At 40.5% G+C, this 72,089-nt stretch overlaps 1 protein-coding gene across 1 annotated transcript; it reads left to right on the top strand.

The window, feature by feature from the left end:
- Positions 1–4,459: 4,459 nt before the first annotated feature.
- Positions 4,460–48,081, top strand: BARX2 (BARX homeobox 2). The gene is made up of 4 exons (XM_026678623.2): positions 4,460–5,155; positions 36,262–36,559; positions 43,641–43,725; positions 45,353–48,081. The coding sequence occupies exons 1-4, from the start codon at positions 4,966–4,968 to the stop codon at positions 45,599–45,601; spliced, it is 822 nt and encodes a 273-aa protein (XP_026534408.2). The 5' UTR covers positions 4,460–4,965; the 3' UTR covers positions 45,602–48,081.
- Positions 48,082–72,089: the final 24,008 nt, after the last annotated feature.

Raw genomic sequence — 72,089 nt, forward strand, 5'->3', positions numbered from 1 at the left:
CCCATTGAGGTCATTAAGTCTCATTAAGTCTCGAAGGGTTCTGCAATTCCTTTTCCCCTGTGTTGGGTCTTTTGCACCGGCGTTGCTGAATTTTGCACACCGGCAAAGCGGGCACAAATACACATAAGGGGCCACTCGGTCTCCGCTGTGTTGGCTTTGGGTTGGTGCAACCCGGTGAATCTGTGTCTCGAAGGTCTGCGTCGTTTCCTCTCTTTCTGATAGTCAATTGCCGGCTACATAGTCAATTGTATTAACGTACACGCAGACACACAACCTTGGGAGAAACAGGATCCGTCTGATTATAAAGAAGCTCTTTAGCGGTTCTTCCCGATTTTTTGAATTAATTTCAGTCGTTATTCCTAACTGCCTTAAATGGGTAGCCATTATTAATTATTATTATTATTATTATTATTATTATTATTATTATTATTATTATTATGATTATGATTATGATTATGATTATGATTATGATTATTACTATTATTATTATTATTATTATTGTTGTTGTTGTTGTTGTTGTTGTTGTGGTTGTTGTGGTTGTGGTTGTTATCTCTTTTATTCATTAAACATGAAACTCAGTCAACTGAACATTTAAAAATGTGTCACAAATATTGACTGGCGCTGATGGTTGATACGAGTTGCTGATACAATCTGCCATCCTAGATTGTTGTTATTATTGTTATTATTGTTATTAATATTATTGATTTAATCTTTGATTCGATTCGCCGGTTTTTACCAGTCTGGGGCTGGTAAAACCTTAACAGTTCAAGTCCTGACCAAGGAGCTAAGTGCTGTTAAGGTAACGTCTGAGTATATCTATCTATCTATCTATCTATCTATCTATCTATCTATCTATCTATCTATCTATCTATCTATCTATCTATCTATCTATCTATCTATCTATCTATCTATCTATCTATCTATCTATCTATCTATCTATCTATCTATCTATCTATCTAATCTATCTAATCTATCTATCTATCTATCTATCTATCTATCTATCTATCTATCTATCTATCTATCTATCTATCTATCTATCTATCTATCTATCATCTATCTATCTATCTATCTATCTATCTATCTATCTATCTATCTATCTATCTATCTATCTATCTATCTATCTATCTATCTATCTGTAGGCAGTTCCGAGTAAGATGTTTCTCTGCAAAGTCAGAATATTCAGGTCTGATAAGTTCAAAATTTCCATATATCTAGGCAGCCCTTTGGGTATTGCTCCGAGGGCTCCTATTACAATTGGTACAACCGTCGAATTCTTTCTCCGCAATCGCTCAACTTCAATGTGGAAATCACGATGTTTTGTTACTTTTCCCCCCTAGCTGGTTCTCTTCAATTCCTGCATCACCTGGTATTGCAATATCAATGAACCAGTCTTTTTTTTCCCCTTTCCGTTCCTTTCCCACAATAGTCGTGTCATGCGTGTTGTGGGGCAGATGTCTGTCTGTTTGGATCGGACAGTTATTACTTCATGTTGTATCTTCTCCTCTTCTGATTTAATTGTATGAAAGTTTATAAATTTGATTCCTTTGTGCCGGGATTCCAGGCTAAGTAAACGAAGGCTGGACTGGACTGGGAGGAGCAGAATTACATAAGTGTTAAAATAAGGAACGAACAGGCAGATGTTCCTCCGGTTCAGCAAAAAAACTAAGAAAAGGAAGCGGGAGGGGCACCGCTTCCTTTTTCCTTCACCCAAGTGCAGTAACAGGTTTATTGTTAGTGACTCCGTCGCGAACGACGCGGAATTGTTCCCTAAATGTGGGTTACTGCAGGTTTTACCACGGGAAAGAAATCAAATGAATTATAGATATATACTATCTAGATATGGAAATTTGCAGGCATGCTGGATCGAAATTATAAGATCGAAATTAGAAGAGCTTAATTTTTGTTTTGTTTTGTTTGTTTTTGAATAAAATACTATTCACCCTGGAAGGAGACATTAAAAACGACATTTTTTCCCTCCCTCGTTTGCTCCTGGAGAGCGGAGGGCCATTTTTCTGACCGGGAGGTGTTTTTAGAAAGTTTTCGATAGAAAAATGCGAGAGGAAGGAAGGGCGGCCAAACCTGCAAGGCTGCCAAGCGGGAGAAGAAGAGAGTAAGGATCAAAGAAGGGAGAGAATGGGTGCGAGAACGAGAGAATTTGAATGGGTGCGGAAGAAGAGGGGAGCGGGGTGAAGACGTGGGGAACGGCTGAAAAAACTCAGTCTTCTATAGTGCAAAATGCTTTGGGGGAAATACTGCAAGGAGCTCGTGCAGCGCGTGGAGCGGGGACGGCGAGCGGAGCGCGAGAAATATGAGGTGTGGGGATTTCTCTGCGGCGGTGGGAAGGCGGTGAGGTGCGAGTTGCTGGGGAGTCCGCTGGCTTCTACCCGGAGGAAGTGGAGGGGAGGAATAGAGGAGGAATCGCTCCGTCCACAAAACTCCAGGGTGTTCTCCAAGAGGGATTAAAAATTGTCCCTGACCGCATCTCTTGGGGGTCCCGTCCAAAGCGGACCCCAAAAGTGCATTCGCCAGTTTAATCGGACCGCTAAACGAGCCCGGGAATAAACTTGAAGAGTGACTAGTTTTTCCTCCCAGGTTCGCGATTACCGGACTATTTCTCTTGCATGTCATATATAGGGGAAGGGGTGGGAATAGTTCCTGGTCCCGGGGTGCTACGAGAGGGAGCTGCACCCTTAAAGAACCTTCCAAAGGTCCAAATACTTTGCAAAAAGTCCCGGATCCGAAGCCCCTGCGGGAGGGAAGAGGCGCGGTCCCAGAGGCGCGCTTGTCAAAAGCCCAATTCCGTGCGGCCAGCCGAGAGCCGGGGAAAGAAACGGAGCCTGAAGCCTGTTGCGATTTGGCTTCACACCTGCCCGCAGCTCCTGAAGTTGGAGATGGACTGAATCGGCTACTGGGGCTTTTTCCCTCCCCAAGGAAGGGCGTTTTTTTTGCGGGAGCTATCTGCGGGAGCGCGCGAGAACTCACTTCGGTTCACTTTTCACACCGCTTTTGCACCCGGCAGCTCCTTCGTGGAAATCGAAAATCCAGGAGAAGAACTCTGACAATGTACACAAGCCTAAAAAGGCAGCAGACGATAGATAGATAGATAGATAGATAGATAGATAGATAGATAGATAGATAGATAGATAGATAGATAGATAGATAGATAGATAGATAGATAGATAGATAGATAGATAGATAGATAGGGGGGGAGGGAGAAAGGGAAAGAAGGAAAGGCAAAAGAAAGGAATTCCAGTTGCGATCCTCGCACTAGTTAGTAGGAAGGAAATCCTAGGAAGCCGAATAAAATTCAAGCTGGTTTTGCAAATGTTCTGAACTTGAGTCTCTCTTGATTTCGGCTGATTGGAGTACACATTCAGTATCCTGGCTCGGCTAAAAGTTGGGTCGTTGGATCAGTCGGTGGGTGGGAAAAGGTGTCTCGCGTCATTCTTTGTCCAAGTCTACGAAGTCGGGCCCCTCCAAGCTCGGTAAGCCTTAGCAGACAGGTGTAGGATTGCGCCTGGGCGCATCCTCATCCTTGTTGTTGGCCTCCCTTGAGGTATTTCACAATGAAGCCTGTTAACCTTAGAGCCCATTGTGGCTAATATGAGTCTTTTAGAATCGCAGTCTTTCTCTTCTCTCTCTCTTCTCTCTTTTTCTCTCTCTCTCCTCTCTCTCTCTCTCTCTCTCCTCTCTCTTCCTCTCTCTCCCTCTCTCTTCCTCTCTCCTTCTCTCTCCTTCTCTCTCTTCCTCTCTCTTCTCTCTCTCTCTTCCTCTCTCTTCCTCTCTCTCTCTCTCTCTCTTTCTCTCTCTTCCTCTATGTGTGTGTACACAATGCTATAAAGTACTATAGTTATTTGCTAGGATATCCTTAAGAACAAAGAATGGGATGTTTTCATTACAAACACAACCTTCACATACTCAGACACCATCTGATGCTCCGGCTAAGGTTATCTTCCTTTAGCGGACTCGGCCCGAAGATCTCAGCCAAAACGCCGTTCCCAACCATTCCTGCAAGTCTTCCACCCCTTTGTGACCTGCGCGCGTTTGCTGAGAAGCAAATATTAACCGGCCCACCCAAAAAGCACTGAAACGGGACCGGATCACAGTCAGGGCACCTGTTAACCCCCTGGGCGTTATATTTATCTCGGTTAGGCCAGGACCCCGTGTTGAACTTCGCTTGAGGTTAGGGTCCCTTGGAAGAGTAGGGGTGTTCCGCCAGAAGGCAGAACGGGGGGCTCTCAGAGCTACCGACTGCCGCCTATTTGTGGCTTGGCATAATTCGGATTCTGCTTCCTTTTGGGACCGACTACCGAAGTCCACCAGGATTTCCTGAGGGAGAAGAGGAGACTGTAAATGTTCGTTTCTCTTTCTTCCAACTTCTGCTGCAAAAAGCGGCAGGGAAGGATGCAAAGAAGAGGCGGAGAAGCGGATCCTCTCTTACACATGTACGCGCGCGCGCGCACACCCACGCACGCTTAGCGCTGCCAAGCCTAACCCCAGCCCCTGGGCCTTCTTCCAGATGGAAGAAGGGAAGCGAAGCCAATCCACACCTCGGATTCTTAAAATAGAGAGGTGACTCGCTCTCCCGCACAGCCCGCGGTCGAACGATGGGGTCGCTGCGGATGATAGGCGCTTTTGATTGACAGCTGGGGTGTTCCGAGCGGGGCTGGGTTGCGCGGCTCTCTCCGAGGCTTATATAGAGGCTGGAGGGGGGGAAGGCAGGAGGAGAGCGCGGCGGGCGGGCGGGCAGGCAGGCAAGCAAGGCAGAGAGTGAACTCTAGGAGAGAAGCAGGCAGGCAGGCAGGCAGGCAGGATCACTGGATCCCGGCGACCGCCTGTTGCTGATCCCAGCGGCCGGGTGGCCGCGCCGCGCCTCGCCTCGCCTGGCCGCCTTTTGCCGGGGTTTCCTTCTCCTTCTCTCACTTCCCGAGGTCCGGCGATCCCTCCGAGCTTATACCCCCGGCCATGCACTGCCAAGGCGGGCTCCGGCTTCCTTCGCCCGGGCAGCAGCTGAAAGCAGCCAGGCGGCGCTACAAGACCTTCATGATCGACGAGATCCTCTCCAAGGAGACGTGCGACTACTTCGAGAAGCTCTCGCTCTACTCCGTCTGCCCTTCTCTGGTCGTCCGACCCAAAGCTTTGCACTCCTGCACCGGTAAGAGCCCTTTGCTTTCCCATCTCTCGAGAAGGACGAAGCTTGCGGGGTGGGGACAGCCTGGCTGCGGGGCTTTGAACCTGCCTCTCGGGGTGCAGGCAAAAGGAAGCTTAAGGGTGGGTGGAGACCTCTCCCCTCCTCTCTTAATTTCCTTTCTCTTTTTCCCTTCCCTTCCTTGCCTTTCTCTCCATTTCCTTCCCTTTCTCCTTCCTTCCTTCCTTCCTTCCTTCCTTCCTTCCTTCCTTCCTTCCTTCCATTTGTTCCTTCCTCTCCCTCTCCCCCTCCACTCCTCCTCTCCCCTCCCTCTCTCCCCCCCTCTCTCGGTCTCCAAATTGTTTGCCAAAGAAGCCGCAAAACTCTTCCCTTAGAAATGCGTCTTTAGGGACACTGTCGCTATTGAATGCTAACGTTTGTGGTCTTTAAAGCAACGGAGGCTTTTAATGGGAAGTGGCATAGCCAGGATTTGTCCTAGTACTTGTCCAGCTGTAAAACCCCTGAGAACCAAACCAGGTGTGTGTGTATGGGGGGGGGGGACAGACTTACCTGAAACTAATATTCAGTCGTTTGTAGGCGTCCCGCTTTGAATTTTACCAGGGGCAAAGAAAGTTTCACACACACGCGCGCGCGCACACACACACAATATTAAGGGTAATCTCTCTCAAAGCGGGATTTAAGATTGCGCCAAGGATTTGGGATCAGCAAACGGGAGAGATTATCTGTGTTTCGGAGAAAGTTTCGGCTGCTCTCCTCCCCCATTCCAGTCCCGAAACTAAGATCCGAGTGTGAGAAGGAACTTTAGAAACCAGACCGCTGCCTAGGGCAGATCAATCGAGCAAATAATTCCCAATAAGGCCTGGTTCTCAAATACTCGGCAAGCAAATGTTTCCCAATTGTCACTTACCCTGTTATACCTCCTATGACTTCAAAGGCAGAAAGTGGCAAACGTTGGTGCCCATAATGGAAGGGTATCCTGTCTTGCATTTGTCTTTCCCTTTTGACAGGCAAGCAACTGTCTTCCGGATCCCAAAAGAACCCAGAAATAATACCCAGGCGAAGGCTTTAGGGAAGGAAGGTGAATTGGATAAACACTTCCAAGTGCTATTAGGAGCTCAGATTTTCAGATGGGGCTGCTTACAATACACAGTAGTTACTTACTACATACACTTGTCTTCCAAAGTTGAGTCCCTACGCTGAAAGGAGCAACCCAAGAGTCCTGCTCTGTGATTATAGGCAGAACAGCAGATAGGGGTTAATTGTTAAATTGTGCAGGTTAAGTTGATCTTGGGGCTAAAATAGGGAGAATTGTTTTGTCTATGGAGATTCTCAGTCATCCAGGTCATGGTTGTCCCAGAGGTGCATTTCCAAAAGGCAACTGGACTTTGTCTTTCCTTGAAGACGTTTTGCTTCTTATCCAAGAAGTTTCTTCGGTTCTGAACTGAAGACGTGAAGGAGCTTCTCGGATGAGGAGCGAAACGTCTCCAAGCAAAAACAAAGAAAGTCCAGTTGCCTTTAAAAAAAAAAAAGCTCCTTTGGGAGAATTCTTTTCATTTCCTTCCCATAAAATAGTCAGCTTTCCCAGTATTTTTTTAACAATTAGAGATCTTGACAAGAGTGATGAGACAGCTTTGGATTGGACCGGAAGAGGCATTCCTGTTACAGCTTTGGGTTCCTGTAGTCCTTGCAGACTGATCTTCTTTCATGAAATCTTCTCTTTTTCCAATCCTAAGCAAAAACTAGATCTCTTTATGTGTGGTCAGAAGTAGGACCTCTAGCATGGTTCTCCCGTAGCTGTTTGCAAAGAGACGCTTATCTTGTTTCAAAAGTCGACGCTCCAATTCCATTTTTATTTTATTTATTTTGTCCAGCATGTGTTAGATAACAGATATAAGTATAAACATGATTATTAATACATGAAATGGATACAAATAAAAGGGAACATTTGGAAGGCTTATGCACACCATTTCTTGCTCTCATATTAATATTGCACAATGCCTGGGTTTTTTTTTCATGCTGAGCCATGCTGAAATGCATTTTTCCCCTAACTCTGAAGATTATTAGAATGACAAATCAATAAAACTCAAATTCAGGTATCCTATTAAGCCATTCTGCTAAATCAACCCCAAATTGTTGGGTTAAAGACATAAACTGGGATTTATAAATCACAAAGGTTGGGTTCACACATGCCTTTCAAGGCAAGATCAAGGAAAATGTGTGAATTCAACCTTTTGCCTGGCTTAATTTAATCTGCAGTTAACATCAGGTTAAAATATAAAGAGACGCTTTGTTGCTTTGAAAGACGTGTGGGATTTCTATATAATAAATAAAGTGTCCCATTGTCTTCTAGGATGTAATCCAATTCCAAGACGATTGCAACTTATTTCCTTGTTAGGAAATAAGATTAACTGAAATAGAAACTGATTAGTTACAATGATCTTGCAAACATTGGGTGTAAAGGTTGATCAGTTGACATGCCTATGATTTAAATGTGAAATAAACTCACTGATACTTTACATAAGGATTAAACTGCAAGGTTCAGTTCGCTTAAATCTTTGGGGGGCAAATATATTTCATTTAACATGAAGCCACGCAGGCTAATTTCTCCACATTTTTCTAAAAGAATTCATTAGGGAATATTCTGTCTCTGAAAATCAGTGAGTGTGTATTCAGAGAATCAGGGAAATATTTTAATCCCTTTTCCCCCCTTTGGGACAAGAAATGAGAATGTATTCAAAAAGTGTATTGATTTTAATGGAACCGAAAATCATACTAATCCCAATTTGATCAAGGGGGATTTTTTTCAATTGTTTTCCGACTAAGGTTGTATTTAGAAATAATTTAACATTGACTGTGGTGCATGCCACAGGTTTTCATACCGAATCCTCCTAATGATTGCATAAATTTTACCAAGTAGCAAACAGAGCTGTTGTGTAATAAATATTTTAGGATGGAGAAAAGTTATATAATATATTTAGCCAATCAAGTGCAACTTATTGGCACAGTGACTGTAACATTTTGAAATAAGCCCTGTTTGCTTTGAATATCTACAGTCTTACTCTTACCTGTTCTACTCCCGTAAAACCAGTGGCAAAACTCCTGACAGTGTAACTCCAATCAGTAAAATTAGTATTTTTAAATCCCATTTTAATAGAACAGATGTTCTCCTGTCTCTAAAATAAGAGATTGCGCTGACATTTAATGGTGTGTAGGTTGCTTTTAAACATAACATTTAAAAGAAAATTGTGGCATTTTCAGGTTTTTCTTTCTTTGATGCTGTCACTTGTGCTAAAAACCAAAATCATTAAGTTTGTCTCAGAAAAAAAGCACCAAGAATTGGAAATTGCGTGTGGTTATTTCACCAAGCACCCTATGTGTAGATTAAGTATGTTATCATTAATGCAGATCTCAATAAACTGCATCGATCATAACATGAGTAGCAAAACATTTTCATGACAAATAATGTTTAAAACAAAAGCAGAAAGTTATTGGGCAGACATTCTTTCGAAAGGCGTATCTCTTTGGGTTTTAATTTAAATCTATCTACTCCCATATGATAAGGAAGTTTAGTTTATAAAATACGCCTAGATTTCAGTCATGTATATTAAAAAGAGGTAAGTACCACCAAATTCAGGGTGACTTACATCTAAAACAATTAGCGTAAAATTTGGCTAAAATATTTCCAATTGCCCTCTCTCAAAAGATTCTTATCTTTTGGGAATCCCCAATTCCATTCTCTGAAAATAATTGGATTCTCTATAGCTCATTCAGGCAAAACATGCCATGTAGGAAGGCAATGTACAATTAATTGAAATGTTAGGGAAGTGCTTAAAGGCATTGACAAATTCCACTTTACAATTGCCTTATAACAATATTATATTGTCATTCATATTTTATATCAATTTCCCCCTCATTTTCCATTCAAGCCAAGAATTTCTAACCAAGAGTTGCTTATTAGGAATTCACAGGCAAGACCTATTAATTTGCATTTGCTCACATCCTGATCTTTGAGAGATCCCATAAAATGAAAGACAAGTATAAAATAAAAGTCCCATTAAAATAGATAAGTAATCTGTTAGAAATTTCAAGTTAAATGGCACACATAAGTCTCAAACTACTATGCATGTAATTAATTAAAAGAAACAAGAATTCAAAACTCTTTGAAAGTTGTAGTTCTTCAAATGTTTTGTTCGGAATGACTCCTGATCGCAGAAATATTTATTTTTGAGTAAATTGCATTATGGAAATACCTCTCATTCCGTATTGTATGAAAGATCAGTCAGTACAAATATTTTTTTGAAAAGGAAATAATAGTCTGCTCAGAGTCAGTTGGAGGAGCTTATATATCCAGTAAATTAAAAAAAAAAAAAAAGACAGCTATTTTAATTTGCTGCTAATTTCCTCCTAAACTTCTAGCGAATCCACATATTTAACAGCAGAATGATATGAGAATGTGAAATTAATTTAAAAAGGTATTTTCCTATTTCAAAGGCTTATCTTGATTATTATGAACTCATGTGTTGGGAAAAATATTAACAAATACCTGCAGGCTGTTCTCTTTAATTTTTTGAATGGCTCATAACCAAAGGCGGTGATTCAGTAGCTATTCATAGATTATTCATTTGCAAAAACTTGTATACAATACTCACAGCGCTAAATCAGAATTCCTCAAAGGTTGCTCCTGTGACCTCAGTTATTTCATCCAGAAAGTTACTCTGGATTATGATAATAGATTGACTCATGGTGGAAATATAATTATTTTTTGTGTTTTTGGAGTCCTTTTTAAAAAAAGTAATAATCAAAGTAGGAACACAGATACAAAGTGGTTTTTCTTTCCTAGCCCTGAATTTAATAGTTGAAACTTCAGGCGCACAACTACTCATGGAAGGAAAGCCAGCTACTGATTAAGAACATGAAATTGATATATAAATATGAGTGAAATATATACGACCTTTTGTAACTTCAGCCAAATTGCCGATTTAAACATTGTCTTGTTTCACTCTTTCTGATCTCAGTGCCTCAATGAGAAGCAGGATGCATTGAGAAATTCGGCATGAAGGTAACTATTAATAATAATACATGACATTAATAACAATATGCTTTTCAAGACAAACAACTTATAATGACAAATAACTTATAACAACTGCTTCCAATTGAACCTACTTATTTTAAAAACCTTTCATCCGTGAAAGGAGCCAGGCAAAGGAAGACAGTGCCGTATTACTCCCTTTAAGCATGACCGCTCTTAATTGAAACCATGTAAAATTTACCCAGATAATGTACCCAAGGCAGTTTCTAAAATGCTTGGAATAATAATCTTCATGATGAATTGCTTCATCTTCACAGCTGTCCTAAAGGACAGCCTTTTCTCATGTTGGCAGTCATATCTCTTAGTATTTGTGTTGGCTGGAACTCGCCAACAATCTTTGTTTCATCTTAGAGCACATGGTTGCTAAAGCAAAAAAATGGCTTTCCAACATAACTATCTTTACAGACTTACCTCTAAGAACAGTCTAGCAATGTCCTTTTCTGCTATTTGATGAATACCAGATGACCAAGTCAGACAATTTTACCCCCCACACAATTGATTCTTCCTTTTCTCATGCTTTCTCTTCAATGTTCATTGTTGGTAGAGGAATGCCATCAAGCTCACAGTTAAATTGACTGTAATAAATACTGGCCTACTCATGCTTCTAGCTTAAAGAGGGCTAAATCAGGCAAAACAAATGCAGAACTGTTGTATTAGTCGAAGGAGGAGGGGTGGGGAAATTCGTGAAAAGATCAAAAATAGGGTAAATTGCGTTTTATTATTGAATTCCATAACCCATTACAAAAAAACTGACAGAAATGCATCATTGTACTGAGTTTAAGTGTCCGTAAAGCACACTGGGAACAAATTCTGGAAATAAATTGGTTGGTCTCTTCTGATTTTGAATTTATCCATGAACAAAAGCAGTTCTAACTTGGCCATTGAAAAGTTCCAATGTTCAGATCAAAGAAAGTTGGTTAATCAAGAAAATGAACAATTTTAGTGCTTTTGGTTGAAGAAGAAATGCACAAGTTATTAGCTAAGAAGTGACCATTTTGGGTGATTCTCAAAATACATACAAGAGACAGGTTACTGCAAACTTCTTTTTTCCTTGAAATCAATCTATAGAAGTCCTGAGTTAAGTTATTGTAATCAGTTTATTTTTCAAGTTTTTTTTTATTATAAACCACTTTGAGATTGTCTTAATTTATGAGAAACCAGGAGAGGAAATATATAAATGTCAAATGAATTACTCATATTGATATGCATGCTTACTTAAAACAGTGTTTTATTGGTTTTGAAGACTTGCATGTACAAGAAAGAAAGGTGATGGAATGAATTTACAGTAGGGGACTTCAGATAATAAAGAAATTTCTCCCTTTGTCCCATTTGTGCAATATTTTAGCTTTTTGAACATATTGATAACAGATTGGAATGCATGAAGTATGCATTTGTGCCTATCAACCATTCATTGTTCTAGGAAACAGATATTTAGAATGCCAGGTGTTGTGACAACTAACTTAAAAAAACATGGTTGATTATGCAAGAATTGCATGAGTTTTCTTGAGCCACACAATAGCTAATCCTTAATCCAACCCAGAAAATCTTTTTTATTTTTAGTTTTGAGTGGGGAGGATTGTTGTTGCGCTGTTGTTGTTTTTACCTAGAACAATATAGCAAAGTTAGAGCTGTTGAGACAAGTTCATTCAAAACAATGGAATCTTTCTGTAGGGATGAATTTATGAGATCCAAATATCAATAGCATGATTTCCTGATTTGCACTGATAGCTTAATTAGAACATCCTTCTAAAGATCTTAGAGATTGTACTAACCAAATTCATGACCAGGTTAGGTTTCAATCTCTGAATATTACCTTTGGAAAAATATTGACCCCAATTGTTGTCATTTTGTTAAAAGCCAACTGGTTTAACATCGTACTTTCATAATTTCGGCTTCCTGTTGATATTAATTTGATGCTGATTTTGTGAAACAGCCCTTTTGTCATGGATTTTGGCACAACAATGGAGGCGCACTTCACTGAAAACACAAGACATTTTGGAACTGTACTGTCGGAGTTAGCAATTTAAATGTCCGAATATATACTTTTTAATATTTAAAAACAGACGTCATGGAGCTTAGATTAATTAATTTGACCAGGAACTGGCTCAATACATTTCCCTAATTGCAACAATGTTCTCTCTGTACACATTGACCTAGGTAGGTAGAGTAATGATAATAGGTCAGCAATTCCCACTATCTAGGAGACACACTTTTTGAACACCTTATAGTGAATTCACCATTCTGTCTGCTGGTCTTCCTGTTGTACACAAATTGCATTGTGGCGTGACTAGAATGTGCAACTGTTACAATTTAAAAAAAAACAACCTCTTTTAAAAAAACAACCTCTAGGATGCATATGTTAGCAAAGCTTAGAGTACCCCTTTGTTCTGCATAACCAAAAATCAACCCTACTGTTCTTCAACTCATTGCCAATAGCAAGAGATGTTGGGAGATGTAGTTTACACATGAAATACCCATAATAATTATAAATAAAGAACTAATTCCCCCAGAACTGTAACACAATTTATCTCAGAAGGGCAGAAACAGAAATTTCTCAGAGCTACCTCTTGTCCCTGAAAGCATTGAAGGTGCCCACTAAGGCCGCACCCCAAATTGCCACATGATGGAGAATTTTAATAACTTTTAACAATTTAATAAATGCATGGGAAGTAGTTTTACTTCCTGCATTGTATTTATTGCCACTTTAATTACATGTCACTTAAACCATTTAAAATTACATTTCTTCCTGGACACACCCACTTTTTGGCAGGTTCTAAGATTATCTGAGGCCCTAAGAAAAGTTGCACACTTCAGATTTAATAATAGTATCCACACTTTAATGCTATCTCTCCTACCGGCTACAAATTGCCATGTAATCTTGGATCTGGAGAGGTGGTTGAATTAAATCACTGCATTGGGCAACTCATGTGCAATGCCTGTTTGTCTACAGAGAGAAGATAACCCTTAGGTGACTTGAATCTCATATAAATGAATTAGGCATTATTTTCTGTTACGTTTGCAACGATCGGGGTCACTTTGTCAAATGGAGTTTCTGTTTTTACTAAGAAAGGTCAGTATATTTTTCATTAGGGCTAGGCAAACAGTTAATGTTGTAGAAGGGTGGAGAAGGTGGAAAGAAAGAGAAGAAGGAAATGATCAATGGCTGTGGTGCCAATCACTGTGGTGCAGGTGGTCCTTGACTTATGACCATTTGTTTAGCAGAAGCTTCTGTGCATGCACCAGAGCTGTTTCCTGTAGGGCACATCATGTGTTGTTCATTGGTGCACTCCCATAATTCTTGTCAGCCATTCCTGAAATTGAAGTTATAGTCTTCTGAGGTTTTGGATTCGTGCTGGAGCCCATCCTTGGGGATCTTCTCTCTATGGCTGTTGGAGAATCAAGAATGCCCATCTCCAAATTTTAAGCTGGAGGTGCACCCAGGGGAGGGATTCTACTGGTTCATACTGGTTTGGGTGAAGCAGATGTTAAATTTACATCTGGTTCACCGAACCGGTAGTTGAACCAACTGGCTGGCCCCGCCCACCCTGCCTCTCTCCTCCCAGGAGTCTCCACACGGCCTGTTTTGGATGCAAGTAAGTGCAGGGTCCTCACGGAGGCTCTGGGAGGGTGAAAAACAGAAGTCTGGAAACGGGCCTGTTTCTGGCTTCCGGAGGGCCTCCAGAGCCCAGAAGAGGCTGTTTTCGCCCTCTCAGAGGCCTGAGGGAAGCCTCTGGACCCTGGGGAGGGTGAAAAACACCCCTCCCGGAAGTCCCAGTAGGCCACGCCTACCATGTCCATGCTCACCCAGCAACCGGGCAGCGAACCGGTTGCTGGGATTTTTGAATCCCACCTCTGGGTGCACCCATGTCATCTCCATCCATCCAATTTCCTACACAATGAAATGTCTGCCCTTCACACAAATCGCTTCTGAACCAGGCAGGGAGTAAATAGCCCATTGAAAAGATTTCCGATGACAAGCCATCATCCCAAGATGCCGTGTTTTAACATTCCTTGGCCAAACCACACAGCCTTTGGAGGAAGCAGAAAGAAAGCCTTTTAGAAATTTATTAAGTTGTACCATGGAAATCCGAAGAGTTAGTTAGAGCTTCGTAGCCAGTCTTATCGACTCTGGAAGCCCAGAGAAGCAGAAGATTTATGACATATTATAAAACAATCCAGTTGTTATATCGGCGACCCCCAGAAGCTCACAATGGCATTTTTGTGTGTGGAGAAGGTCAGCAAAAGTCCCAGCATGGAATTGTTTTAAATTTGATCTGGGACACACTTCAAAATCCGCCTGGAAACTGTTTCTGCTGAGACCCACTTTCCCCATTTAATTGAACGGATAGTATTACGGCATTCCTGGGGGATGGCAGAGAGCTGTGGGAAAGGGAACAAAACAGGACGAATACAGTGTGCGCGGATTCTTTTTCACCCTAAACCTTATTATCGGCCCCGTAACAGCTGTATTAATTCACTTAAATAAAACAAACACGACATTCTAGGTAATGCTGTTTATCAATCTCATTTACACCTAGCTGGAGGGAGTTTGCATTCTGGCAATGATATAGGCAATGGGATACGACTCTTTATTTGCAGAAATCTTTCCATTCTAGAAGGATTATTGGTTGGCTGAGGCCATGCCCTGAACACTTCTAAATATTCTAACCTTCATTTGGGCCGACTGCAATGTCCTTTCTGGTTTGCCACAGACCATCACAATTTGCCCAGTGGAAATGCCAGGCAACCAAAAAATAATTATCGGATTCTCAGGGACGACTACCATGAGAGAGGCCAGACCAAAGTAACTGCTGTTATGCAATGTTGATAATTTTTTGTCACAGAGAATTGATGCAGCTGTAGAAAAGGTACGAGGGCAGGATAGCAGGCTCTCCAGATGCTTTCGGAAGAATTCTCAGCATCCCAGCTGTCAGGATTTGATACTGAAGGATGCTGGCTGTCATATTTCTTCCACATCTGGCAAGCTGCGTTTTGTTCTCCTTGGGAATACCAACACATCCTTGTGAAATGTGAAATGGATTTTTAACTTAAATGAAGGTCAGGCAAGACCACCTGTTTTGCCTGAGTAGTTCTATAACCAGTCTGGAAACCGGGTGACTGTGAATTCTAGTTTCCACTTTAAGCATGCAAACTGGCTGGGTGACTTTGGACCGGTCCCTCTCTCTCAAGCCCAACTCACTTCACAGGGTTATTGTTGTGGGAGGAGGACGGAGTGTTGAATTTGTTCACCTCCTTGAGTTATTTGTAAAAAATAATAATAATAACGGGAAACAAATCCATAAATCAGAAGAATGGAGCGAAGAGTTTGTGAATCGAGTTTTGCAGTGATGCTTATTTCTTATAAACAGGCTGCTCTAAAAATCTGACCTGGTGGAAAGCTAGCCTAAAAGAAAGAAATAGGAATAACATATACAAATGGCCACCGATTCAGCAAAGTACAGGCAAAAATAATTCTGGAAAAGAGTTCTAACTCTGCTTGCGTAGAGGCAGTTGGTAAAACACCTTGTTGTAGACAGAGCTTCTTAACAGGGCCAAACATCTTGCTATTAGAATTATGTTGCCTGGTGTTTTACACACACTCTTGCAGTCAATGCCACAAACAGCTTCGCTAGCCTGTTCTTTCCATGCTGTTTTTTTCAGTGCTGCTCTGAGTTTTCTGAGCTAAATTTATCCCTTAACGATAGCCCACAACACAGATTTTTGCAAAGTCCCTAAACAGATGCTAATCCAGAGCTTCATGAATGGCTGTATTATTCTGTCTCACTCCTTTTCCTCTTAGCAATTGTCTTGACCTTCCTCCTCTGCCTTTATCCGATTTCTTTTTCTCTTTTTTTTACTTCTCTCTCTCTTTTTATTTTTTATTTTGACATTAATCCATTGGTGCACAATGCCTGCTTTATTTCTCAATCTTCACAAAGTCAAGGAATCCATCCACTCTGAGGATTACAGGATTTCTTACAAAAGAATTGAGAAGAACCAGCGCATTATGGTTGTGGTTTAGGATGATTAAACCTTCTATGACATTACTAGAGGTGAATAACGGTTGTTTTACTTGCACTGTGAAAAAGCCAGCAGAAATGTTGAGTGATTAGGGCTCTCCCCCCCCCCTCCCAACCTTCCAATCACTAAAACGATTGCAATGAAAATAAATGGCCTGGATGAGTTGATTCACAATGCTTTCAAAAGGTGCTGAGAGGTTTGGGCTGCTGTATGTTCACATAGCATGGCATGTATTAAGCAGTCTTTAGATCCTAAGTACACTTACAGCCAGCCTCTGAAAAGAGAATGAATACAACAAGGAAATGTCAATGCATTTGACATACATACACGCCAGAGAGGCACATGTCTCTGGTTAGTTGTCTCAGGGGGGTGGAATACTAAGTTTCTTAAAATAGCATTCATGGGTTTCTGATGCAGGATCATGTGATTGCTCAGATTCCCGACGGAAGTTGGGCTCACATCCTCTGGTAAACCCTAATTTTCTTGGGTTCTGCTGAGCAGGAATTCAGGAAGAGCTTTTTAAATCATGGCAGACCCATTCAATGCTGGTTTGATGGGATTGAATTTATTTATATTTATTTATTTTTTATTATTTTTATCCAAATCCCAAGGTAGCAAAACATACCCAATCCTCTTTCCTCCTCCTATTTTCCCCACAACCACAACCGTGTGAAGTGGGTGGGGCTGAGAGAGAGTGACTGGACCAATCACCCAGCTGGCTTTCGTCTAAGGCGGGACTAGAATTCACAGTTTCCTGATGATTGGCTGAAAGTCACCCAGCTGGATTTCATGCCTAAGGTGAGACTAGAACTCAGTCTCCTACTGATTGGCCCAAAGTTACCCAGCTGGCTTTCATGCCTAAGGCAGGACTAGAACTTACCATCTCCTACCGATTGGCCCAAAGTCACCCAGCTGGCTTTTGTGCCTAAAACAGAACTAGAACTCCCAGTCTCCTGGTTTCTAACCTAATGCCTTAACCACTAGACCAAGCTTTGATAAACAACAGATGAGCAAAATACACAACACAGCACAATGTATGAACCTAAATGATGCAGATAGTGTTACACACTGCACGATGGAGATCTTAGCATTCTGTAGCTCAATATTTTGTTTTGCCAAATCTACCTAAATATTATGTTCCAAACCATAGAATTTTCAGTGGTCCCAAAGTCTTATGTAATGTAATGGAGGTTTCTTCTGGACTTCAAATTTCCTGCCAGGGGACAATTGCAATGCTACATTCTTCATTTGTCTAAAGAAATCAGAGCATTTGCTCGTACCGATGGTAAATCCATAAGATTTGTTGTAGGACTTTTTTTAGGTTGAAGCACTTCTGCATTTTTTTTAAAAAAAGAGTAGTGCTACTTTCTGTTAATCAGAGCAGTTGTAATACTTGGCTGATCATGGTGTTCTTGACAAGCTAAACAGGTTTAGATCTGGTTAGTCTTTGGATGGGAGACTGGAATTTACAGAGTACAAGAAAGCAATCTAGTACAGCAGAGCTGTGAAGAACACAATATGGCATAGAGCTAGTTATTTAAGAGATTATGTGTCTTCCATAGTTTCTGCCAGCCTTTCAACTGAGCAAAGTTGACACTCTTTCCATTTTATGTCACATGGGCACTGATAAAGAAGTGGGACTTTGATTGTGTGATTGTGATTGACGTCTTAAATCTTTTGATATCCAGAAAGATGACCTTCTCTGTCACACTACCTACTTTCTGGAATGTCATCTCTTCTGGGTTTATCTGTCCCACCCTGAACCTTGAAAACTTGAGTTAAGGCAAGCAGGTTCTGTCTTTTTAATTCAATGTCAAGTTCTGTATTTTCTATTATTTAGAATAGTTCTAGAGTCTTTGGTGTGTGTGTGTGTGTGTGTGTGTGTGTGTATGTATGTATGTATGTATGTATGTGTGTGTGTATATATGTGTGTATATATATATATATATATATATATATATATATATATATATATATATATATATATATATATATATATATATATATATATATATATTCTGAGGTTCTCATGGTATTTGTATGTGGATCTTTGGTTATTTGGGTTTTCTCCTGCGTAAGATTGGAAGTATCTAGGCAGCGTTTTGATGAAGTCTCATTCATCATCTTCAGGCTTGTGTCTTCAGCTCTGTGCTCTTGTGTCTTCAGCTCTGAGAAGCACAGAGCTGAAGACACAAGCCTGAAGATGATGAATAAGACTTCATCAAAACATTGCCTAGATACTTCCAATCTACGCAGGAAAAACCAAATAATAAAGATCTATATATATATATATATATATATATAATTACATATATATATATATGTATATGTATATGTATATGTATATGTATATGTATATGTGTGTATATATATATATATATATATATATATATATATATATATATATATATATATATATATATATATATATATACATATACATATCATATATACATATATATATATATATAATACAAGACATATATATATATGTCTTGTATTTGAATATTAATTCCATTATATGCTGTCCAGTGCCTCTATAAATTTGGCCAGACTTACCATTTATTTTAATAAACACATTTCAATAAATATCCCAAACATATTTTTTCAAGAGGCAACTGTACTTTCTGGGGGTTTTTTTTTTGAAGATTTTTTGCTTCTCATCCAAGAAGCTTCTTCAGCTTCTCATTGAAGAAGCTTCCAGAGCTGAAGAAGCTTCTTGGATCAGCAGCTAAATGTCTTCAAAGAAAAAAACAAAGTCCAGTTGCCTCTTGAAAAATCACTTTTGGGACAACCATAACCTGGATGACTGAGAATCTCCATAGACATTTCAATAAATACATCACGGAAGTCAACAGGAATGGAATTCAACTGAAAGAAAAGGCAACAGGCATCTTTGTACAGCATGCAGGGCTTGGAAATATATAGTTGACAGTTGTATCGGAGCACCCTGGGGTCTAAATATTGTACCAACTAGTATTAAAATAGAAACATGCTGGTGATCAGCTCGATTTATGCATCTGGAGAGCTGCAGTGGAATTGGCCAAACAGTTACATATGCCTTCCACCTCCAGTTGAGGATTGCAGCCCTACGGAAAATGGCAGACAAATTCCGGGTGATTATAGGCCAGAAGGTGGCCTTTGTCTTGCTTTGGTTCAGTGTTTGTCATTTAAGCCTCCCACATTTTTTCAAGTCAGACATATCTTACATCCATTGGGGGAATGGCATGTTTTTAATAGGAAACCTTATACAAGCGAGACTAATGGTTTGTCTCATCCAGAGATGTGTAACCTAGGTCTCTGAGGCCAAGTTCATCTCTAACCATTCTTTTGCAACCCTAGAGTCACCTTTTGGCCACGTTACAAACCTCAGGACTACGTCAGCAGAAACCTGGCAGGAGGATTTCCTTCTGCCTCCTTTCTGCATTGAAATAATGCTGTTGGGTTTGTTTTGTTCCACGATTTATGCATTTAAAGAAACACAGAAGATTGCAATATCTGTTGTGGTTCACCAGCAACCGGTGCAGCTGGCAGCGGAATTGGACAGTGGGGAAGAACAGGGACTAGTCTGGGAGTCTGGCAAGGACTTGGATGAGGGTACTGCATCCGATGCAGGGATGGGGCCAGGACCATCTGGGAGTGGGGTGCTGCCTCTGGAGCCTTCGGAGTCTGGGAGCAGTGAAGCAGAGGACCCAGGGGAGCCTGTTCCCAGTGTGCATATGCGCAGAGCTGCTAGAAGGCAAGAACAGCTGAAACAAAAGGGGCAACTCGGGAATAAGGCTGGGAGGTGATTGCCCCTCCCATAAGGGATAAAAGTCAGGCCAAGATGATGAAATCTTTGCAGGAAGCAAAGTAGTTCAATAGATTCCGAGTCCTTCTTGAAGCTCTGTGTATTCTGGTCGTGTTTTTTTCCTGGCACTGTTATAATTAATTTGGATGCTTCTGCTTTTGGCAGCATTCCACAGCACTGACAGGCATGTGCTTATCTTGGGGAACTGTTTAAGATTAGTCCTGGCTGTGAATGAAAATAATTCCCAGCATTGCATTAAAATAGGTTTTTCTTTTAAAACAAGTTTGCATTTAATAACGTTTGACGAAGCCTGGGTCAGAACAATATCCATCACCTCTCTATAAATTAAAAACAAGGGAAAATAAAAGAAAAATATTCTATGCGCAGGGTCTAGTTTGAATGGCAAATCTTATAGTTTGTATCCCTGTGCATGCATGACTGTTGATAATTATGCTCAATTCACCACAGATTAGATTTCTGTCCCCAGTGAACCTATATGTGTCAAATGGACTTTCACCTATTAAATTTCTTTCAGTTTTTATAATTCATTACAAAGAGGATTATATTTCCTATGAGTGCATCCAAAACCATGCATGAAATTTAAACTGTTTGCATCATTCTCTCTGATGTAGAAGTAGAGTTGATTTTGGTTAGGAGTGAAGAAAGAGTTGGGAAGATTGTGTGTAGATATATATATATTTATATTGAATGTCATCTTCCACAGAAATTCATTTGAAAGAAGGATTTGTGTAAATGCGAAATCCCTGCATGTCAGAGGATTTCATCAGATAAAATAGATGTGATTTCAGTAGTCTGTCTGAAATCCAAGAGAGCAGAGAATCTCTTTTTAAAAGAGAGATCAACTAATTGTAGGAGGAAAGCAGTGTTAGTCGATGATAGCAAAAATCAGGAGGTTAGTGGCACCTTTTCCAACTAATTAATGTTATTAAAAAGTGTAAACTTTCTTGAGCTGCAACTGTGACCCACATAAAAAAAGGGGCAGGCTTCAAAAATTTTAGCAACCGGTTTTCTGCCCGGTTGCTGGGTGGGCATGGCCTAGTTGGCCTCCTGCACTATGGGGGGGGGGCATTTTTGCCCTCCCTGGCAGTGGTGGGATGCGATTTTTTTTTACTACCGGTTCTGTGGGTGTGGCTTGGTGGGCGTGGCAAGGGAAGGATACTGTAAAATCTCCAGTCAGTGGCGGGATTTGCGGGTTCTGCGAACTACTCAAAATATCCGCTACTGGTTCTCCAGAACTGGTCAGAACCTGCTGAAGACCACCTCTGCTCCCTGGACTCCGGAGGGTGAAAATGGCCTCCCCAGGCTCTGGAGAGAGGCTCTCTGGAAGCCGGTTTCTGGCCTTCCCGAACTTCCAGAAGGTTTCGTGAGGGCGCTGTCCTTACCTGGGATCCAAAACGGGCCGTGTGGGGACTCCTGGGAGGAGAGAGGTGGGTGGGTCCAGCCAGGGGTAGGATTTGCCAGTTTGCCAAACCGGCCATAAAATCAGCTGCCAGTTCAGTATGGGTTCTCTCAAACTGGGGTGAAGACCTGGCTATGTGTCCAGGCCTGGAACCCCAAGTGTGTTAAGGGCTTAGGAATTTTGGGGGTCCCTCTTTGAGGAAAATGGGCAGTTCATAAATATGAGAAATAAATAAATGAAACAAAAATAGCAGACTTCGAGACTCATGGCTATGAATAGCCTGGCCTTTAGGAGCTGGTCCAATTTTGTTTTAAAAATGCCTATATGGATAAAATCTTCTTTACAACCAATAGCAGCTACTCCCACAGTTTAATGATAGATTAAGTAAGTTCTTCCTTTTGTTCATCTCTTTCTCAGCGGTGAAGGAAGATGTTTCGTTATAGCTGTTGTCTTAGTTGCAAATTGCCTGTGCAGTATTGAAGTATGGCCGTGGTTTGGTTTCTAAGCAGCTGGGCGGCAGTTAGCTATTCCCTGTTGCTTCATTAATATAATTCACAACTCAAATCCAAAAAACAACAGAGAACTTTCTTATAAATAGGAGATATTTATGCCATGTCATTCACTATTGCTTTTCCCTTGCCAGAGAAGTTATACCATGTCCTACTGTCATTATCTCCTATGCAAGGAGAAACAAATTTGGAGGCAGCTCACTAAGCAAAGAATGTAAGTCATCCTGATCCACAAATCAGTTAAGCTCAGTTGTTTTCGCTGGAACAAATTTAGTTACAATTAAGTCCCCAGGCTTGCCTTCAAAATATGCTTTGCCTTAACTGGTTAGACAGATGGAGTGGTGCACCTGTAAACTGAGCTCTGCCAGCATCCTGATTCGTTATCATACAATCATTTCTCTCACTTGTTTTATTTTTATTCTTTTTTCCCCTTGACAGATACTTGAATGATTATTTTCTAAAAAGGGCTCAGAACAAAATATTGCAACGGGGAGGGTTTTTGTTCATCATTCAACTCATTCAGCCACGCTCTTCTGCTGGATCTCCATTCCATCTCTGCTCTGTTTTGCGTCTCTCTTTCTCACCCTTCCTATAAGGCATACTCTGAACTCACATTTTTTAATCCACTGAGAATGTTCAGTCCACGTGAATCTGGAGGCATTGATTAGCAGTAATCATATATTATCATATATCAAACGAATGTCCGGTACTTGTAGAGGATTGTGGAGATAGTCTTGAAGAAGGATTCAGTGCCTGTTAGGTAGATATCAGCTTAGCCTCAGAAAGGAAGAGAGGGTGAGAAAGAAACTCAAGATAGGCTCACTTTGATTCTCTGGGATATAAGAAAGAGGAGAGAGAATCTCTCTCAGGCTGTCAAGATTCTGTGATTATAGCCTGCAACAAGAAAGTAGAGTTGAAGACTACCAGACAGGTTTTCAAAAAGACCGTGTTATCCTTCTGCATCTGATGCTTCCCTCTTGTGCATGTAGACTGACCATTTGACTATGGAGAATAGAATAGAATTACAGAGTTGGAAGGGACCTTGGAGGTCTTCTAGTCCAACCCCCTGCTTAGGCAGGAAACCCTACACCACTTCAGACAAATGGCTATCCAACATCTTCTTTAAAAAGTTCCAGTGTTGGAGCATTCACAACTTCTGGAGGCAAGTTGTTTCACTGGTGAATTGTTCTAACTGTCCGGAAATTTCTCCTTAATTCTAGGTTGCTTCTCTCCTAGATTAGTTTTCATCCGTTGCTTCTTGTCCTGCCCTCAGGTGCTTTGGAGCAGTGATCCCCAACCTTTTTTATGCCGTGGCCCGGTCCGGCATCAGCTGGGCGCCGCCATCTTTTTTGATGAAAAAGTGCTTCCGGTGACCTCACGAAGCACTTTTCATCAAAAAGAAGATGCGCCATGCTTCTGGTGAGCTTTCCGGGTAGAAATGGCTTTCTACCCGGAAAAGCTCACTAAAGCGCTGGCGCCGCCATCTTTTTTGATGAAACGTGCTTCCGGTGAGCTTTCTACCGGAAAAGCTCACCGGAGCGCTGGCGCCGCCATCTTTTCTTGATGGCGTGCTTCCGGTGAGCTTTCTACCCGGAAAAGCTCACCGGAAGCACTTTTTCATCAAAAAAGATGGTGGCGCCCAGCAAGCCAGCGCCCGGTAAGACTTGTTCCGCGGACGGTACTGGTCCACGGACCGGTGGTTGGGGACCCCTGCTTTGGAGAATAGTTGGATTCCTTCTTCTTTGTGGCAGCCCCTGAGGTATTGGAAGACTGCTCTCATGTCTCCTCTAGTCTTTCTTTTCATTAAACTAGACATACCGATGTGAAGAGTTGAAACTTGCCTATATGGTCAGTTTCTCCATTTATTCCAATTAAATACTTCCTTCTAGCTCTTAAAGCAGGCCAGAAGCCATGGGGAGGGTGGTTATATCTTAATGTGAATGGGTGATATGCCTTTGATGTACTGCACTCTGTCTATGAGTATTTCTGTATCTTCTTCCAACCACAAAAGGATTTAAGCAGCTGCTCCTGTGGCTGAATTATACAATCCTGCCCATCTGTTGAGGACCTTGGACTATTTTAGAAGAACTGTATATAAAAAATGGTCAAGCCCACATACGCTCATTCCCAAGCCATTTGGCCTGAGGTATAACATTTAAATATCCACCACACACAGTAATATAATTTGGAGCCAGACTTTTTTCATCAGAGCAAGGAAATCATGATGGTAATTTGGACATCGTGACACATGTATCTTCCTCTTGTTCTGTCATCGAGAAAGGTACCCATTATTTTATGGTAAGGCCGGTTCAGAGAATACCTGAAGCAATCTTACATTTCAAGGGAAAAAAGAGGTGTGTCAATTAAAATATGTGAGCTACTGAATCCAAATTTAGCCATTTCAGAAGGTGTGTTGACAGGTAGAAAGGAGATTCTGAGCTTTCGCTGGTTTAAGCAACCGATTAAGCAATTCAGACTTTAGTCAGTTCATGGTTAGATAATATCTTTGAATGGCTACTTGCTCATTCTACTGGGCTGTTTGATATATGGTGTACTTATTTATTTGTGGAGAAGAGTTCCTTCCAACATACTTCCATAATGGGAAGGATAAAGGATGCATTGACAAAAGATCCTTCCTTCTTTAGAAAGAGAGTTAGGCACCAATGCCTGGACAATGGAGCTTTTGGTGGGTCCATACCAGTTTACCCCAACTTCAAATACCTCCATTGCTCTTTAAGGCTTCAGATGTTGGTATTAAGACATTGCTCAACCTCTAAGTATAATTTTTGTTTCTTAAATGAAGATTGCATAGGCTTGTACCAAAGATGCTTTTTTCAAGAGGCAACTGGACTTTCTGTTTTTTCTTTGAAGACGTTTCGCGTCTCAGCCAAGAAGCTTCTTCAGCTCAGAAGCTGAAGCTGAAGAAGCCAAAGAAGCTCCTTGGATGAGAAGCGAAACGTCTTCAAAGAAAAACCAGAAAAACTAGTTGCCTCTTGAAAAAAAAACACCTTTGGTACAACCATGACTGGGATGACTGAGAATCTCCATAGACATTGCATAGGCTTGTATTTGCTTCAGTTCGTTGATACCTTTATTGTCCAGTTTGCATCTTGTGATTCTGACATTTTAATTTTATTACAATCCTGGAAAGTAAGGTTGAGAGGTAATGACTAGCTCTTAAAACAATATGATTGTGTGGAAATTAGACTCTGGATCTTAGTCCGACAGTATCTGCTAATGCTATATAAAGTGTTAGGGTTTCAAAGACGCCAATATATTTTACGATAATAAGTTATCTCCCTAGTCTAAAAAAAGCTGATCATTAATCAAACAACATTACTTGGTCCTATCATAATCCCTGTTGGAAATGAGACAGTGAGATAAATTAAAAACACAAACACCAGCCAAAGGGGGAATTTTCCTCCATTTCGGGCTGTCCCGTTATATATCTGGGTCTTTTCAATGTTTCTTTTTCAGGAGTTTCTTGGAAAAGAGAGCATCTTACATTCTTAATTTGTCTGTGCCACTTTTCTGCCTGTTACACACCCAGGAGAGATAATTGATGAAAAACAAAGGTTCCGCCGCCGTCAGACAGCAAACTCAATCATGTGTCGTGATGCATTCTTCTAAATGGCATTGTTTGCGCAGCTGTTCTCTAGAGCTGGCTGCACAGTTTATTTTTGGCCCATTTAGGAGGGGGGTAGGCAAGGGTGTTCTTTCGATGGTGACATGAACGATACCAAAGAATGAAAATAACAGAGCTCAGGAGATCTAAGGAAGCTTCCTGCAGAAGTCTTCTTGTGACGAATACCAAAGGTAAGGGAAAGATTTGGGACAATTCGAGTAACAGGAGAACTCAACTGAAATGGCAGTCCATGCTTAGTTCATGTGCTGGAAGAATATTTCACTTGCATTATTTAAAGAAAAAGAAAGAAAAAGACAATTATAATGTATCTTTTATATATATATATATATATATATATATATATATATATATATATATATATATATATATATATATATATATATATATATATATATATGCGTAACTGAAGACAATCTCTAAAATGAAGGATATGGATCACATTGAGAGATTAAGGTTAAGATTAAATACCAAATAGACCAAACTAATCACAGCAGGTTGCAGCAAATAGCCTTAGAAATGACAGTGAAAATATTGGTGGGTAGCTTCTGACTTTTAGGACTGACTATCAACAATCAAGAAATATCCTACAGACTAGCACTTAGTTGGGTAGCACTGAAAGCCTTGGGGAAGATATTCAGATATCATAAGATATCAATGCCTACAAAGATCTGAATCACACAAGCAACGCTCTTCCCTGTGACACTTTAAGAAAGTAAAAGTTGGACTTTTGAACTTTGATTTGGAAGAAAATGCCTGAGACTCCCATGGAGGTCAAATAAATCTAGAGACCCCATCTAAGGCACAAAGGACCAGACCCCAATTAGCCTACTTGAGACACCTTATACCAAGGTCTAGTTCTCTGGAAAAGGCTGTAATACTGGGAAAGGTGGAAGGAAAGAGAAAAAGAGCATGACCAACAGTAAGCTGGATGGCTTCCATTACAGCCATGATGACTGTACTGCTGGGAAAGCTAAAGGGTCAGATTGAAGACAGGTTATCTTGGAGAAGATCTACCTTTTTGCCTGCTAAGAGTCAACACAGACGTGATGGCATATAATCAAATCTATCAGAGCAACACAGAGAGTTAGCACAGCTTCGCCAGCTTTCCTTAGATCTTTCAAAAAGAACAGGTTATTGGACAAGAGCATGGCTGGGCTGCTGGGGGTTTGAAGGGGTTTGGGAGAGCCCCCAGCTAAGATTCTGTGCAGCTGGGAGAACCCCCAAATCCCACTCCTGGCTGGCCCTGCCCACCGTGCCCCTCCCCTCCCAGGGGTCCCCACACGGCCCATTTTGGATGCAGGTAAGTGCAGGGCATGCGTGAAGACTCGGGGAGGGTGAAAAACGAGCCTCCCAGAAGTTTGGGAAGGCTGGAAATGGGCACATTTCCAGATTCCGGAGAGCCTCAGGAGTCCGGGAGGCCATTTTCGCCCTCCCAGAGGCTTGAGGAAAGCCTCTGGAATCCGGGGAGGGCAAAAATGCCCCCCCCCACCATGGTGCAGGAGGCTGACTAGGCCACACCCACCATTGCCACACCCACCCAGAAACCAGGCAGAGAACCCTTTGCTAAAATTTTTGAAGCCCACCCCTGGACAAGAGATTACGTGATTTGTAGCTTAGCCTTCTCCATCCCACAATGTTGCTGTAGCTCATATTGGATTGACCAATGTCCAGCTACCCAAAGAGCTCCCAAATTCAGAACCACCTATCTAAAGCAAGCAACCAGATGGGGAAATTACAAGAAACCTGAATGGTGATTTCAAACATTCATGGCTGTAGGCAGAACCCCACTGAGTTTTAGATTTGTGGATTTTGTCAATTCAAGTAAGGACTAGAGCTTGCACCATAATCTCTCCAGAATAAAATGCATTCGTCTTTTCACACCATCCATATCTTCTCCGTGCCTGACATGTCATTCACCTAAGAAATATTACCTTGGCAAGAAATGTATTTCCCAAAAGTTGGCACAACCCTGAATTAAAGCAGGTCTTATTTTGCAAATAATTAAGTTCCCTCTTTCCCCTCCTGTGTCATTCATCAAATTGTTTTGCATGTTGGAAGCAGAGAAAGACGGTGGCATGGGCTTGTGAAACCTGAAGCATCCTCTGTGAATCATGTGAGTCAGCAGCCATAATTCATGCTTGCTTATGGATATTGCATTAATTAACAAAGGAGGAAGCCAACAACCGATTGATTTACATTTAGGCATGCCTTCATTCAAATGCCGATATGCTAAGTTAATAATGTGCCTTTTGAATACAGAGGTGGATTTGCAACCGGATCTCGTACATGTTTTAGTTCAATGGGGCTAAGCATGTTTATGTCTGCAGCCACCACCTGGGCCTTTTGTAAGGCTGCTGTTTAACCTGTCAAAATGGGATCCACTCTTCTTGATGAATCAATTTTTAATGTCACCCGGGGAGAATCTGTGTGAGTGGGAAGCAGTCAAGACTAATGAAGGAGCCATTTCCTGGCTTGTGTGGTAGAAAACATACCAACAGAACCCAACAGTCGTTTTACTTTCTAAAGCTATCAGGTTATAGCAATAGCAATAGCACTTAGGGTTATATACCGCTTTCTATACCGCTTTACAGCCCTCTCTAAGCAATTTATAGATTCAGCCTCTGGCCCCCAACAATTTGGGTCCTCATTTTACTGACCTAAGCAGGATGGAAGGCTGAGTCAACCTTGAGCCTGGGGAGATTCGAACTGTCAAATTGCAGGCAACTGGCTGCAGCAGAAGTAGCTTGCAGGACTGCACTCTAACCACTGCACCACCGAGTTATGATGAATAACTGATCCTTTGTGCCTTGGGGAGCAACAGCCCCAAAATTACATCAGTCTTGTATATAATGCTGATCAAAAATAATTAAAAACAATTATTATTATTATTATTATTATTATTATTATTATTATTATTATTATTATTATTATTATTATATTGTAGAATTGATACTAACGTAGTGCATAATGCTGTAAATTTTGATTATGATTTTACAAAGATATTTGTACCTGGATGACAAACTGTTCAATTGAAGATGGAATTATTATACTTTTTAAAAAAAAGAAAAATAACTTAAAAACACTAGCAGAAGATCCCAAATAAAGAAAGAACCGGAATATTCATAGCTCAGGTTGAACTGTGTAGTCCTTGGTGCTTTCTGAGCTTGGTTGTTTTCTTGCAGACTTTTTATTACTCAACTGAATAACATCAGTGCTAGAAGGGAGTGGGGTTTGTGCTTTGTTTACATTCAAGAAGAGACAACCAAAAAGCCAAAAAGGGTGTGTGCATATGCCAGCCAGGTTGTGAATTGCTACTTTAACAGGCTATCCCTGTATTTACAGCAGAAGGAAGGAGACAGATAAAGAATCATCATCCTTCAATCTGAAGCCTCTGTGAAAATCATAAATTCTGTGGGTATTTAAATATCCTGGCACAGTTATAAAATTGCTTCTCTAAAGAAATGTAAGAGAAATAAATCTAAAAGGCAGATAAGCCATATTCTGGCTGCATACAAGATTATAGAGAACTATAATCAATGTAGCATCTTGTACAAATCTAGCCAAGGGTAGCTGATTCAGCCAATCAGGACTAAACAAACCATGATTTAGCTTCAAGTCTCTGCCCTACAAATACCCTTCAGTCTAGCTATCAGACAAGTGTATGATTATGGCTGATAAATAATCTATGGGTGGAGTCGTTATAATACACATTAAATTAGGTTTAAACATTACTTTTCAGGACTGCCTTCATTAACTTCTGGTTTTTCCAAAAGTTGCAGATTGTCAAATATTTTAGAGCTAATTAGTTACTGTCAGAGCATTTGCCTTGAAGACATATATAGTAGTATTTTTAAGCTGTCATCTTAGTGTGTTAATTATCTTCCCTGATTAGGAACTGGATTTTTTTTTGGTTTTTTTGTTGTGTTTTTTTCATCCTTTCCTTCTAACCTCCAAACACCTTAAGGCAAGAAAGCTTTAAGTGCAAGACTGCAGTGAGAATCATTCGTTACCATTATTATGCCCAATTAAACAGCAAAGTTGAGTTTGAAAGGTTGCTTTAAAAAAGTAAGAACGGGCTGTGCAAATACCACTTGCGGTAGAAGTAAAACAAATGGGAAGGTTTGAAATGAATGGGAATCTGAGATTTAAAGAAGTAGGAACTGAACCTCTGAACTGAACTGAACTGAACCTTGTGTACTAATCTTTGAGATTTTAAAAGCACAATGAAGAAATCCTCGATGTTCTCTTTTTAGCCGAGGTTTGGCTAATTGGTTAATTAATTTGTCAAATTTGAATTTAATTGCATTCTTCATTGCAACTGAAGTTTTTCTTGGAAGACTGAAGGCTCAAAGCAGTGGCATAAAGTACTTTCCCTACAGACAGCATGACTTTAACCGATTAACAGAATTGGAAGGGACCTTGGAGGTCTTCTAGTCTAACCCCCTGCTCAACCAGGAAACCCTATACGATTTCAGACAAATGGCTGTCCAGTCTCTTCTTAAAAACCTCCTGGGTTGGAGTACCCACAACTTCTGGAGGCAAACTGTCCCACTAATTAATTGTTTTAACTACCAGAACAATTAGACTATTCTGAACAATTAGACTAACTAGTAACTGTTAGGTTCGATTAGGTTCATTGTGTTTTTGGAACCAGCCAACCCATCTCTTCACATGCATGAACTAGGCCAGAATATGATCTATTGGCCAGAAAAAGAATGGAAACTGATGAGTATTTACTCTTACTCTGGAGTAGCACCAGTGGTAGATAGGTAAAATATGTACAGAGTTTACATTATTTTCTCCATGGATTGGAGATGGTCACTTACTCATTTCTCTCCTGTGGGCCTACATTTAAATACATGGACTTTGGGTTATGGTGGAGTTGTGACTCAGAAATCCAAGCCAGATTTAATCTCTCATTTGATTTGTAACATAAAAGTTATCTCTTAGTAACAGTAAGCTATTATCTCGCTGCACAAGTTTCCAAATTGCACTAGGATAATGCAATGAACAGGTGTTTGTGGTACCACTGTGGTACCTCTCTGTCCAGTTTGCAACGGTGGAAGTGAAAACCATAGATTAAATGCAAGACATGTTGTCCTTTCATTTCAGCTCCTTTTTTAACAGGGAATAGGGAGTTTAATTTAGACTATCCCTCTGCAGTTGCCATAAATTACCTAAAATCTAATTTGCAGCGTTGAGCAGAATTTATGCATTTTGAACAGCAGGTTAATTTAAAAAAAAAAAAAAAATGACTATTTCACATTAAAAAAAAAAGCAAATGAACATAAAATGTGTCCATTCGTTCTGGATTGGGTGAAGGATCCATTTCCTAGTATGAAGGGTGGGTGGGTGGAGGCAGTGGCAATCAGGAATTAGGAATCTCTGCATACCTGTAGCCAGAAATGTGGGAGAAAAGTTTGTTTCTATCTTTGTGTTTTGTTTTGACTGTCTCCAGCCAGCAGAGAAGATCTCTTCCATTGCCAGTTCATTTATTTTTTCTTATTATTTATTTTTCTTCCTCCATCATCTTAGACAGTGTTCACTCAGCCAAGATCTTATTTCTGCCTCCCAGCGAAGCTGACATGCCAGCAACCCGCCAACCCATAAATCTTTCCTTCCTTTTACTTTTGTTCCAAAAAAAGATTTAGCCAAGTTTTGCCTGGAACAAAAACTTGGCCTGACATGGCTAATTGTATCTGTCTATCTTGATGTTCGTTCTATCTATCTATCTATCTATCTATCTATCTATCTATCTATCTATCTATCTATCTATCTATCTATCATCTATCTATCTATCTATCTATCGTCTATCTATCATCTAAAAATAAAGCTACAACTCAAAACATAAACACCTCTCCTCCAACAAACATACCAAGTATCAAACAGATTTCTAAATTTATTTTAGGGGGGAAATTAATGGTTCTATAACATTATAAAAATATCTGCTACAGAAAAACATATTGGGTCATTTTGTATTCACAGATAACATTGTTTTTCCAACCACAGATGAGTCACATGAATCCAATTGTTAATATTATTATTTTTCCAGTTTCTGAAAATTATTTCTACTCTTCTCAACAAAACAATTCTCATTGGAACTCAAACCAGCTTCTATGTGGTCCTACTCATATTATTATTCTTTAGCACATTGTGTTGTGCCCAGGTAGTGTTAATGGTGGACTCTTCAACCAGGAAGTTGACCTTTCAAATCTCATCCTAACCATGAACTCACTTAAGTGGGCTTTGGCCAATCAATTCATTTATTCCCTTGGAGACATTCAAGAAAGCTACCAAGGGAAGGAATTGGGGATCCTTGTAAATCTTGTTCTTTCCACCTCCAGTCTTGTCCTGCTGATGGAACAGATCTGATTACCTTCAGCTCAGTGCAAAACAGTATGACTCACATGAGTTCCCTTTGGTTATGCAGAGCTTCTGCTCCTATAAATCATTCTTCACAGAGTTCAAGAAAGGCGATTACAGGTGAATTCTGGAAGTTGAAGAATTCTGGGAGTTGAAGTCCACCAGGCTTAAAGTTGCCAAGGTTGGAGACCTCTGCTTTAAGGGGAAGCTTTAGCTGTTTCATTCAACATACAAAAAGAAAAACTCCTCATGTGGAAAGAGAGAATTAAAAAAAACCCTGATAGGATGACAGCATTAACCTGCTTTGCAGGTTGATTGTCAAAATGAGAATAGTATACAGGTAGTCCTTGACTTAACAACCATTCATGTAGCGATTGTTCAAAATCACAACGGCACTGAAAAAAGTGAGTTACCACCAATTCTTACACTTCGACCATCACAGTATCTCTGCAATGATCAAAATCTGGGTGCTTGACAAATGACATGTGTTAATGACAATTGCAGGATCCCGGAGTCATACGATTGGCCATTTTGACCTTCTCAACCAGCTTCCAAAAGGCAAAGTCAACGGGGGGATGGGACCAGATCCATTTAACAACTGTGTGATTCATTCACAACCGTGGCCAAAAAAACATGGCCAAATGAAAATTGGGCCTGGCTCCCTTAAAAATGGCCTTGCTTAGCCCAGAAATTCTGGTGTCAAATGTGGTAATAAATTGAGGACTACCTGTACAGGGACGAACACTGATGACAACAATGATTTTTCCAATTAATGGGATTTATTTGCAAGTCAGCATTTTGAGGAGTGGGATGCCAGAAAATGAAATGGAGATGGGGAAGGAAAGTGACTTGTTAAAGGTCATGCCATGAGTCAGAACTCAGAATAGAGCTTGGGTCATCTGAGTTTATGGCCAACATCTTATCTGCCGAGCTTGGTTAATTGTTTATCTCTTTTTTTTAACTGTTTTCCTTTTAACTTGAAAGGCAGCCCTAAGGTTTTTTCCCCACTTTTTTGTTTATGAGTTTAAAAACACCGAAAAGTTAAATAACTTTACATCGCTTAGAAATATGAATCCTTCTAACTCAGGTTTGGTAAACAGCTAGCTGGATTTTCAGTCTGGGGATTCTCTGGCGATTCTGGGAAAGGCTGAATGATAAACATTCATTCATTCTACAGGTGGTTATCTACTAAATGTGTTGGCTTTCAGGCTTAGAACTGAATCAGGGAAGAGAAAACTTATGAACGAATACAACCTGATCAGAAGTGGTTGCACTGACCAGAAGGTGACCTTGTCCTAAAGAAGGAAAGAATAAAGAAATAATAAAAATGAAAAATAAAGTGTGTAGAGAAGAGCAACAAAGGTAGTGGGGCATGGAAGTGGACAGTGAACAGTTAAGGGAACTAGATAATCATGGATTGGGGCAGGGGGACATCATAGCTGTCTTCCAGTATCCAAGAAGGAGGATTTTGATTTATTCTCCAAAGCACCTTAGGGCAGGATAAGAAGTATTGGGTAGAATCTTGTTAAAGAGGGATCCAACTTAGAAGTAAGGAGACATTTTCTGACAGTCAGAACAATTAATCAATGGAACAGTTAATCACTGGAGGTTTTCAGAAATAAGCCGAACAGCCATTTGACCAAGATGGTGATAAGGTTTTCTGCCTTGACAGGGGATTGAACTAGAAGACCTCAAAGGTCCCTTCCAGCTTTATGATTATGTTCTAAAGAGAAATGTAGGTGAAGAAGAGTCCTCTCATTCATGGCTACCAGTGCCTTGTTCCAAGGCAATGGTAGGATAAGGATAAACCCCATGTACCATTCTGCCAATGACCTCTTCACTCATCATACCACTGACAGCACACACCATCTTTTCCTCGTTGCCATAGTACTGCAAACTTCTTCAGAAGTTTCTTCTCCACCCTCCCTGGCCCTCCTACAGTTTCAGTTACACTCTCCACCCTAAAGGATCGTGAGACGCAACAAATTCCTCCTTACTACCAGCGGAGCTATCCAGATGTACAACCAAAGCAGAAGAATGCAGTGGTGGAAACCATAATCTTCAAAGCCATGGGGAAAATAACTCCAAGGTGGTCCCTGAAATGGATTGATAAAACCATGGATGCTGGGAGAAATCGGGGCAGGGAGAGACAGAGAGTTCAGATTTCAGTTACAACATGGCAATTGGCAGCCGGTTGATTTGAACAACTTTGCACTCCAGGTGTGGCAACTTCAGCAAAATGGCTCTTCTCCTTGGGAGCCCCTCCCCTCCAAAAAAAGGCAGACACACTTCCTTTTCCATGAAATTGAAAGATGAAGGTTAGGAAAAACCAGATTTTTTTTTTTGGACATAACTTTTTACCTGTGTCGGCTAAATGTTATTTTTCATTTCCCTGTGAGCTAATTATGAAGTTTCCACCACCTTCCCTTAAAGTTGTGTTAACTCTTCCAAACTGCAGCCACCCATGGCCTTCTTGTCCTCGAACCCCACCCAAATACGGAAAGTACCATTATAGCCCAACGACTTTGATGTGCTAAGAAGAAAGACTTTGCTAAACAAAAATGCTTCCCTGTAATGATTTCAATCTTCCAGACTTTGTGGTTGAGTATAGATTTTGAGTGTCATTGATTTATTACTTTTTAATGGCGTTTGTGGTTTTTGAGTGTCATTGATTTATTACTTTTTAACGGCGTTTGTGGTTTCCTTGGTGTCTCCGCTGAAAACTATGGAAGAATCTTGATAGCAAAACAGTTTTTAAGTAAACTGTGTTGTTTTTCCTGCTACATTGTTTGCAGAAAAATGATTTTGCTACCATGCTTTCTTCTTCAACCTAAATATTTTACTTATTTACAAGCATCCATGCTCAAGTAACATGGAAAGTGTACCAGCATACATATGCACAAACACATGCTTCTGAATTTATTTGGCTTGTGTTTTTAAGTACATTGACTTGGTTCACACTCATGTCTCTAAATACCTTGGCCAAAACCCTTCTGTTGTAGATTTTTACTCTCCTCTTATTCAGAAAATGTACCAACAGTCATTAAAGGTAGATATTTCAGAATAAAGAACACTCCAAATTACAAAAGTGTTTCGAGTATCAAATGCATAAAATGTGCGAAGTGCAAACAACAATAATGTCCATATAATATCATGCTTTAGATATGTTGAATTTTTCACATGCCAAACAAGTCCAGACATAAAATAAATTGATTTGTCCAAACTTCCAATGGAGACAAGCACTCTTAACACTTCTACAAACAATTGCAGCTTTTCCCTTAGCGCTGTAAGGTGTATTACATTTATTTCACAATAGCCTCTAGAACACTGATTTGTGAAGTTGGCTCTGCTTGCCAATAGACCATTAATTTTCTTTTTAAAATGAAGAAAATGAAACGGGGTTTTACAATATCTCCACTGAAACTCTTATATCTTATTATTCTTATACCTGTATCTTGTAAACAACTGACAAATAAATAAATAAATAAATAAATAAATAAATAAATAAACAAACTCATTTACCTTCAGTACAATAGATGAATTTCCTGAAGTCCATAAATGCTTCTTCCCAGGTTGTAAGAAAGTAACAGCCAGCCATGCCTTGATGTTCTGCTTCTTGGACCGTCCAATGCTAATTCCTAAGGATGAAAATCAAAGCAAATAGCATGTCAGAGGCTGGAACAGCTGCATAGGCCTTAACTAGATCACATGCAATCTACATGTCTTCCGCCCCAGTTTTATGATTTTGTATATTTAATTGGAAATGCATGGTGGTCCATTCAGGACTGAGAGCCTTGAACAGGGAAGAGAAACTACCTTCTTTGTACTAATAGGGACTCTCTTTTCCGATACCACCCCCAATCGATTGGTGCCTGAAGGCAGTGGTAGGATTCAGCCAGTTCTCACCCCTTTGGGAGAACCGGTTGTTCTTTCTGAGTAGTTTGGTGAACTGGTTGTTGGAAGAAATCATTAGGGCAGGGAACCGGTTGTTAAATTACTTGAATCCCACCACCGCCTGTAGGTAATCACTTAAAGCTTATGCTGCATGTGGAACATGGTTTTTTTAAGCAAAAGAAAGAAAATGGAAGGCACTAAAAAGAAGGATCACCTCTATCCTGTCTTTGGTGGTCCCAGCTGACGTACTTATGTTATCCACTATGTAACTATGCATTCATCAAATCTTGATCAAAGTAGAGCTGGGACCTTAAAGATGAAACAATCTGTCTAGCCAACCTCTCTCAGTAATGCCTTTCTTTCTGATGTTTATTTCCCAGGCTCCTCTTCTCTCCGGGCTTATCCACTCATCTCTGTCATTACCAGACAGCCTTCAGCAGTCTCTCACTTCATTCCTTCAGTGAGCACCTCTCGGGTTCTCTCACCACTTCCACCTTCGGGAAACATCTGTTCAGAGACCCAAGCCAACGAAACTCACGGAAGCAGTGAATCCGAGACAGAACAGCCCACCCTCCCCTTGAAAAAGCCTCGCCGCAGCCGGACCATCTTCACAGAGTTGCAGTTGATGGGACTAGAGAAGAAATTCCAAAAGCAGAAGTATCTGTCCACCCCAGACAGGTTGGTGGAGGAGAGATTGGGTTGGTTGGGAGGGTGGGTGGGTGAAAGAACAAACCAACTGGTTGAGGAGACACTGATGCTTTGATGGGCAACCTGGTGCTTTTAAAATGTCTTGGACTTCTACTCCCATCAACCTCAGCCAACATGGACAGTGGCAAGGGATCATGGGACTTAGCTTCTAAAGCATCTGGAGGTCATTTAGAGGTTTCTGCATTTCTGCACTAGCCTGGTTCTAAGAGGAAGTTGCTACTGAAAATGATATGTCTGTGTCAAATTCCATGTTACGAATTTACCACCAATCACTTATGCAGCCTTAGCGTGGTAAAATTGTCTTCTGAATATTCCAGCTTTGGAGAATCTTTGAAAGTGGGTTGAACTCAAGGCTGAGTCATACATACCCTGAGGACTAGCAGGAATGGTTACCCTGGACACCAATATTAGAAGAGGCCGTATCAGTTTTCTCTTTATGAAGTGAGAGTGGCCTTTAAGAAGGCAGCAGAAATCCTGCATGAGCCAAGTTATTATAATATAGAGTTTTGACTACTGCTCTACGATAGATCATTCAAAATAATGGCTGGGTGAGGACTAAATGGCGATGGTAGAAATGAAAGTTCCCCCAATCCCTCTACAAAATCTAAGAAAATTGGAGGAAAAGGAAGTGGAGAATCGCTTAGAAACAAATATTCCTAAGGATTTTACCCCATTTCTCTCTAGAAGTAGGAGTTTCTCTCTGAAATGAAAGGACAACATGTCTTGCATTTAATCTATGGTTTTCACCTCCACATTGCAAGCTGGACAGAGAGGTACCACAGTGGTACCACAAACACCTGTTCATTGCATTATCCCAGGGCAATTTGGAAACTTGTGCAGCGAGATAATAGCTTACTGTTACTAACAGATAACTTTTATGTTACAAATGAAATGAGAGATTAAATCTGGCTTGGATTTCTGAGTCACAACTCCACCATAACCCAAAGTCCATGTATTTAAATGTAGGCCCACAGGAAATGAGAAAGTGACCGTCTCCAATCCATGGAGAAAATAATGTAAACTCTGTACATATTTTACCTATCTACCACTGGTGCTACTCCAGAGTAAGAGTAAATACTCATCAGTTTCCATTCTTTTTCTGGCCAAAAGTAGAAGTATTATTAGTACTTGACTGAAAAGTTGAGTAAGCTACACCTCAAAGTCACATATAGCTAAGAAGAGCCAGAGTTTGCAAAATGAGAATTATCTTTAACTTTCTTGTGTACTCATGTAATCCACAAATCATGATGCTCTTCAAACAGTGGCCATTGATGTCTTAAACATTCCTATGAATAGATTAGGATCCTATCCTTCTTATTCCAGTTGCATATATAGCTCTGTGTTCCCAAAGGCAGAGATTGGATAGGCAGCTGACCCTACAGCCTTTAATTTCTGTTATCCTTGATGATTGCCCCAAATGCCTAATGGGTAGAGCCAGCTAGGTGACATGTGGGCGAACAATTAGTGAACTACTAACATAGAAGGAGAATGTCTTTTTGTCTCTGCTCCATGTTTAACAGGTTAAAGGTGGGTGTGGGGAAAATATCTTCTATATTTACCATTTGAAAAGAAGACATTCAGAAGTTCTAGATTTAGATTAATTCAAGCAGAGCAATGTATACTGGAGGAATGCTGATTTGCCCTTGGAAGGGCAGAGAGACAGAACTTTCATTCCACTCCTCAGCCAGTAAAAACGCAATCAATAAAATGACCAATCAATAAAAACCAATAAAAGTGACCCAATAAAAACAAACCACACAAAATTATCTCCTAACAACAACGTTTAGCAGCCTTGAAGGGCAAAGTTGGGCTACTTTATGGGCTACAGAGGGAAGAAAAGACAAGCAGGCAGATGCTTTAAATCAATACAAAATACCTAGTTTTAATCTTCTAAGAGCAGCCAACATTGGAGCCTCGTCCATACCACCCCCTTCAGGAAGGAAATCCTCTGTAGGTTTTAAGTCTTTTTCTCGAGTGAGCATTGAAGACAAGGCTGCCTTTCCAGCCACAACAGAGTGGAATCCCTTAGCTCTCAGCTGTTCAGGTGCTGAGTGGACTATGATGCCTTCTAAGCATGCGAAGATGACTCCGCTCTTGTCTGAAGGCTCGGACTCATAACCGGATCAGATTTCAAAGCACACTTTCCCTTAGAATCAAAGGCTACATGAATAGATCATATCAGTGGAAAATACATACCAGGCTGTGCGTGTGCTAGATACATGCATACTTGCCAGGGTGGATTTATGGGCAGTGATACTTAGAAGCTTGTTTCCTATGAAAGGGGGAATCAAATTATTTGCACTAGTGGAGAGCAGATAGGCAGTCAGGGTAGAGCAAAAAGGAGTTGCTAGAGAAGGAAACCAATTCTGCCTGGCAATTGTTCTAATATCCATTGCATAATAAGAACCATGGAATGAATGACAGAACGAACGGGCTCAAAAATTGAATTAAAAGGGTTGGAGTTTCATTCTAGATTGGGTTCTGGGTGCTGAAATTCAGAACAGGAAGGGCTTAATCCATTGCCCATGGTGAAGCTGAGCCCTCTGAATGGAGCATAATTTTAATTATTTTTAAAGAAGAATCAACAGTATCAAAGTAGGAAGGCACACCCACCCAATTTGCACAGGTAATTGTAACGCTATAGTTTGACCTTATATCCATTGGGGATCTCCCAGCCAGCAAAGAGGAAGGGATTAAGAGACCTGGTGACTCAGTGGTTAAACTGAAGTATTGCAGGCTAACTCTGTCCACAGCCAGGAGTTCGGTGTTCAAGGTTGTCTCAGCCTTCCGTCCTTCTAAAGTTGGTAACATGAGGACACAGATTGTTAGGGGCAATATGCTGACGTTGTTGTTATTAACTGGAAACTAACCTTGAATCCTTGCAAAGCCACAAGAGGCATAAGCCTGATCTTCTGCTGACGTTCCAAGAACCTGATCTGTTTGTTCCCAAGGAAAGGCAACCAGTCTTGGGAGATTCTTGTACTATAGGTAGAATACAATAAAATAGTCGATTTGAGTTTTTCCTGTGTGTGTGTGTGTGTGTGTGCGTGCGTGTGCGTGTGTGTGTGGTTGCTTGCACCTGACAGTATCTTAAGTATCTCTGAATCTTTGCGTGGCTTTAAGCATTATAGGTCGGGGATGTCAAACCTGCGGCCGCGGGCTGCAGAGATGGTATTCAGCAGGTTCTGACCAGTTATGGAAAACCGGTAGTGGAAATTTTGAGTAGTTTGGAGAACTGGCGAATACCACCTCTGACTGTCTCTGTCCCCATCTATTCTCTGCCTCCCAAGTCCCAGGTGGTCGGCTGGGTCTTCTTTGGTTGCCCTGCACGGGAGAACGGAGCTGGAAAGCAGGTTAGTGGGGTGGGGAGGGAATGGGATTTTGCAGTATCCTTCCCCTGCCACGCCCACCAAGCCACACCACCAAGCCATGTCACACCACGCCCACCAAGCCATGCCCATAATTTGAATCACACCACTGGCAGGCCAGTTGAATCGTGCACTGGCCACACCCAGCCCCAGTTTAGTGAAGGGGGGGAAGTCGTGACATGTCACGTGATGATGACGTGACAATATGGGTTTGACACCTCTATTATAGGTGGCAAAGCACGCTGCTTTCAGATCTTGCTGAATTGTAATCCCCAAAGTCCCTATAATTCTCAAGAGCCTGTCAGCCATGGCCCCCTTGATCACATTTTCAGGCTGTTGCTGCTCTCTGAGTTGGCTGGTGTTAATATTGCTCATCATTGTACATGACTAAGCCTGATGAGCAAGGGTAATTTTGTGGCTTTTTGCCTCACACTTTGTGTTTGTTGCCTCTGTTTCCTAGGCAGCCATCAGTAGTTTTCCACAAGTCAGCAACCAATCCGAAAGGTTTACAGGTAATCTAGCCATGATAGGCATGTGTTATCTGGCCCAAGAAGATTAATCTGACACATTTCCTTTTCCTCAATGGAATGGGAAGACTCACCTCTAATATGTGATACTTTGGGAATCGATTGATTGATTTGATAAGGAAGGAGCGCACATACTTTCTCAGAAGGCCTCTCCACAGTAAAAGGGCGAATACATTGTGTTATCCAATTTCTCAGAAAATTTTCTGGGCAATGTTTATGGTTTGGAGATTCTGAAGATGCCAACTTGATCAATCTCAATGCCCTAAGATACAAACCTAGGCTTGCTAGCACAGGGGACTTTAAACAAGGATTGCATGAACTTTCATGGATCAGGAGTAAATTGTGGTGAGTCCTCCATCCTATCACAGCGCTGGGATTTGTCTGCTTCATGAAGAAGTTAAAAATAAGAATAATAATCATCTGATAGATGACACTATTGTTTCTTCTCTATGTCCCCTGCAGCTCTGGACAGCTTGAAAAACAAAATAAATATGGTTTGAAAGTGCACTTTCAGTTGTGGAGGATAGATCACAATCTCTAGCCATTGCTTGTAATGACAGGTTGATAAAGCCCCAAAGAGCTGAAAGGTTGCCCAAACTGGTTGAGACCTTCTAGTTCAATGTAAATGACTTCCCATCCCATTGCACTCATGTCAGAAGCACCAAGATGCTTTTGGGTTGAAAAAGATTAGCTGGTGACGTCACCATTACCCAGGCAGTTGGAGGCTCTTTTCATGGGCTTGGCAGGAGATGGAGCGAAGGACAAGAGCTCACCCTGTCCCATGGTGGCACCCAGGTCTTGAATGTGGACCTGCTGATCTCATGAACCATGCTAGCTCCACTGTGCTCCTAGCAGCTTCCCATCATCCCCTCTCTTGCAAGATTTTTCAGTTCGGTTCATCCAATATGTTATATCCGACCAGGAGTGTCAAACTCAATTTCATTGAGGGCTGCATCAGGGTTGCGTTTGACGTTGGGTGGCTGGGTGGGTGTGACCAGGGTGGGCGTGGCCAGGGTGGGCATGGCCAGTTCAACATCACTTGTGTTGAGGGCAGCTGTGGTGGCCTGGGTGAGGCTGGGGGGATCTGTTTTCATTGGCAGAGGGCTGCAGGAAGCCACTGAGGCCAAACACGGAGCACAGGGTGCTACACATGCCTCTCCCAAGCTCTATTTTCTCTGGCAGAGGCACCACAGGCCAGTCCTTCACTGTTTCCAGGACAGTCCCACAGGCCAGATCTCATTTGTATTAGACCAAATATGTTTGGGGATCTCTGTATATCAACCTATGGAAGCCCACCATTGTCTTAGCATGTTGTATGTATCAGATCATCACATTAAACTACAATATGATGCCTTTGCTTGGACATAACCTGTTAAGTGGGGCACACTACACTGTGTTTTGTTAACCCCGCTATGCTAAATTGTATGATCTCAGCCTATATAGCCGTCGCTTGTTTCCAAACAAAGTACAAATGCTTTTGCCACTCTTCCACAACTGCAAACAAGGAACAGAACGTATTGTATACGCTGGGCAGGGCATCTGAAGAAAAAAAAATGGTTGAGAAACTTTAGACTAATTCACCATCACTGGTTGCGCAACTGCTGGTGCATGAAACAAGACAAGGTGCATCATGTTTGTTTATGTTGCCTCCGCACCATTTATGTTCTGGTTCACTAATATTAATCATGGAAAAGGCATAACTCATGAGCAGCACTAGCAAGTTTCATTCAAGTGTCTTTGTTCAGTGAGTTTCATGAGCTTCACTCTGACATCCTGGCTCTGATGATTAGGTAAACACAGTTCCGATATTAGGGGAATACCCTCTGCTATCTGCTGTGTTAGAGAAGACTGTGTTGGGCTTAAAAATCAGTCAGAAAGCAGAAAGTAGAACAAGATCTTCTTGTTCTTAACAACTATCAATAGATCAGCCAGGATGTCCAACTCCAATAGTTGTACTTTGCCAAAGTAAAATAAAAAGTCTTTTGCCATAACTATTCTTGCTTTAACATTTCTCAGCCACACTAGTTTCTTATCTCTAAAAAGAAAGGCTTATTTGGTTACCCTTAGCCAGATCTCTGAGACACAGTAGATCAAATGTTTTAAGCCCCAGTTTCTCACAACTGTGATGAAATTTTTTTCCTGTTTAGGCAGCTCATCTAACTTGTGAACATGCAACATAGAACTTTATTTTGCCCACCAATTTTACAGTTAATTTGGTCAGTATTGTCCAGCTTTTTTTCTTCTTTAGTGGATCATGTAATACTACAGTCTGTCCAGCAGGAGAACATTTTTTGTTGTTGCTATTTTTAGCTTAAGGGTTTTATAATGGAGATAAACATGTTTAAAATGGCAAGCTCACCTACCAGATTTATGGCTTCTTGGGGCAAATACCAACAACAACAAAAACCAGACGTCAGTACCCTTCCCCCAGAAGCCAGTAGAACAGTTGGGCCCAAAAAGTAGGACCGTCTTTGACAATTTTGAAGATTGAGAAGAATTAAGAGGAAAAATAAATAGTGAATATCTTTCAATTGCTTCAAATACCATTTCAATCTTCTGAAATGCTCTTCAGGATGGACTCTGGCTTCATCCTCTTCTGCAGTGCAATTCTCAGCATGCCACATAAAATCTAGTACAGCTTCTGAACCAGAGGAAGTTACCTATTCCTTTTTTACAGGGTCATTCTTAATGTAACCAATTTCTTTTTTTATTCTGAACCAGCACGACACAATTCATGTTGTGTAATCTGAAAGCAGAACTGGTAGAAAGGGTGCAAGGCATCCCTGCTGAGAAGTAAACCCAATGCTTAGAACCATTTAGTTAATACAATCCCTAAGCAAATTAAAATGTTTGCTTTTAAAAAGCAAATTTAGAGCACAGGCCTTCATTTACTTTCTTAGACTAACTTCCTCTTGAGTTTGGCATGACTGGCTTAGAAACCCTTCAATGACCAATATTGTGGCCATTGCTCTTGTTTGATCATTAGTCATTGGTCTTCTCTCATCATTAGTCATGTCCAATTAAGCTGCTGGTCTCTTGATCCACACAATAATGCATGCACCATTTGCTCTCTTTCAATAAGATGCAGTGCAATCAGGTCTTGGCAATGAATGATGATGTCTTCTTGTTCATTAATCTGGATAGTTTCTCTTCTAGGCTGGATCTTGCTCAGTCACTGGGCCTCACTCAACTCCAAGTGAAAACCTGGTATCAAAATCGCAGGATGAAATGGAAAAAAATGGTAAGCATTTAAGGAATTCGGAGGGAGTAATAATGGTTAAACTGACTGTCAGTTGAGTGACTTCAACAGGATTGAATCTGACCCTGAGGAACATATCAGTTGATTTCAAGGTGTCTCTAAAACCATAATTAAGCCTATCCACCCCACAAAAAAATAAGGGACACCAGGATTCTTTATAAGGTATGGGGTCAAACAATAGCCACAACCTCAAAATGGTGCAATTGAAGTTCTGTTGGTAAAACACATAAAAATGGATTGAGTTTTTGAGTGTGTCGCCTTCATTTTATAATCATAATCTGAGTATTGCAAATATTTGTGTCTATTGGTTCACCAGTTTTTTGTTTTGGCAAGATTATTTTTATAGTTTTTATCTTTGTGGCCTAAGGATGTTTAGCCTTTGACAAAGAAATCCTTATTTTATCCACAATAAAAAACAATACCATAGTTAATTAATGCCAAGTTACGTATAAAGTTTTGGGCACTGGTGTGATTTTTTTTCTCTAGTTCTTTTTTTTTAAACGTCTAGTGATTTTGACTCTAGTTGTTTGTTGTCTCCAGAATTTGCACAATGGTAAAATTTTGATGGGATGGCATGATGGGATAGATGGGAGGTATAGAAATGTGATGGATGAATAAATCAATAAATGGAAAATAGCGTGCTGCCTGGAGCACCAATGACTAGTGTTCATGATATGGGAAGAATGTTTTCTACTTGCTTTTAATTGCATATCTGACTCACCTCTCAAACAGTGCATATATTAAAACTCTTCTCCACGCATTGCTCCTGCCCCAAAACAATAAAATATGTATTTTTATGCATAAAATGTACGAATCAGTGAAAATAATAGGCGAGCATGTGATAAATTAGGGGAAATGGCTCGGCAAATGTGTAAATTAGGCAAAAATGCACAAAATGTTAATAACGGGGGAGGAGATCATTAATGTCAACCAATGTAGGGAGGGGGGTATTCAGCTGGTTCGGACCGGTTCTGGCATATTGGTAGTGGAAATTTTGACTGGTTCAGAGAACCTGCAAATACCACCTCTGCCTGGCCCTGCCCCGCCCTGCCCCACTTCTTGCAGAAGTCCCCACACACCCCATTTTGGCTCCCAGGTAAATGCAGGCTTACTAGGTCCAAAACAGGGTGCAGGGGGAAGTGCAATGCAGCCCCCCCTGCAGCTGTTTTTTGCTCCTAGGAGGCTTCAGGGTGGCTTACTAGGCCCAAAATGGGACACGAGGGAGGGCAGCGCAAGCCCCCCCCACACACACACACCCCATTTTGGCTCCCAGTTTAGTGCAGGGAGGCTTACTAGGCCCAAAACAGGATAAAGGAGGAGGGGTGTGGCACAGCCCCTCCCCCCCAGCCCATTTTTCCTCCCAGGGAGGTGCAGGAGACCGAGTGCTGCCTGTCACACCCCCTGGCCACGCCCAGCCAGCCAGTCATTAGGGCAGAAAACCGGTTGTTAAATGATTTGAATCCCACCACTGAATGTAGGGCATTGAGCAAAATAAACTTAAGATGGAGACGACACAAAGAAGCAAAAATCGGTCCATTCGCCTCTCTGTAACTTGGACAGCAGGATTACAGTACAGCCATAACAGCTTCGTTTATTTATTTTTTTCCAGGTCCTGAAAGGAGGGCAGGAGGCACCCACAAAGCCCAAAGGCCGCCCAAAGAAAAATTCCATTCCCACCTCAGAGGAAATCGAAGCAGAAGAAAAGTTGAACAGCCAAACTCAGCCAGACGTCTTGAAGGAAAGCCAAGCAGAAGAAGACTGTGGGTTGACCAAGGAGCAGTTGAGCTCCTCTTCGGAAACGGATGGATCTCCTAAACACATAGCAGAGGCATCTCCAGGGCTGACAACCTCAAGTTAAGAGCCACCTCAAGGCTCCCCCAGGGGACAATGCATAAACTGGATTTCCCTGCACCTTGTGCCTTAAGATATCAGTTGGTGTGATAGGTGACGGTTGGATGAAGAGATCCAATGTTAACCAGGATGATTTCTTGACTCCCAGTGTCAAGTATACACTTTCCCTACATGTATCCTGGAATGAGAAATTCTCCCCAAAACTGCATGCTTAAGAGATTGGCGCTTCCAAAACAACACAAGCGACTCAACTCCTCATGTTTCCACGAGAAGAAGCATTTTACGGACTTCAGCATGCTGAAGATACTGGTTCTTTTTCTTGCCATAATTGGTGTTGTTGTTGTTGTTGTTATAATTATTATTCAGAATGCTTTAAAATGGATTCTAAGTGGCAACTACCAAAGAACAGGATTCCCACTGTTGCGTTTTGTAAATGTGCCAATGCAAAGCATTTTCGTGGGTCATTCAAAATAGGGGGATGTCTCCCATTATGCTGGCCAGAGAGTGATTTTGGTGGCAGTCAAGAGAAATATTAATGATGCTCTCGAATTGTGAGTCTTGGGTGAGCTAATTTTCTAAAAGATCATTTAAGCCACCAGGAGAGGGAGAAGAAGCAAATGACCTAGGAAGAGCTGCCTTGACAGCAAACACATTGATTTGATCAACCATGATCCGGGGCTGATTTTAGCAATTCAGTAGGCTGAAGTTGTGATTCAGAACTATGGCTGATACACACAGCTCCATACTGGCTGCTCTTTGTCCTCATTGCACTGTAAGTAAATTATATTGTTCCATACAATACCAGAATCAACATCAGAGGCTGGAATTTTGAGGAGCACATCAAGTTCTCTGGAGATGATCAGTGGCAAATCTGAATGGATACTGCCAGCCCAACTCTGCTATTTACTCAACTTGCTTCTCTGAGTAGAAAGGCAATAACAAGAGGGAGGTGACATAATAGCAGTCTCCAGTCCCCTCTATCTAGACTGTGGTCTGGGTTTAACTTAGTAGAAGAAGGCTTGTGTGGTGGTACTGGAGACAGAGAAGTGATCCACTTGGGCATAAGTGTATCCTGAAAAGATCTTGCATGAGAGTCTTCCACAACTGGATCACTGCCAGACTGACATATTTCTTCTGGAGAACCCTTGAGTCAGATTGACAGTGCATACAATTTAATGGCTTCTTTCGATACAGAGAATATGACTGGAGCTCTAAAGCAAGTTTTTCCTTCAATCATCTGGAATACTGTATTACCCTGGAAATGAAGTGGAAGTTAATAGGAGAGCAAGCAAAACACTAGAATATAATATTTCCCCGAGGGGTAACTGTGCAATGAATTGTTAAGAATTTAAGCTGCCATAATCAAAAGCCAGTTTAGCCTTTATATGTTCACCTCTGGCCAGTTTATGTTAAGGAGCAGCAGCTAGGAGTTTCCTTCAGCCTCTGTTGCTATCTCTCCAAAGTGTGCATCAAAATTGTATTTGAAAGCTGTTTTTTTAAAAATGTTATTTGCTCCTACACACCATTTGTATTTTTAAATGTTTGTTCCCTCAAGGTAAAGGTTTGCAAGTATTTTTGATGCCTTTGTGCCAAGAATTGTATTAAAATGTTGGTGATGGCAGAAGCTCCAGAGTTACTGAATTTTTATCTATTTGCAAAATGGATGAAACAAAGATCAGGTCAGTTCACTGGATCTGAAATTTGTCAGGGTAGTTTTTACTGGAAACAGCCCAATCTCACAAGCCGTGTGAGATTCAGGCTTGCTCACACGTTGGGAAATGTCATCACTTATTCAATTAACTATATTCTTCTGAGTAATGAGTTCCAGCAAATAGATATGCTATTGTGATGCAATCCAGCTTTTAAAGAAAAAAAATACCTGCGAACCAGACTGTCAGAAGAATCAAGAGGGTTCCCACAACTGTCTGGTGCCCTTATTTTACCAGGTTACACATCTGATACACATAAGGGAGGGGCGGGGCTTTGATGCAGTCCTTGGGATTGAAGTTCTTCACCCTTTGGTGGATGGAGCCACATTCATACAATTATAACAATATAGATCAAGGGTGTCCAACTTTGGCAACTTTAAAACCTGTGGACTTCAACTCCCAGAATCCTCTACTCCAGATCAGTTCAGGAAGAGTCTTCGTGTCCATCTCTTTCCATCAGTTTTGGAAGGTTCCATTTGTTGTTGTTGTGGTTGCCATTTCCCACCTTGGAACTGTTTCTCCTGTTTAGCAATGCAGGTAAGGAGCACTAAACCATTCACCCAGGAAAACAAATCATGAACCTGAGAGGAAAAAAAATTGCAGGAGAGGGATTGTGTTTTATTTTCCAGTCCTGTGTGCCAAAGTTTAGATAACCATCTTGTTTCCTACAGTCTTGTTAAAGGGTGCTTTTTTTTTTGCGCAGATGCTGCAAAGAACTGTATCAAGATAACCTTTATTTTTAAATTAAAAAATAAAATGTGTAAATAAAGGAGTCAATGGAATTTTCTCTCTCTCTCTTATCTTTCTTCCTTAACATCCAAGCTTCCATGGAGCAGAAGTCCCTTTATATACATTACTTTGATACGTGATGGGTAATGGCTATCAACTTAGCTAGGGATCAATAACTATTGGCTTTGATGGCAGTGGACTGCCTCTGAAGGTAATCTGTTGTCAGCTTCCTTGTACAGTTGGTTGGCACTATGAGAACAAACTGGTAGACTAGATGGGTCAGAGGTCTCATTCAGCAGAGCACTCCTTATGTTCTTATGTATTTATGTCCCTTCTAGTCCTATGATTCTATGACCTATAGCTATAGTGAGACAGAAGATAACTAATAGCCTGCATTCCCATATACCTTAAAAGCATACTACAACTTGCTAGATAACTCCAGACAATGATGATGGTATCAGATAAAGCCTTGCATAGCATACAGTTGCACAAAGTATAGGTCAACTTGGAGAAGAATCTTAAGAGCATGTCCTGTACTAGAAGACACATCTGCATGGAAGGTCATAATCATGGATCATATATACATTAAGACTACAATCTTATATCAATGAACCTGGAAGTAATAGCCATGGAATTACAGTTCTGCTGTCTGGAATCTGCACTGTATATCAGACATAAAAACAATTGAGAGAGTCTAGAAGTGTTTTACCAGAAGAGTACTACATTCCTCTGTTCGCAATACCCTACACCACCAGACTTGAGGTTCTAGGCTTAAACAACCTTGAACTACACCAGCTAAGACTGGATTTAAGCATAGTACATAAAATCATATGTTACAATGTCTTACCAGTTAATGTAAACTGCTCCAAACTTGATTGCAGGAAGTATGATTTCAGCAACAGAGTGGTCAATGCCTGGAACTCATTACCTGATTCTATTGTCACCTGCTCAAACCCCCACTCCTTTACCCTCAAACTAACCTCTATTGAGCTCACCCCATTCCTAAGAGGTCTGTAAGGGGCGTGCATAAACGCACAATCATGCCTACCATCCCTGTCCTATTGTCCCCAATTATTAGTTCCTATTTCTTATATTTAAACTTATGTTTATTCTTATTTCTATTATATTGTAAGTATTTGACAAAATAAATAAAATGGAGGCTACCTTTAAGTATTCATATACAGGACTGCAAGGAAGACTTCTCCTTGTAGCCATTTGATGTCACCTCATCATTTCTAATCTGGTCGTCTTGGTGCTAAAATTTCTGCCTCTGATTTGGGTTCTTTATGAAACAAGTTTTTTGAATGAAGATTCTTTTCTCAAATATTGTATATTCCCAAAGGAAGCTTCGATCTTCTCCTTTAACTCTGATATTAATCACTGGTTCAGGTCGTCCCAAAGGTGCTTTTTCAAGAGGCAACTGGACTTTCTGGTTTTTCTCTGAAGAGGTTTTGCTTCTCATCCAAGAAGCTTCTTCAGCTCTGAGTGAAGTCCACTTGCTTCTTGAAAAAGCACCTTTGGGATGACCATTACCTGGATGACTGAGAATCTCTATAGTCATTGATTCAGGTCCCACTTCTCTCCAAATGATCTCAAAATGGAAAATGTTTGGCAGGAAAATGTCTGGCCCGATAATTCTTATTTACCGGCACCTCTTGGAAAAAATGAACATCTCTATCATCACTACCATCTAGTAATTGATAATCCACATTCTCGTTGACTGTTCAGACAAACATGATGGGAAAAAATGTGCACATTATGTGCCAATGCGTGGGTGTGGGTGAACGGGTGTATGTATGTGTGTATTTGGCTCCAAACCTTCTTTTTAAAAAAAAAACAATAATAATAATCATCCCATCTGTGGCAGAAGTTGAGCCTGTGAGTATGATGGATTTGAATTAACTCTCAGTCACAACGCAGTATGCAAACTATTCACCACTTAACTGAATGACAGAAGTAATTACATTTTTGTTCCATAGCACTCGGGGTGAATTCAGTCTTGCCTTGGCTGATGAAACCTGTCAATGATGCCAAAAGAGAAAAGGTGTGCTCTTCGGAGGCTGGCAGACAAACAAGGTGAGCTAACCCCTCCATCTGTTCTAACATGTCCATTATCTGGTGGAAACACTGAAGCTTATTGTTTCCAAGAACGGCCTCGGAGAGGAGGCGGCCCCAACGTTACTTGGTAGGCATTTGTAAGTTCCTCCCAGGCTCAAGGGGGCATTACGGTCGTCTCACCTTCTTTGCCAGTTTTTGTAAAACAACCCATTAGGAAAAGACATTCCCTCACAGGGAAGGTGTTCTTTTCAAGGGCAAGCCGGTAGCACGTATGCATGTATTTGCATAATTCCAGAGAAAACAACCCCTAGTAGACAAAACAGAAGAACGGATCTGAATGCATTTTGGGTCTATTTATTGCCTTAACACACAGGTGAACAACTTTATGGTGCCTTCATAATGTGTGCGTGGGTGGGGAGGGGGGTAGACTAATGGCTTCAACAGCTACAAGGCAAAAGTAGGTGGAACTAACTGTTAAACTGGGTTAGGCTTTTTTGCCATTGTTCCTTTGTTCCTTCCACCAATCCATGTGGAAAGACACTTCATCTCATTTACCATAGTCGTGGCCATCAGAGTTGAAGCTAAAGACCCCAAGAAAAAAATTTGGATGCTACCCGTGGCTTTGGAGACACAATTATCCGCTCTGCTTTAGGACAATCTTGTGCAAACTCAACCCTTAGGATTTACAAATCGTAATTTATTAATTGCTCTTATTATGCATCACTCCAGGTAGTTTACCTCAGCAACTATTCAATAAAAATTAATCTAAATCAGACAGGAACTTCAATGATAATTCTAACAATTATTCATCATGTTAAACCTTCAAAATGAGAATTACTGTAATAGTTAAAAATGATGACACACTAACGTATCATTTTGAAATTGCATTATTATAAGAAACGCAACAAATCCTAACAATAATAAGACAAGAGGTTCTCAAACTTTGCAAGGCTAGATCCTGTATATAAGGTTAAGATTAACATCACAATATCATTGCACATGTGCTATCATTCTTTGTTGTCTTGTGGCATTCTGTGGGCACTGTTGTTCAGTATCTCACTACTTTAACGGGTTACTATGGGTAATAAATTCCATATATTTGAAAAATACTAGAATTGAGAAGGCTGAAGAAGGATAAATTTGAGAATGATATGTGTGATGGTGGATCCATCCATCCTTACATACATACATACATACATACATACATACAACATACATACATACATAATAGCCATGATAGGACAAGACTAAATCATATAAAGAAACCTAAAACTTCTTTAAATGCCAACACACACATACACACACACACACACACACACACAAATTTGACATCCAACCTTGTTTAAACATCCATTTTTTAGACATGAAGTAATATTTTCTGATGAGTTATCTTTATCCTTTAAATCATATTTAAACCCATATCATCTATCTAATATTAACACAATTGAAAATGTCCAGAAATTTTTCACAAGAGTTCTCCGCTCCTCTACTCATTGCAGAATACCTTATGCCACCAGACTTGAAACTCTAGACCTAGAAAATCTAGAACTACGCCACCTCTGGTCCGATCTAAATATAGTATATAAAATCATACATTGAAATGTCCTACCTGCAAATGAATACTTCAGCTTCATTCATAACAATACAAGAGCACACAATAGATACAAACTCAAGGTTAACCGCACCAAACTTGACTGCAGAAAATACGACTTCAGCAACAGAGTGGTCAATGTTTGGAATACTCTACCTGACTCTGTGGTTTCTTCCCCAAACCCCAAAAACTTTAACTTTAGACTGTCTACTATTGACCTCACCCCCTTCCTAAGAGGCCTGTAAAGGGTGTGCATAAACGCACCAATCGTGCCTACCGTCCCTGTCCTATTGTTTTTTTATTTTTCTTATAAGTATCTATCTCATGTATTCAAAACTATATTTATTCTTATACCTGTATCTTGTAAGCGATTGACAAATCAAATAAATACTAAAATACTAAATATATTTTACATTTCTTAAAACCAACACCCATTGATTGGATAGTCAAATTCTGTGTTCCACAGTTCTGGCACTTAACTAATGCTCATCTTCATTCTATTTTTAAATAAATTACATACAGTATATAATTCAATTGTTGGTTTGTCTTTAAGCACCAGGGAGTCTTGGAATTCATTAATCAATTTCTCTTTACCCTTCTGAGCACATTCCCCTCCTCTCCCTCTCTCTTTCTCTGTTTGTTTTGCTTGCAGATTGATCAGGCTCAATTAGGTCCCACTATGTTTTGCAAAACTGTCATCGCTGGCTCTTTATTAACTGGATAATTTGCTGACAAACTATTTGAACAGCAAAAGGAAGAAGCTGTGGATAAAGGGAGGAAGAATTTACTGCCTCGGGTCAATGAGAAGGCCAAGATCAACCGAAAACTCAGTCAACTGTGCCTTAAATATAAGAATCATGCAATTAGGAACATCCCAGCTTTTTTTAAAAATAATGCACTCTTGTATCAGGGTTATTGTCAGGTTAACTGAGAGGGTTTGTACTCCAGATTGTTTCTTCTGTTTCTGGCCTCAAGCAACTCAGAGAAAAAATAACAATAACCCAAAGCTGGGGATAAAAAAGGTAATCATGCACCTGCTAATGAGGTATGTGGTTTATCTAGGATCTGCCATGGAAAGACACTTGATGGATATTGTAATGTTCATCCCCGAGAGAAGAAAAGTTCCTTTCTGTGATGCTTGGCTGAAAACTACACAAGCTAGCAATAGAAGACATCTAAATTCAAGATAGAATGACGTGACACTTTGAAAAAACAAATGAAAAGACAAACGTGCTAAAAAAAATAGCATTCCCCGGATGAGTAATATCACTCAAATGGATTTAATGTATCTCACAACCAAATGATATTTCAGTTGGTATTTTTTTGGCCTTTGTCAGAGATTGTTGCCTCTCCTTGGGACAAAGAAATTTGCATCGTACAACCTCAGGAAGAGATGTACATGATTCTTTGGATAAACACATTGAGTCTGGTAACTTTCACCACTCACCTTACAAAGGCTGCCAGGTGAAGAATTTTGACTTCTCCCAAAGTTCTTCTCTGCTTTAGGTTTCATTTTCAGATGCCATCTACTCTGGTCAACCAATTCTGGCAAGGCAAAAAAAAAATGACCTTCAGGCCCACACAGTAAGTGCTGTAAACAACAGATAAGGTGGAGGAAAAGCAATTTTCATCAGGATAACTCTGGAAAAGAGAAAAATCTATGACGAAAAACTCAGTCTCCCCAGTTACAGGCATAACATTTCTATGGAGATTCTTTCATCAACGTCATGATCGTGCTTTTTCAAAAGACAACTGGACTTCCTTTGTTTTTTCCTTGAAGACCCTTCACTTCTCATCCAAGAAGCTTCTTTGGTTCTGAACTGAAGAAGCTTCTTGGATGAGAAAGAAAATGTCTTCAAGGGAAAAAAATAAAGAAAATCCAGTTGCCTTTTGGAAATGCACCTTTGGGACATTCTTGTATAAAACTGAGATAGAAGTGGGAATGCTTTGGGTGGTTGGGACCATATCAACATTTCTGAAAGAAAAAAAAATATAGTAGAAAAGTCAGTAATGAAGACTGCACTTATCTGTGTTCATAGTTTAAAGGGGAAATGGAGAATTGTTTTGAAAGTAATTTGACAAAACATTGTTTGAAATGAACATCTTAATCTGATCCTAATAGAATTGGTCACTTCTTCAGTTCTCACTCCATCTCCTAAGTCATTAAATCCTGGCCAATGAACAGCATCACCATTTTTTCTCTAGTGAAAATTTTCTTTTTCACCTGATCCTGAAGTTATTGCCCGGCTTATAGCTCATTATATGTAGAGGATCAAATTGTACTATAAAGTTGAGCAAATTGACAATTTCGTATCAGTTTTCCTCCCTTGAAATTCCAAATCACTGCACAAATCTCCTTGGCTAATCCAGGCAGAGCTTGCTTGCATGTTATGTTTGCACAAAGGTATTTGAGGTATTTATAAGGAAACTATTAACATTAATAAGGCTATGTGCTTTCAAAACAAGAATAGACGTGGGAAGTGAAAAATTAGGGCTCTTTAAAGAAATCATTTCCATTTTGGTCCTAAATTGCATAAAATCTGCTTGAAAAACTGGTCCAAGTGCATGCTGAGCTGTAAAAACAGGTTTGGGTCAGTGACTCACTCAACAAAAATACTTAGATGGGTTTTGCTGTATTGAAGGGAGAGAATGAAGAGAGATCCTGCTTTAGTTCCTATAGAAATAAACAAACAAACAAACAAACAAACAAATAAATGTGTCCCTAGCACACACAAGTGTTTTATGAACACCGTATTGTCTGAGTCAATTTGCTTACATAATAGTATATAATGTAATAATATATTAAACATAAGACATACATAATAGTATTTTTCCAATTTCTCATTTCTACTTCTATTGCTCAACCAGAGGTGGTATTCAGCTGGTTCTGACCAGTTCTGGAGAACCGGTAGTGGAAGTTTTGAGTAGTTCGGAGAACCAGCAAATACCACCTCTGACTGCCCCGCCCCCACCTATTCTCTGCCTCCCATTGAGTCCCAGTTGATTGGCTGGGTCTTCTTTTGTTGCCCTGCACAGGAGAATGGAGCTGGAAAGCAGGTTAGTGGGGTGGGGAAGGAATGGGGATTTTGCAGTAACCTTCCCCTACCACGGCCATCAAGCCATGCCCACCAAGCCATTCCACATCCACCAAGCCATGCCCACAGAACTGGTAGTAAAAAAAAAATTAATCCCACCACTGTGCCTAACCACTGATAAAATAAGTCCTATGTTTGAAAATATTCTGTATCTTCTTTTTTATCTTTAATGTCAACCTATCCATTTCTGCACAATCCAGTATTTTCTAAATTACATCTTCTTGTACGGATGGTTCCTTGTTTTTCCGGTGCTGTGCATACGAAGGCGCTGGATTAAAGCTCCAGTCTCTTCGGGGGCGTGGGTTCGAATCCCACCGCTGCCAGGAATTTTTCGTTGTAGAATACCTTATGCCACCAGACTTGAAATTCTAGAACTAGAAAACCTTGAATTACGCCGTCTTCGGTCTGATTTAAGCATGGTATATAAAATCATACATTGCAATGTCCTACCTGTCAATGAATACTTCAGCTTCAACCATAACAACACAAGAGCACACAATAGATACAAACTCAATGTTAACCGCACCAAACTTGATTGCAGGAAATATGACTTCAGCAATAGAGTGGTCAATGTCTGGAATACTCTACCTGACTCTGTAGTTTCTTCCCCAAACCCCAAAAACTTTAACCTTAGACTGTCTACTATTGACCTCACCCCTTTCCTAAGAGGTCTGTAGGGGGCGTGCATAAGCGCACCAACGTGCCTACCGTCCCTGTCCTATTGTTTCTCTTATTCTTCTTTTATTTTTCTTATATGTACCCATTTCATGTATTCACAACTATGTATACACTTATACTTATTATCTTGTAAACAATTGGCAAATCAAATAAAATAAATAAATAAATAAATATAACATTAAAAATATATTCCCTTTATCATATTTTCCTGGTACTATGCCTAACAGAAATATTTCTGGCTTATAATCTATGTGTTGCTTTAACATTTTTTTCTAACCATATATGTATTTTCATCCAGTATTTTTTTTGCCTTTACACATGTCCACCACATATGATAATATGTGCCTGGTGTCTGATTACATTTCCAACATTTGGCAAAGATCAGAATTTCTGTTGCCAAGCAAGACGGTTGTTAAGCAAGTAACACCTGATTTTAGGACCTTTTTTGCCACGGTTGTTACTCAAACTATTCCAGGAATTAAGTGAATCTTGTAGTCATTAAGTGAATTCAGCTCCCCCATTCACATGGATTGGTGGTGATCACGTAATGTGCAATTTCATAAATACACGCAGGTTGCCAAGCACTCGAATTTTGATAAATGTGACCTTGGACATCTGTGACATTTGTAAGTGCAAGTAATAGTTGTAAGCCACATTTTTCAGTAGCTAAGCAAATGGTTCTAAGCTGAGGGCTACCTAACATTTTCTTTAAAAACAAAAACACTCACCTTTTTTAGTTTGAGGAATGAAGCCAATGCATTCTGTCTTTCTTAGAGAACGATCGTGTACATGGACTTCTAAATTATTCCTTGGTGCTTGGGAAATTAATATTAGGTTGGTTTGTGCTGATAAATGATCCTGTGTTGCTTTTAATCTTTTTGTCTTAGGGACATTCAAACTGCTCACACACATTATGGCAGCTGTAGGTAAGCTACTAAAATATTTTTATTAAAAAAAAATTGACAAGTTATAAATTAGGTCCTATTTCCATCCACCCACACGTGTGCAAATTAAGCATCATGTGTTCATCCACCACTTACTCAGCCCAGTTCCCAATGGGCCACATGGACCAATACCAATCCACTTCCCGGAGATTGGGGCTCCCTGATTTATAGAACAGAGCAGGATAAAACAGAATACTTTATTAGCCAAGTGTGATTAGACACACAAGGAAATTGTCTCCGGTGCAGAAGCTCTCAGTGTACGTGCAAAAAAGGAATAGTTTCTCCAATGGATTTCTCTGATGGAGCAGAAGTGTGAGGTTAAGACTCCTTCTGTCATCTCAAACTCTGCCTCAGATTTCCACAAAGCGTTCCAGAAAGTACCACTTAAACTCTCCTCATCCATTCCCTAATTCTGCTCCTTCTATTTATAAAAACAAAATTGTTCCGCAAGGCATGCTGGGTAGAACAGTTGCCCTGCCCTTGCCAGGGCAGGATTACTCCTTAATTGCATTGCAGTAATGCCAATTGTGGCCAGCTGAGAACGTTTCTCAATGCACAATGCCAACGATTGAAAGAGAAGCAAGAGTTGGCAAACTCTGATCCAGCAACACTCACAGTACAGTTAACGATGTTCTGAGCGAGGTCTACATCCAGGGTAAACACAATAACAGACAGGCAAATTGTGTAATCCGGCAATAGCTGCACCAGGTTGGACTTTTGAAAACCACAAAGCTCAGTATCATAAAGTTACGTTTTGTGCAATAGGTCCTAATTGGATTTTTGCAGCTGAGGCTGAACAAACTATTGAAAACTATTATTATTATTTTATTTTATTTTTATTTTATTTGTTTGTCACACATGTACAAGATAACAAGTATAAGTATGAACATAAACAAGAACAAAGGGAGTTAATACAGATAAATGGGACGGAAGGCACACTGGTGCACTTTTGCATGCCCTCTTTAAGGACCTCTTAGGAATGAAGTGAGGTCCACAGTAGATAGTTTGAGGTTGAAGCTGTGAGGGCTTGAGGCTGTAACCACGGAGTTGGGTAGGGCGTTCCAGGTGTTGACCACTCTGTTGCTGAAGTCGTATCTGCAATCGAATTTGAAGTGGTTTACCTTGAGTTTGTATCAGTTGTTTGCCCATGTGTATTATTGTGGTTGAGGCTGAAGAAGTCATTGACAGGCAAGATGTTATAGCAGACAATTTTGTGTACTATGCTTAGATTGGACCACAGGCGACACAGTTCCAGATTGTCCAGGCCCAGAATTTTGAGCCTGGAGGCATAGGGAATTCTATTGAAGTGGAGGAGTGGAGTACTTTTCTCAAGAAATACTTCTGAACCCGCTCAATTGTGTTAATGTCCAATATACAGTGCAGGTTATTATCATTACGTTGCCTTTCCAAAGACCTCAGAAATTATTGTGATGTGACTCTGGGGCAGGGTTTCCCAACCTTAGCAACTTAAAAACCCATGGACTTCAATTCCCAGAATTCCTTGACCTGCATGGTTGTGGAATTCTGGGAATTGAAGTTCCCATCGATTGGGAAACCCTGTTCTAAGGGTTGGGGATGGGGTTATTAGACTGATGAAAGCAGCATCACTTTAGAAGCCTCACCCCTTTTCTAGGATAGGGCATGCTTACCTAAAATGATAACAAACTTTCTGAATGGGTTAACATCTTTCTTTCTCCCTCCCTCTCTCTCTTTCTGACATGATAATCCCAATCTAAAACAAACCAAATAAAGCACAGATTGTACCTATGTCAAGGTCTCCTTTGTTCTGACAAAAACTGAGCTTAAAATAGAGCTTGTGAAAATAAACATGAGCAGATCTCACAAATATACAGGGTGAAACTGACAGGAATTACACACATTTCTGTATCAAGAGCAACCATAAATCTTTGTAATACATTCAAATTAAATAATTTCATACAATCGATGAATCCGGATTAGAAATGAGTAGAGGATATATATCTTAACCTGGTAGATAGCCATGTAAAATAATTATTCTTACTGTGTTGAGCAACCTTCTTCATCTTAGGTGTTTTCCAAATGTAGGCCTTCAAGAGGTCAAATTCCTAGCTAGCACAGCTATTGTTGTGGATTCTTAGAATTGAAATCAGCACAGCTTTGAAAATATATGTGGTGGGGAAGATTGGCCTTCAGTAAATCTCTATAACAGGGGTGTCCAACTTTGGCCACTTTTAACACTTGTGGACTTCAATTCCCAGAATTCCTCAGCCAAGATGGCTGGTTGGAGAATTCTGGGAGTGGAAGTCCACAAATCTTGAAGCTGGCAAAGTTGGACACTGCTGGTGTACAGGCTTAATCTCAGGTTCAGGTTATTATTTTCAGTATTCAGTAATAATAATATTAATATAATACTGTGAGCAGAGTTAGCTTGCAGTACTGCATTCTAACCACTGTACCACTAGAGTTCCACCTGGCGCATATGTTGCTGCCTCATTGGCTTCCCTTTCTTTGAAATCCCCATAAATTCAAGGAAATTAACCAAAATATTTCTTTTTTCTTCCAAAAATTGTTTTCAGGTAAAATCTTGTTCCGAAGTAGCCTCTTTAACATTTTCTATTTCTCCTTCTATGTCTCAGCTATCTGGTATTCTCACTTTCCTTGGCATCGTATCCCAGGCACTTTACTGGATTAACAGTTCACTCCTCTGCTTTTTAATGAGTGAGTGGGTAGCTATTCCTGCCAATACCCGAACCAGAGTTCTATTTCACCAAGAGTGTTCTATCACATGGGGTGAATTGCCCACTTGATGTTGGTTTGAACTCATGATTCCTCAGCAAGTGCCCATGTTGGAGTCACATTTTGTGAGATGAGCAACTACTGATGAAATCAATACATAAGTAAATAGTTCTTATTAGAAAAATAAAAACACCTTCCAATAAATCACAAGGGGGAGGAGGAGGAGGATAGTTAGAGTTGGAGAAGGAGAAGAAGGAGAAAGAAAAGGAGAATGAGAAGGAGGAGGAAAAGAGAGAAGAGAGGAGGAGGAGGAGGAGGAGGAGGAGGAGGAGGAGGAGGAGGAGGAGGAGGAGGAGGAGGAGGAGGAGGAGGAGGAGGAGGAGGAGGAGGAGGAGGAGAAGAAAATAGTCTTTATCTAGTTGGTGAAGGAGGTGGGAGGAGCAGGAGAAAAAGGAGAATGAGAAGAATGAGGAGGAGGAACAGGGGGAAGAGGAACAGGAGGAGAAAGAGGAGGGGAAAAAGAAAGGGGTGAGGAGGAGGAGGAGGAGGAGGAGGAGGAGGAGGAGGAGGAGGAAGAGGAGGAGAAAAGAGTCTTTATCTAGTTGGTGAAGGAGGTGGAGGAGCAGGAGAAAAAGGAGAATGAGAAGAATGAGGAGGAGGAGGAACAGGAGGAGAAAGAGGAGGGGGAAAAACAAAGGGGTGAGGAGGAGGAGGAGGAGGAAGGAGGAGGAGGAGATGAAGAAGAAGGAGGAGGAGGAGGAGGAAGATTTTTCATGTTTTAAAGATTTCTCATATCTCACCCGAACACTTTCTTAAGTGATAAAGAAATTGCAAGTCAGTGGCACGTGGATTATGTTTCTGTTGAGAAACAGAAATAGAGACTGAGGGAGCTCTGATCATAAATGTCTGCAATTCACCTTCTTGCAATGTTCCCCAAACACCTGGGGACACCCACTGGGAAACCCTAGTTGGCCACAGCTCATTATTGCATGTCTAGACCGTTTACATATTTTCTGCAGGAAACAGCTGTATATCACTGCAGTAGTCACATACAGTCACAGCAGGCGGCAGGGCAGGAGTGGAGAAGGGGGAGTGATTCTAAGGCCAGCTGGACGTTTAGTGTTTTTTGAAAGAATGGGATTCATTGCAATTACGGAAAACTCTCCGGTCGGTGCAAAGTTTCAGCTTTCAAACAGCCTGGCAAATGTCTCACTTAAAAACAAAATAAAAGACACACACACACACACACCAGAATGCTGTTTCCATGCTATGTAGAGTTCAGTGAAGAATTTGTGTGGATGAGCCCACTGTTATTCAGTGTAGGTTTATTCCTTAGGCAACCAGGGTCAGTGCAAGAAACAATATTAGTACCGTATAGACAATGGGAATAATAGCAAAAATGTATAGCAATAACAGAACTTTGCAGGTTTGTGTGCAGCCCAAATTAAGGGACTGGATCTTAGCTCAGATGCCATTTATCTACAGGAGGCAGAATGCTTAAACAGACTTGCTAAGGTTGTTGTTAGTCACGAAGTTGTGACCGGCCCATCGTGACCCCATGGACAATGTTCCTCCAGGCCTTCTTGTCCTCTACCATCCCCCAGAGTCATTTAAGCTCAAGCCTACTGCTTCCATGACTCCAGGGGTGAGATTCAAATTTTTTAACAACCGGTTCTGTGGGCGTGGCTTAGTTGGTGGGTGTGGCTTGGTGGTCATGTGACTGGGTGGGCATGGCCAACTCGATGTCACTCACGTCAAGGGGCGCTCCTCGCCTGACCTCTCATGACAGTTGTTGCAATGGTCGGGATGTTGCAACGGTCGTAAGGGTGAAAAATGGTCATAAGTCACTTTTTTCAGTGCCATTGTAACTTTGAATGGTCACTAAATGAACTGTTGTAAGTCAAGGATTACCTGTACAAAAATACAAAAAGCTTCTTTGCTTGCAAAAAGCTGCCCTAAATACCAATCATTAGATTAAAAATACCTGCAGAGTTACAAATCAGGCAGGGTGCCAGAGCACCTTGAGGAATTAAAACAGTTAAAATGCAATGATAATTATCATCAGCCAACTCTTGCTCATAAAGTGAAGCCCTTTAGCAGAGAGGTTATTTAAGCTCTCCAGAAAGAGCACACCCAGGAAAAGCAATTCTTAGATCCATTTGCTCCATTTAAAGATACCAGCTGGTCTCACCTCACAAGATATCCTAAGGAAATCATCCAGATTTAAGGAAAGGTCACATGTCCCCCAGAAAGGCAGTAAAAAATCAGTGCCAAGCTTGCATCCTGCCTCTTGGAAGTACACCCAAAAGGACAGTGTCAGATACCACTAAAGCAGTGAAGGAAGACCCACTCCCCAGATAGAAAAAGAAACCATGAGGCAGGAAAAAATTCAAACACAATACAAATAATTAAATCATAACAGTAGCTGTTGCTTGTTAAACCAATTACCAGAACAAATAGACACAGCAACCAGCCAGATTTCTCAACCCAGTTTCTTTTCAGGAACAGAGATTAATCTTTTTCCTTCCAAACAAAGCTGAATAGGGAAAATTATCCCATCAATAAACACAGGATTAAACGTCACCAAGCACAGAAGTAAACTTCACCAAAAACCAGTTTTAGACCAAAACTCAGAAAGGGTATGTAAACTCATGTTTGAATGTCAATCTTTCTAGGTAGCCAAGAAGCCTTGCTGAATGTCACTCATCTTGGTTCCTTGTCATTAAAAAGCTTCTTTCCACAGCTCTGCTTCATTATTCAATTATTTCTTTAAAGTGCTGATCATTGCATGGCGGCTGGAAGTATTTCCAGGGGAGTATTTCCTCCCAACAGCATTGTAAAAAGCTTAAAACAACCCTTCCCCTTTAAGAAAGTATCAAGAAAGAAAAAAAAAACCTCCTTCGGAGACAGTAATTCTAGGCATACTGCCAAGAATGTAATAAGGGTGGAAAAAAACAAAAGGAGATTTCTTGTAACTACTGGTTCTCCGAACTGCTTAGAAAGTTAACGGTCAGAACCAGTAGAATCCCACCCCTGCATGACTCCATCCAGCCACCTCATTCTCTGCCATCCCTTGCTTCTTCTTTTGCCCCCAATCATTCCCAGCATTAGGCTCTTCTCCAGTGGGTCCTTCCTTCTCATGAGGTGGCCAAAGTATTTAAGTTTCATCTTCTAAAGAGCAGTCAGGGTTGATCTCCTCTAGGACTGACCGGTTTGATCACCTTGCAGTCCAAGGGACACGCAGGAGTTTTCTCCAGCACCGTAGTTCAAAAAGACTTGCTAATAGACCTGCACATTTTCTGAACAAGTTGTTAAAATTACAAATGAGCATTTCTCTCTCTACAGCTAGTCAATACACTCACAAGTGATGTTATGGTACTTGCCTGTCAACACAAAAATCTATTTCTATGGAATAGTAATATAAACACTAGGAAAAAAAACTCAGAACCAGGAGGAGCATACAACCCAATATTGAAGTTTTGTTAACTATTTACTAGAAGTAGAATGGTTAAGACTGATTACTACAATAATTGGGATCTGCAATGCCGGTTGCCTGTGTCTTCTTTCACCCCATCTGTTCAAAGACATTCAGTGCTCTCTAGCAAATCAACATGCTCAGACCTTAGTAGGTTGTGATGTGGGTTTGTGAGTTTCTTAGCTCATTTTTCTCACCATAGGTTAATGAGCTCATAGATTTATGAGCCACGGTAGTGCAGTACTGCAGGCTACTTCTGCTGACTGCTGGCTGACTGCAATTTGGCAGTTCGAATCTCACCAGGCTCAAGGTTGACTCAGCCTTCCATCCTTCCGAGGTGTGTAAAATGAGGAGCCAGATGGTTGGGGGCAATAGGCTGACTTTGTAAATCTCTTAGAAAGGGCTGTAAAGCACTGTAAAGCTATTTACAGTGAAATATTGCTATTTTTCTCTGATGCAAACTTGTTCAAGTTTTGCTCATGGAGAGAAGATCCTACCATCCATGCTTATATCACAAAGCTAAGATCATCAAAATGGATCCATTTGAGGCTTAGCTTGGAACTAACCAGTGTGGTTATTTTCTGTTATGTGAGCCTATGTTACTAAGTTAATTCAACAAAGCATGGTTCCTTTGATTAACACGTCCTACTACAGTCATAACCATTGGTTAACTCATTGTCTCCCTGGATCACTTCACTACTAGTAATACCTTAGATATGTCTATAAAGGTTGTTTTTTTTTGGCAATCTTACAAAAAGGTTTTACTTATACTTCACCAAGGTAAAAGCAGGAACCTTGCAACATACATATTTAAAATACCCATTCCATTATTTATTTTGTAGTTAGCAGTTGTATGACCAAAACAGAGAAAAGAATAAGAAATAGTAACCAAAGGAAATTACAGATGTGAGACAAGCAAAGATGAAGAAGAAGGAAATATGGCTAATGAAAATTATTTCCTGTTTATCTTCCTTATACTTCATGTCATCATTTTCCATAGGTCATGGTCATCACCAGATGGACCAATGTTTAGTACTTATATGGATGACTACCAGGGAAATCTAAAGCCATCAACTTGACTGCAAAGTTAAAGAAATATCCCAGAGGAAAGCAAATTATTTCCTTATTGTTGCCAAAAATCCAACATAAACAGGTTACTATAATAACTAGGAATCAAGTTCAATTCAAAAGAATTTGTCCTGAAATATGCAATCAAGGATCCTAACTAAAGCTTTGGGACACTGGTGCCTTCACACTGTTTATCATACACTTCGTATTTTTCAATGTCTGCTTCCTTTCACCACTCATTCAGTTCTCCTAACACTTTAGGGCTACCAGTTCAACCTTGACTTTTGGTATCCCCCGTATTAAGTTCTACATTCCAAATCTGCACTGATCAAATTTCAAGTCAGTCTCAAGCCAGAACTTCTCTCCCTTAGGCATAGAAACCCTGATTAAAAAGGCTGGTCTTGAATGGTTCATGAAAACGCAACTCTTTTTTAATCAGTGTTCTGTCAGTCAAACATTTCAGGATCATTAAGGAAAGAAACTGTTTAAAAGAGACTAGAAAAGAGTAATCAATCTCTCTTGGAGCCAAGAAAGATAATGTAAAAACACAAAGAAAGTGAGTGAAAGACCCCTTAATTTCTGATGAGCTCTTGAAACATCTGGAGGGAAAGTAAAGCCATAAAATTCTTGATGATTCTATGATTCAGATGGCTTATTCTATGACTCAGTGGCCAATTGACTCCTTTAAAGCAACACAGCAGAAACCACAGAACACCAATTAAAATGGATGCCAAGATTTTGCTCCATATTACTCACCTTATTAAGTATTTACAGATCAGAGGTGGGTTAATCACAGATGAAAACTTATTGTCAGTTTTATGTCCAAAGGTAGCAATGAGGGGTCTTTGGTGCTTTCTGAGCTCCAAGCTCAAAGAGCACCAAGGATCCTTCATTTCAACCCTGAGCTTCAAATATTCTCCTTTATTACAGTTAGTAATGGTGTTCTCTTAAAATATTAAGCATGGAGATTCTTTATAATATTTTTAAAATAGATATTGTGTACCTAACCAGAAAGATTCCAAACAATTGTGTATTTTCCTCCATTCATGCTGCAGTTCAGCCTCAGACATTTGGATATGCCAAATGCTGCCTCTCCTATATTGTGTATTTCAAATCTAATTCGACTGGGATTTACATCTCATTTCAGCCTTGTCCTCTGTCCATAGACAGGCATGTTTACCATACCCAAAAGCAGAGATCGGCAATCTACGCCTTCCAACTATTTTGAAGCAAAACACTGACTGCCAAGCTAGGTGGAATTAACCTGTGCAACTACAAAAACTCATTTCTGCAACCTTTCACTGGGTAAAATGCTGTATCATAAGACAACCATTTTCAATCCGAGGTATCTTCAATGGGGTAAGAATGCATCCAAAATACAAGCTTTCCATGACTTCTTTGGAATTGAAATTTAGCAAACCTTATAAAACATTTTATGACATAAAAGTTGTCACAAAGCATTCTATGACACAATGCAAAATTATCAGAAAACATTTCCTGTGGACAACTATAGCAGCCTTCCACAAAGAAAAGGTAGTCAAGCTATTCTCCAAAGCACCTAAGGGCAGGACAAGAAGCAATGGGTGGAAACTAATCAAGGAGAGAAGCAACCTAGAACTAAGGAGGAATTTCCTGACATTTAGAACTATCAATCAGTGGAACAACTTGCCTCCAGAAGTTGTGAATGCTCCTACATTGGAAGTATTAAAGAAGAGATTGGACAACCATTTGTATGAAACAGTATAGGGCTTCCTGTCTAAGCAGGGGGTTGGACTAGAAGACCTCAAAGTTCCCTTCCATCTCTGTTATTCTGTTATTCTGATGATGCTTGACTGTGACATAGAGTTCAACATGAGCTACTTTCAAGGAAGATACATCCCTGAATATCTCCCTGGATTATTATTATTTTTTTAGATTTTTTTCAAGAACATTGGGAGTTTTGCCACTGCTGAAGGCATTGAGCAACCCGATAAGGAAGTGTCAAGGAATGAATCATTGTAGTTGTCAAGGAATTGTGCAGCAGATGTCCAAACGAAGCTGACATGAATTTGTAGTTTTATATAAATAAATATATTTTGCATCTATATATAACAAGATAGTCAGGAACACAGGAACATCATGAGGTAAATCAGGTAAATCTCAGAGCACACAGAAGAAAAAGGCGGGGGAAGGAAAACCCCCCCTCCACACCTACAGCAACCAATCACAGTGTAGATTGCCTCGCGCAGGAGTACTCTCCAGCCAATCAACTATAACTGTTCCAGCTCACTGTACAACCCCACTGTTTCAGCTACTAAATGTAAAGATCTTAACAGGAAATATGTCTGAAAAAAAATAGCCCAGTGTTTCACAGGTTGTCTAGTGAGAATCAAAATCCTTTCATATCGAGAGGAATAGGCATTCAGAGTCTCACACTCTGAAGTCTTACAGTTTATGAGACATTCTTGAAGAATCAGAAAATTTCAATTATTCAGTTCAATTATTTGCAGCAAGGCAAATAAGAAGAATGGGTTTTGTGGGGTCTTGAGTAACCTACCCTATTTGGAAATTTACATGGCCATGTACTTTAAAAATTATATTAAAAAATCCAGGGAGATATTCAGAGAAGTATCTGCCTTGAAAGTAGCTCATGTTGAACTGTATGTCACAGTCAAGCATCATCAGAATAATAGAATAACAGAGATGGAAGGGAACTTTGAGGTCTTCTAGTCCAACCCCCTTCTCAGGCAGGAAACCCTTTACCATTTCAGACAAATGGCCATGTAAATTTAACAAGGAAGGAAGGAAGGAAGGAAGGAAGGAGAGGAAGGAAGAAGCAAGAGCAGGAAGGAAGGAAGGAAGGAAATGAAGAGAGACAGAGAAAGAAATGAGGGAGGGAGGAGAGAGGGGAGGGAGGAATCTTGCAACCCTGGAATATACCCTGGAATATGCAAGCAGAGAATCAGAACTAAAACAATATTTGTCATGTATATTGAGAAAGGAAGGAAGGAAGGAAGGAAGGGAAGGAAGGAAGAAGAAGAGAGAGAGAGAGAGAGAGAGAGAGAAAGAGAGAAGAGAAGAGAAGAAAGAAAGAAAGAAAGAAAGAAAGAAAGAAAGAAAGAAAGAAAGAAAGAAAGAAAGAAAGAAAGAAAGAAAGAAAGAAAGAAAGAAAGAAAGAATGAATGAATGAATCATTTATGGCTGTCCAGTTTCTTTTGGCCTTCCATTCCAGATAATTTAAACCAGCATGGCCAGTGATGAATGGTGCTAGGAGCTAAATTCAGCAAGATCTGGGCAGGTAGGTGATAGTGTACAGCCTATTATTTTGCAGAGGATAGGTAGGTTAGTCTTTGGCAGCAGTTGTCCATTTAAAGCATTTAAAATGGTTTGGAAAATAGCTTTTTGAGATAAGAGATTTCTTGTGAATATAATACAGAAGATAGAGTTAAAATTCTTTCAGCAAGGTCCCTAGCCTTAGGCCTCAGCTCCTCATTCAGGTTTCCAAACTGAAGTCAGTTACTTGATTCATTAACTATTTTGAAGACGTGGTTAATGTTTTAAGCTCTATCAAGCGGACATTGACTTAACAAAATATTCAAATATACTGTTATTAATTCCTGTTGTTCTTTTTCTCCTCAAACATACCACAATGGAGTTACTGAAACACTCTGATTTAGTATAGTTCTTCTTTAAATATCTTTAAGGCAATTTGCAAAAATTAAGATGTATTCAATTGGTCCTTGACTTATTCATATTTAGCGTGAATCCATTGACATTGATGAAATATAAATTAATCATGACTGGCTCAATGCCCATTAATTCAAATTTGATTATCTCTGGATCCAAACCAATAAAACATGTCATATTAAAAATCTAATCAAGGTTAAGCACATCAGATTCTTGAAAGGAGAGGTAGCTAACAAGAGCTAACATATCACCTTACAGGAAAAGACAGTAAAATATGAAATGGAACAAAATGTTTTTTTTAAGTCAAGATACAGATGAATAACAAATAAGATCCTCGTGTTTTTTGAGGGGGACTCGGACTCCTGTCTTTTATTCCCACCAATCTGAGAGCAGAATCTTGGTTTATCTCTAAACTTGAGTGGATTCATAAGAGTAGAAGTGTTCTTTTAAACACTTTGGTCCTAATTCTCAAAAATACTCTGCAGTTCGAAATCTACTTTCTAAGCTGATTCATGTAGAAACATGAATAGTCCTCAATTTACAACCATTTGTTTAGCAGTTGTTATCTTATGACTACTGCATTCATCTTCCTCAAGGTTCCATGTGGAATGCAGTATGTATGAGCAGAACATTCTGGAACTTTCCAGGAGGGTCACAAGTGGTGGATTCCTCCACAATGGTACGAAGCATCTTAAACCAACCATATATCTCTATCTACAAACATAGCACTTTGTCTACATACCAATAAAACTTTACTAATTGATGTAAACAATGACTCCTAGCTTCTTCTTATGAATCACAATAATCTTCAGTACAATAATCGAAGTTGTTATTCTTATTATGTGTGAGCATGCAATAATGGATTATACAGCTCTTCAATAGGATATGGTCTAAATAAAAGATATCGTGAATTTGAGGGGCTGCCCCAAAGAAGAGAAGGTCAAATTATTATCCAAAGCACCAGAGGGCAGGACAAGAAGCAATGGTTGGAAACCGATCAAAGAAAGAAGCAACTTGGAATTAAGGAGAAACTTCCTAACTGTGAGGACAATTAACCAGTGGAACAACTTGCCTTCAGAAGTTATGGGTGCTCCATCACCGGAGGTTTTTAAGAAGAGACTGGGCAGTCACTGATCTGAAATAGTATAGGTTCTCCTGCTTGAGCAGGGGGCTGGACTAGAAGACCTCCAGGGTCCCTTCCAGCTCTATTCTATTCTAATTCTAGGAATATTAGAGATTAATAGAAAGAGGAGATACATGGAAACCAATGAAGACAAACCACAGGGCAAGACGAACTGTAACTCTCTCAGAATAAAAATAACAAGTTAAACGAACAACTCGTGCATTGGGCAAATGCATTGGTTGGCACGTTCTTCTTTTCCAAACCTGCTTCAGTTTTTCCCACCCAGGCCCAGCTTCATAGGATCCAGTTTTCTTCATTTTATTTTTTTTAGCAGTCCAACTTGCAACGCAAAGATGAAGCAGAAAGAGGGATACATATATAGCTGTCCTATAAAACTAGCTATTCATCAACACCCTGAATATTCAGGAATTCTCCTGGGTGCTCAGTCCTCCTGGGGCAAAATTCATTGTCACTCAATTTTCATTTAAGCTCATTGCAAAAAATAATAATTAAAAACAAAACTGTCTGGGTGGGGCTTCCCTTTTCACCTCTTTGAATGTTCATCTGGAATCTCCTTACAGGAATGAGGTATATTAACTTGAGCAATGTTCCCCAGTTAAGTAATTGTACACTGGGAAGGTCCCTCAGGGCAGTTTCCACCAGGTGGGGAAAGAGGCTGTCTCTCAGCATGGCTGGCCCTTGCTTAGACAAGCACACAGGACATACTTCAGTCATTTATTTATTTTTAATCTCATGATTTAATGCAGCCGCATTGTGAAGGTGCTCCACCTCTTCTGCATAACCCAGCACAGATCGGTGCTCCTCCTGATCCCAATTTGTCCCTAATTTTGCCTTGAGGCCACTTCCATATCATGTGGCTTAGGCGTGCCCCTGAAAGATTTTTGTTCACATGCCCTTAAAAGTGTCGATGTGACAGTAACATCTTCCTTCACCTCCAAACAGGAGCAGACAAACTTCCAAGCTTACGTGTTTTTTCAACTGTTAAACTATGGAACATGTTGGAGACGTCGCTGTATTGGGTGTGGAATTTTGAGTGTTGCAAACCAAAATATGGAGAGCAGTGGTGGGTTTCAAAAAAAAAAATTCCTACAGGTTTGGAGAGCTCGCTTCGCGTACGCATGCATAGTGCTCAAACATGGCCCTCTGTATCAACGCTGGTGAGCTGTGTATGTGCGTGCATGCCAAATGCGCATATCATGCATGCGTGCAGGGCTCAAAGACCACCCTTTTTATCAATGAAGGGGGAACTGTGTTGTTTTTTTAGCTCAGCTGTGGCGTGGCAATCCACTCTGCTGCGCAAATCAGCTAATAAACAACAGAATACAGGAGAGGTGTCATGCTCCTGTTGGAATCTGATTCTGAGGGGGAGGCTGAGCAGCTGACAGGGAGTGGGAATGTGTCTCCATTGGCTGTGGAAGAAACTGGGGAAGGGCAAGTCCGGCTGGGCAGAGCAGGGGAGAGGTAGTACAAGGCAGAGGGAATTCAGAGGAAGATCCAGGTCCACCCACCTCTTCATCCTAGGGCGCGCATGGAGGAACGGAGAAGGGAGTAACATGAGTTGCATGGCTTATTGGGGAGGAAAGGGCCCTGATTCCCTTCATTAGCTGCAGCTGGGAACACAGTGTTTAAAAAGGGAGATTGCACACAGCAACTTGTTGGAAGCAAATCATGTTATTGTCAAAGCTTATCTGAGTTCCTGACATCTTCCTAACTGTATGTGTTTTGCTGGCCTTTCAAGTCTGGAATTCCTTATCCTGTCCTGTCAAGTTAATTACTACAGCATGGTTTGTGTGGATTTGGGGGCAAAGTTGGAGGTATTAAAGAGACTCTTCTTACTTATATGATTGTGTTGCCTTTGTGCCATGCCTGGGGTCATCACAGAGGTAGGAGAGGTAAGAGCAGGGCTGGGTGGGCGAGGCCAGTCAAATTTTTCCCTACTGGCTCTCTGAACCAGTCAAAATTTTACCTATCGGTCTGCCAGGACCGGTCAGAACTGGCTGAATACCACCTCTGATGGAGAAGCCAATTGAGCAAGCTATGCCAACTCATTGAGCAGAGGCAATTCCAAAGGATAAGTGAAGCAGAAGAAAGATGTGTTTTTTCTCACACTCAGTGACTGTCGCATCATTATTATCCACCCAGCATATGTAGTACTCATAATGTGGGATGACATGATAGCAGATCTAATATTTGAAGAGCTGCCACAAGGAAGGGGGGGAGTCAACCTATTTTCCAAAGCATTAGAAGAAGAGACAAGAAGCAATGGATGGAAACTAACCAAGGAGAGAAGCAACCTAGCATTAAGGAGAAATTTCTTGACAATGAGGACAATTAACCAGTGGAAGAGCTTGCCTTCAGAAGTTATGGGTGCTCCATCACTGGAGCCTTTTAAAAGAGAATGGACATCCATTTGTCTGAAATGGGATAGGGTCTCCTGCTTGAGTTGGGGATTAGACTAGAAGACCTCCAATATCGATTCCAGTTCTGTTATTCTGTTATCCAATCAGTATTACTCTGAGAAGCTCTTCAAGGCAACCCATCATGAGGTGGCCAAAGAGTAGGTAGATACAGTACCTTAGCCACCTCCACATCTGTAACTCTGAGGGACACATATGAAGTGGCCAGCAAGGGAGGCAATTCACTCTAAAGTATCCCAACAGTTAGGAACAGTGAAACAATTTGCCTCACACAAAATTTGTCCCTGGTTAGAGGCTGCTTCGTTCTATGGTATTGTAAAGCCTGTAAGAATCTGCTCTTACTGTTAAGATGTTTCTGCTAAATCCAATCAAAATCTACCCTGCTAATCGTTAAGCCAACTATAAGCCAACTATTCATTAACACTTTGAATATTTCAGGATTTTTCCTAAATGCTTACTTCACCTCGGGCACAGATCATGGTCATTCCATTTTTACTGAAGATCACTGCAAAACATAAAATTGAAGATCTTCATTGTAGCAATAGATAGCATGTCACTCTTGCAGTGTGGGGTTACTTTTCCAGTACAATGTCTCTCTCACACACACACATACATACGTGCACACACACATATATGCATATTGATGCAGTTTCTCAACCTGCTTGGTTAGCTATGCCTAATTGAAAGCTCTAGTTTGTTGTAGAGCTAGTTGCTATCAACATTTCAGACATTTGCACAAGTATGTGACATTGTAAAGTTCCTGAAAGATTTATATCAGGTTGGTTTTGGCTTAGTGCCTGTAATTCAGAGAGGACTGCCAGGCAGCAGACAATATGTGAATATTTTCAACTTCCTAATGTCCAAAAGAGTAAAAAGTAATGGGATTACTTAAGAAAACAATCAAATTGTGTTTTAAGAAAGCACAAAGAGAACTGTATTTCACCTTAAAATCTCTTCATTTTGATGTCTGTGAAAAGCACACTGGGAAATAATCAACAACTGTCCTTTGTCTTCGGCTGAATTTTTGAAGAAACATTAAATTCACAAATGACCCGGAGGTAGGGATTTATTGATTAATATCAACCACACTAAATCTTGCCAAGAGATCTACAAATGCACCATTTTGAACAAGCTGATCGCAATGGACCTGGATTGGAATTTAGGCATACCTCTTGCTGATGAATAAATGATAAAGGAGAGCCAGAA

This window comes from Notechis scutatus, chromosome 7 (assembly GCF_049901735.1).
Source record: "Notechis scutatus isolate UNSWTSFEM ecotype Mainland chromosome 7, rNotScu1.2, whole genome shotgun sequence".
NCBI classification, from domain to species: domain Eukaryota; kingdom Metazoa; phylum Chordata; class Lepidosauria; order Squamata; family Elapidae; genus Notechis; species Notechis scutatus.

Excerpts from the sequence above, each read along its gene's own strand:
- BARX2 (XM_026678623.2), top strand. The coding sequence starts at position 4,966 with ATGCACTGCCAAGGCGGGCTCCGGCTTCCTTCGCCCGGGCAGCAGCTG. Across the intron at positions 36,560-43,640 it reads TATCTGTCCACCCCAGACAG|GCTGGATCTTGCTCAGTCAC; the intron begins GTTGGTGGAGGA and ends TTTCTCTTCTAG. Across the intron at positions 43,726-45,352 it reads GGATGAAATGGAAAAAAATG|GTCCTGAAAGGAGGGCAGGA; the intron begins GTAAGCATTTAA and ends ATTTTTTTCCAG.